This window comes from Chlamydotis macqueenii, chromosome Z (assembly GCF_036417535.1).
Source record: "Chlamydotis macqueenii isolate bChlMac1 chromosome Z, bChlMac1.mat, whole genome shotgun sequence".
Classification (NCBI taxonomy): Eukaryota; Metazoa; Chordata; class Aves; order Otidiformes; family Otididae; genus Chlamydotis; species Chlamydotis macqueenii.
The window spans coordinates 84,104,178-84,157,888 of NC_141593.1; the positions used below are offsets into that span (position 1 = coordinate 84,104,178).

The window sequence follows — 53,711 nt, forward strand, 5'->3', positions numbered from 1 at the left end:
GGTGAATGTATCAAAGCAAACAGGACCTGAGCACAATGGGCAAAGCGAGAGTACATGCTGAGAAGCAACGGTGTGAAGAAGTACGTGATGAAGAACAATGCTACAACGTCAATCAAAAGCGTGAAGCAAATTGGACAAATAGTGGGGTGGTAGAGATCGTGCTAATAGTTGCCCTATAGGAATAGAGATCGTAGACAAAGAGCATCCAGGTAAAGAGTATAAAACACTGCTGTAAAAATAAACTTTGGCCTTTTGGGCTCACTTGCTGTCTTGCCCGTTACTCTGTCCCACCAATATGCCACAGATGGCGCCCAAACAGGGACGCACTTAAACTTCAAAAGGAACAAGGACGGAAACTCTGAAGAGGCTTGAACAAAGCCTGCACTGGTGGCATAGCCCAGTTGAACCAGAGGCCGGAATCCAGAAACCGGGATTGAGGATCCACACATCAGAAAGCGCGCTCATCACTTGCATACAGGTGAGCAACTGGGAATCATGGGAGGGAAAATATCCTCAGATGAGATGCAAAGCATTGATGTAATGGGAAAAATGCTGAAAACGCAGGGCAGGACTGTTACCAGCCCACAGTTAATGACTTTATTAGAGTGGATTCGTGAAAATCATCCGCAATTTCCTGCAGACGGGACTTTTCAAATAGAGGCTTGGGAGAAAGTGGGCACAAGCCTTCAAAAAATCGCTGCAGCAGCTTTTTGCAGCCAAGCTTGCAAAAACTTAGCCACTTGGGTACAAATCATGCTAACCCTCGACAATGTTTCAACAGAGTCTACTAATTCTTCTTTGCCTGAGGCGTCGGCATCTCCATTACCAGACCCTCAACCTGTAAGCGTGTCCCCCTGTAACAATGGCATCTCCCCAGAAACTGGTTGGGGGGAGGGATTAGCACAGAGAACTCCGTGCCGCGGGTCGGGGCAGAAAACTCCGTGCTGTATTCCTGTTCCCCTGCAACCTGCACTTGTACACCCTGCTTCCACGCTTTTACCGTCGCTGTCGTCACCACAGTCTCGCGTGCCAGATTTGCCTCGGGTTTCACCTATCAATTCTTTTCCTGATACTGCGCTTGCTAATAACGAAACCTCTCTGGAGGTAGATGTATTTAATGTGGGTTCAAAAGACTTTGAAAAGAAACCTGATCTGTTCCCTCCTCCGTGAAATGTGAATGTTAGTCATGCAGCTGTGAATGTTGAAATGTGTGGTATCTGGGAAGAGCGTAAAAAAGAGGCAATGCAGAATGGTGACTGGCAAACTGTTTTAGCCTGTCCAGTTATGTATCAAGCTAATCAGCAGCTGGTTTCGCAGCCTCTCAGTTATGATGCTATAAAGGAGCTGCGACGGACAGTAAAGAAGGGAGGGATACATTCTTCTTTTACTACACCCTTACTTGAGGCAAAAGCAGAGTCGTATACTCTGGATCCACATGATTGGAAATTGTTAATGAAAATGGTGTTAACACCTACACAGTCCATGATTTTAAAGAAGGATGTACTGTGCAAAGTATTACAAAATTTAAATCAACAGATTCCAATAGGATATGAACAACTGGCAGGAGAAAATGCTTATAGTAACTCGCTCCTGCAGGCACAGTTCCCGAGAGAAGCGTATGCTCAAATTAGACATATTGCTCTTAGGGCAGTGAGAAAAATCCCAGCATCAAAAGGCGAAGGACCTCAATCTTTTGTTAAGGTGCTGCAAGGAGCTAATGAGCCATATGCAGATTTCATAGATCGTCTGCAAGCTACTTTCGAGCAGCAGTTCGACAATGATGATGCAAGAGGGATGTTGCTATTACAACTGGCTGTTGAAAATGCTAACAATGATTGTAAGCATGTACTGCAACCTATGAAAAACCATAATCCCTCTTTGGCTGTGTAGTAGTTCAGCCCCGATCGGGACCAGACTACGCAGTCTCTCTCTCATTCCCCCCACCCTCCGAGAGAATAGGGAGAGATAATATAAGGAAAAACAGCTCGAGGTTTGAGATAAGGACAGGGAGAAATCCTTAAAGTTACCGTTACGGGCAAAACAGACTCGACTTGGGGAAAAACACTCATTTATTTCTAAAACTAGCAGGAGAATGAGACAGGGAACAAGATAACCTCCCCCCACCCCTCCCTCTTCCCGGGCTTAACATTTTCTCTACTACCTCCTGTTGCCTTTGTTGGCGTGGCGACCTGGTTCAGGAACGGCACGGCGACCAACCCCAGGCCGCTCGGTCCATCAGCTCGCTGACACCAGTGTGGTGGACGGCAAATGGCGTTTATTGAGGGGTAACACGACCTTATATAGCTTAGGTTTACAACGTTATTTCCGTCTGCTTGCATCACAAACTGACCGCTATTGGTCATCAGGAGAGAGACCCTATCTTTCCGTACAGCGCGATATCTTCCGGTCGCCAGACCCTAGCTACCCACATTTCCCCCCTCCCTATGCGTAATTAAATTGATCAAAATATCACAGTCTTTTCCCATTCGAATGCAAACGATTTTGACTGGCCTCATGGAGAGGGAGGCAAAAGAAAAAAAGCGTCCTTTCAAATCCGGAGCAGCAAGCCAAAGTGGTTCAGGTGTCATCACAGTCAGCAGGGCGTATGGATCCGCCACTGCTGGGTAGAGGTCTTCTTACTTTCCGTACGTCCAGTCCCAACGATATCTTTCCAGTGAGCAAGTACACAACCTAAAGGGCTTTTCTTTAATGTTCCTCCACTCTGACCTCCTCCCATATTTACTGATTCATTCTCTGATCCTGTCTTTACTCCGTGTCCAGCAACTCAGTTGCTGTACCACCCCTTCCCCAGAGTTTGAGGGGTGCTGCCACTCCCCCAGAATCCGACTGGGCGACTACTTCCTCTCTTCCCTCAGCCCGACTTCCTCTTTCCAGCGTACACATACACAACCCTCTCTTTACTCACCTAGAACGCTCGAAATTCCAGCTAAACACTGCTCACAACTTTTCATTGCAGCACTTACTTGCACTCTGGAACAAACACAGGTTTACAAGAGGTATCGCGGTGTAAAGGATACCATTCAGGGCCATCGGGGTCCCACTACAAGGGAACAAAGAAATCTACAATGACAGAACACAATAAATTGGTACCGCAACTACAAAGACGCACTTTGGATCCAGTTCAAGAATACGTACACCGTGATCTCGGATAAAAACATACTAAACGTATAGTTAAGTTAGTTCAAATATTCTGTTCTTGTTCTACGTTTTACAGCAATCGTAAAGAATATATATATCTTAAAATAGTTGTTACCTTAAAAAGATCGATTAACGGCACTTTGTGAGTAGGCGTAAAAGCGAAGGCAAGCCTAATACTGTTAGTAAACCTGAGTGAAAATACTGTGTAATCATCTCGCGATAGCGAGTGTAAGGCACGCTGGGCGGATGGTAAATGGGGAACGATTAGGGATAATTCTAAACAAACAGAACCTTAAAGCAATTGTCGGTGTTCCATGCGTTCCACTAACATGACGTTAACCGTCTCTAATCGGCTCTTGACAAACGACACGAGTCTGTTTAATATACAGGGTCCGAAGACCAATGCTAACACGATCATTGTGACTGGCCCTCCCAGGGTAGATACCAGGGTGGTTAACCACGGTGTGGCGAGTAAACCCTTTGTCCCCCGTCTGCCACCCGGACCGGGAACGCCAGCGTGGCTGTTGGGACCCAATCCGCACAGGCAATCTTTATTTCCCTCCAATCCGTGAGAGGAACTCCTTCCCCTCGCGATTCCTTTTTATTTTGGCTGGGGATATTTTTGCTTTTAATTTTATTTACCCTCGTGTCCTCCTCCTCTGAGTCTGAATCGGTTTCGAGCCGCGCGCCCCAGCTCGCGGCTGTTCCGGAGTCGGAACTCGACTGACTGGTTACTTCCGGGTTCTGATGCCTGTTTGTTGGGCGCCGCCTACTTCCTTGGTGGGCGGGCCGTTCCCTCCCCCTTGGCTTGTCCCTCCGTTTTGGTTCGCCCCGCCTTCTGCTCGGCGGGCCGCTCTGATTGGCTGTCGGCGCTTCACTCACACTCCCCTCCCCTCCCCGGTCGCCCCCACCACTCTTCTCCTTCTTGTCCTCCTGCCCTTCACCTTTGTGTGCGCTTCTTAGCTCGAGCGCTTCTTCTTTGTTCCCACCGGGGACATCTTCGCCCCGCCCTCCCCCCGGGGTTCGGCGCCATTATGAGGCGCATAAGGTGGTGGTCTCGCCCGGGCTTCAGCGCCCCTGGCTTCCTCAGTTAACCCACCCCAGAAGGACAGTGCGCGCTTCTGTGCCTCCGTAATCGGGTCAGGGTTTGGGGACTGAGGGGGCGAGGGGTTCAGGGGTAGAGGGGGCGTGTCGCCCTCTTGTAAGTTTTTGGACTCCGTGGAATCACCGCCGTTTGGGGGGTGCGGAGTCTGCGTAGCTGCCCCGACTCCCAATTTCGGAGTGACTAACAAACAGTCCCTTGCCGCCCTCCAGGTTTCCTGCTCTTGTAAGGCCTTCTGCAGGGCCTGTACGACTTTCCCCCACGACTTAAGGTTTTTCCCGCTACCCGAGGACATCGTCTCCTCGGCTAATGCTTTAGTGCATTTATCCCACACTTCAGGGTGGAGAATATCCACCGGCTGGTCAATGACCCCAATTTGTAAAAGCCTCGCAACTGCGACAGTAAAATCTTTGGGCTTACAATCAATACCCCACTGCTTATGTAATTGTGATACGACCTTCACAAGGGCTTCCATCCTCCTTGTTGGTCCGGGAGCGTCCTCCCCGCCGGGCTGGTCCTGCCGCTCCGGCCGCCGTTCACCCGTCCAGGCGACTTCCCGCGTTTCGGCACCACTTGTTGCCTTTGTTGGCGTGGCGACCTGGTTCAGGGCCTGGACTAGGCCCCACCCCCGTTGCCAAGGTGCAGCCCCACGTTGCTAACGGGCGTGTCCGACCACCTCACACCTCTCTCCAGATGCGCGTTCCCATTGCCTTGGAGACCACAGTGTGAGTGGCAGCAGCCATGGTGAGAGCAGGGCCTGAGCTTGTCCTGGGCCCAGCCCTGGGGAGGGAGCCCCTCAGCGCCATGCCCAGGCCTGTGATGCTGCTCCCGAGCCCTTCTTTTGGGTACGGGCATTCTGGGCTTCGCTTTGGGCCAGCAGTGGCTGGGTATGAGCCGTGGCTGTGCTGGAGGCTGTCAGGGGCTTCCAGGCCCCTTCCACGGACCCTGGCTCCCTGTCCCCCTCCTCACCCTGTCCCAGCCATGAGAGCAGGGACATTTGGTGGCCTGGGCTGCTGTGGGAGCTCTGAGCAGCACAGTTTCTTCCCAGCACCTGAGCCATGCACACACCTCGTGTGTTTTGCTTTCTCTCCTTAGGCACCCAAAAAGAAAGGCGGGAAAAAAGGGGAAGAAAGCAAAACTCCAGCAGTGGTGGATGCTTTGTCCCCGCAGGAGATGAGCAAGGAGCAGGTGAGAGAGCCCTCATCTTCCACACCAGTCCCGCTTAGGAAGCCCAGCTCAGCACCTGGCTCCGGCAATGACAGGTGGCGGAGGGTGACAGAGACAAGCAGCTGAGGATCATTTCCCTGCCTGATGGCCAGCTGTGCTGGTGAGGGATTCTCACTGGTCCTGGAAGGAGCAGCCCCCTCGTCCCATCCTCCCTTCTGCTGGTCCGGCCCACTCTGCTCTCCAGCCCTGTGCCCTCCCTGTCTTCTCCCCGACTCCATAACTCCGGCAGCCTGCTCAGCCAGCTGATGGCTCAGCTGGGAGCTCTGTGATGGCAGCCTGCTGTGCTCTTGCTCGCGGCGCCCTCAGTTGCTCCAAGTCCCCTTGTTTTGCCCAGTGTCCTACCAACAGAGGAGCAGATGGCCCTGGGCTGGGGACCTTGCTCCTTGGGAAAGATCTTGCACATCTCAGAGCAAGCAGCATGCCCAGGTGGCCAAGAAGGCCTACAGCATCCTGGATTGTCTCAGAGAGTAGCCAGGATAATTAGGGCAGTGATCGTCCCCTGTAGTCAGCACTGGTGAGGCCGCACCTCCAGTGCTGTGTTCACTTTTGGGCCCCTCACTGAAAGAAAAACATTGAGGTGCTGGAGCACACCCAAAGGAGAGCAACGACGCTGGTGAAGGGTCTGGAGCCCGAGTCCTGTGCTGGAGAAAAGGAGGCTGAGGGGAGATCTTAGTGCTCTCTACAACTACCCGAAAGGAGGTTGGAGCAGAGAGGTTGTGGGTCTCTTCTCCCAAGTAAGAAGTGGTAGGGTGAGAGGAAACCACCTTCACCCAAAGGGTTCTCAAGCATTGGAACAGGCTGCCCAGAGAAGCAGTGGAGTCACCACCCCCAGAGATATTTAAAAGGCACGCAGATGTGCTGCTTAGGGACATGGATTGGTGGTGGGCTTGGCAGTGTTGAGATAACGGTTGGACTCAGTGATATTCAAGGTCTTTTCCAACCTAAACGATTCTATGATTTGATTCTACAAATCAGTAGTATTTAGGCACCTGGGAATGGTGTTACTCCTTTTCCAGGGGCTGATGGGTTCTGTCAGGCCCTGGGCAACCCCCACAGTCCCCAGATGTCCCTGTGTCAGGGCCCGTCCCCTTCTCTCCTGCGCGCCTCCATCCCATTGATGGCCACTGTGGCCTGCCAGGTTTGTGACATGGCTTGCCACGGGTGTCTTGTGGAGGTGTCTGTCTGAGGCCTCTTTTTTCCCCTCCCTGGCTCTTCCCCTTGGCTTTGCAGCTGGAGAAGCATGTTGCGCGTCTGCGGGAGGAGCTGGACCGGGAACGGGAAGAGCGCAACTATTTCCAGCTGGAACGTGACAAGTTTCACAGCTTCTGGGAGATGACCCGCCGGCAGCTGGAGGAGCAGAAAGCAGAGTTGCGGAAGAAGGAGTGGGAGATGAAGGAGGCGGAGGAGCAGCAACAAGTGGAGCTGAAGGTGGGAGGGCAGGAGGCTGGGAGATGTTGTGAGTGCCCCAAGCTCTGTCTGAGCCTTGGGCAGCTCTGAGGAGGTGAGGGAAGGGCTAGAGGAGGAGAAGCTGGGTGAGATGCAACCCAGACGCGTCACAGATAAAAATCCCAGGTCCACATGTCTCCTGCAGAAGCCCCTCACCCAGTCTGTAGCTTGTCTTTAGGTTTACAAGCAGAAGGTGAAGCACTTGTTGCACGAACACCAAGAAAACCTCACCGAGCTGAAGGGGGAGGGCACCCTGTCCGTGAAGCGGGCCCAGAAGGATCACTGGGCCCAGGAGATGGAGCTGAGGAAGGACATGCGTTCCATGAAAATGGAGCTGAAGGAGCAGGAGCTGGCCAGTGAGGAGGCACTGAAAAACATGCACCTGGTAGGTCCCTGGCCGGGCCGGAGCCATGTATGAGCCGTGTGCATCTGCTGCAGAGGGAGGTGGTGGGGCTGCGGAGAAGGGCTTCCTGGGGCTCCCAGCTCCTGCGAAATCCCCCTCCTGCAACGGAGAGCTGTGAGAGCTGCTGGAGAACCCATGAGCTGCCGTGTGCAGAGATAACGTGGGACTGGCACCACAGCAGGGGCCTTTCCCAGGGAGCAGGAGGGAATCCTTCAGGATGCAGCTGCCTGAGGATTTGATTATGTGTCTCTGACATGTAGCTTCTCCCTAACAGAAACAAGAGGAGGAGATCACCCAGCTGCACAACAACTTTGAGAGACAGGTGAAAGGTGAGTCCGTGCGCGTAGCTCCTGCGTGACCTCCCTTTGTCAGTGTGCCAGGGGAGGCTTCTCCGAGCTCTGCTGTGCTGCCGGGCTCCGTGGCAGAGCCTCGAGCAGAAAGGGGGATGGGTTTCCCTCCAGTTCTGGCTTGTTTTCCCCGAGTTCTGGACAGTTTTCCCCAAGTTTCCAGAGGGTGCAGGCAGGGCGCCTGTTGCTCTGCTCTCCGTGGTCCCAGTGTAGCTGCTCCGCACACTGGTGGCAGCTGTGGTGACACTGCTAACAAGTGTCTTGAACTCCAGTGATGCCACAGTGGCACACGCCACTCTGGCACCTCACCTATTAATGGCACTGGGGCATGTTACGTGCGATCTCCAGGAGGTCCTCACTCAGCTCTCTGTGTGCTCCCCCAGAGATCAAGGCCAAGTACACCAACAAGATGGAAGTGCTGCGGGACGAGCTTGACTTGTGTAGAACGACCGAGGTCCACAAAGTGGAGGAGGGGAAGAACACCCAGATTGATGAGCTGATGAGGAACCACGAGAAAGCCTTCCGTGACATCAAGGACTACTACAATGATATGCGTGACAAAAACATGGCGCTCATAGACTTGCTCAAGGTACTGCCTGCCCCCCTGCCTCAGCCTGCCTGGCCTGCAGTGTCACCATTCCAGCAATGGACCGCTCCTGTGAGGATTTCACCCAGGTCTGGCCGGTTCCCAGGCGGCCGTGTGGGTGCTGCTACTCTCCCGAGGGTCTGCTACCATTCCAGGAGTGAAGCTCTTGAGCACAGGGTCTTGCTGGGCCAGCAGCAGGAGGGTGTCCGGAGGGTTGGGGAAGCCCTGAGGACCTGGGCAGCCCCCAGGAGTTGGCACTTGTGTTTCCAAGAACAGGAGCAGATGGAGGAGATGAAGAAGAAAGGGAATCGCTTGGAAAAGGAGAAGGCACGTGTGCTGCTCCAGAACAAGCAGCTGAAGGAGCCCCTGCAGCAGGCCCGCGAGCAGCTGTCTGAGCTGCAGAAGAAGTTGGCCAACTATGACAAGGACAAGGAGGCCCTGAGGGTGAGTGCCAGCCCTGTCCTCTCCCCAGTGGCCCTGGCTCTGTCCTGGAGGCAGCCGCTCAGCAGTGACCTCTGCCACTCGGCTTGGCCAGATCCCTGAGCAAAGTCCTCCGAGTTCCTTTGGGCTTCGCTGGGTGCTTGTACGATCTCAAATGGCACTCCGGTAGCGAGAAAGTAGAGTCGCCTCCACAGCAGAGAGGAAAGGGTGTTGGTGCGGGTACTGCTTCTTTTTTCTCACCCATTTCTCTTTGCTGGTCACTCTCCTGCCTTGCCCGAACGTGTCCCCCACACCTCCCAGAGAAACCTGTGCTTTTTAACTGCCCCTTCCCACTCGCAGAACATCAGAGCCCATCTGAAACTCACCCAGAAGGAACTGAAGGCTCTTCAGTGGGAACACGAGGTCCTGAAGCAGAGGTTCAGCAAGGTGAGAGCTGCAGATGGGTCTGGGCATCCCACTTCCCTCTCCAAAACCCTGGCCCCTCCGCAGAGGGCTGGTCATGGGGACTGAGCAGAGAGTTTGTGCTTAGCCAAGGGCTTTCAGAAGATCTGATCCAGAGCCCTGAGATAACTGCTACTTCCAGTGAAGCTTCTCTCAGCTTTGGCATCTTCCACTCAGCTCAGCAGACAGGCCTGGCCTTGTACTTGGCTAAGCAAGCGCGCACGCTCAGGTAGTCCCCTCCCAGCCAGGGAGCCACTGGCTGCAGCAGCAGTTCTGGAGCAGAGCTGTGGCGAGGGATTGTCATGGGTCAGCACCCCCGGTGGGAGCTCGCTCCCTCCTTCTGCTGGCATTTGGGGGTTGCTTCCCTTGTTTGCCATGCGGGAGTGGCTCGGGATGAGTCCCATTGTCTGAGTTCTCCCAGACTCAGCCTCTCCCCCTCCCAGCGAAGATAAATCTCTGGAGGCAAGAAGAGAGCTTGTTTGTAATTAGCAGAAATCCTCAGGAACAGGAAGACTGGTCTGAGGCCTTGTTATCGATCCATCATGAAGGCAGCAACATATTAATTGCATTCCAAAATAAGCTGTGGTGGAGAAATTGTGTCCTAATTAGGACACTTCTTAACCAGCTGTGAGCCAGGGACTCCTGCCAGCTGCGAGGAGAGGAGAGACCCTTGTGTGCTGTGGGGCCCCCTCTGAAGTGTAAACCAGTGCCCATCCAGCCATTCTGCTGTCAGAGGTGTCTCGGGCCTGGAGGGGAGGCGAGAGCAGAAGTGTGGGTGCTGAGGGAGTGCCAGCCATGAAGGGAGGGAGGGAGAGAAGCTGTGCTCCAGCACCTGCCTTCCTGTGGGCTGCAGGTGCCATGGGGAATGGCCAGGCCGTGGCTGGAGCAGGCAGGGCCAAGCCACCAGACCTGTCTGGTGCTGGCCCGGGGTTGCCGCCAGCCCGGGTGTGAAGGCACGCTGTCTTTGGGAGCAGGTGCAGGCGGAGCGAGATGAGCTCTATCAGAAGTTCACCCAAGCCACAGAAGAGGTGCAGCAGAAGACGGGCTTCAAGAACTTGCTCCTAGAGCGCAAGCTGAAAGGGCTCCTCAGCATGGTGGAGAAAAAGGATGTGGAGCTCAGTGAGGCCTTTGCAGCCTCCAACCTCGACCCGGATGCCCTCTTCTTGGTCTCCAGCAAGCTGGAGGTACTGTGTGGGGCCCGGTGAGGGCTGGCCTTGGAGGGCAGAGGCTGCCTTATGGTGAAAGCTGACCCTGAGCCATGCAAGCCCTCGTCCTCCGTGGCTGAAGCTGCCATGTCACTCATCCATGTCCCTCACCTCTGCCTGGGGCTGGCTGTCCCTGGCAGTTCTGGCTGGAAGGACATAGAGCGGTGGCCACCTGTCAGGCTGTACTGCAAGCTAAGTCCTGCTGCCAGCTCGGCCGCTGCGCAGCAGCTCCTCTGTGCACTCTGTCACACTGCTCACAGCCGCCGTGTCCCCAGGGCCGTGTAGCTGTTGCCTGATGCACCATCTCCCTTTGCAGGACTTGGTCAGTTCGAAGAACACCACCATCAGGCAGCTGCAGCTGCAGCTAGCCCAAGTCTGCAAGGTGAGGGAAGGGGATGAAGCTTCCCTGAGCCCTGCAGGTCAGGGCTGGGGCCTGGTGGGTGCTGGCTGTGGCTTGGTGGGGTGGAAATGGGAATTTCTACTCCAAGCCTTGCACCAAGTGGATGGAAGGGAACTTCCAGCAGGCCGGCTGAGCTGCTTCATGGCCTGGGCAGGAGCCAGCCCAGGCTGCGGTTTCCCCTGCAAAGGAAGGCATTTTGGGGTCCTCTCCATGCAGGGAGGTGCAGAGCGTCCATGGCAAGGCAGGGAGGTGCTGGGCTGGAGCTCGGTATCAGGCTGAGCATGGGACGCTTCTCTTGCAGGCACACAATGACATGCTGCACACGTTGGAGGCCAAGCTGAGAGCCTTTGGGATCCCCGTGGACAACCTGGGCTTTAAGCCACTGGCGAGCCCCGTGCTGGGGCAGGTGCTGGGACAGGGCCCTGCGGGACTCATCGCTGTGCCCTCCTGGCGCCAGCTGGCGCGAAGGGACCCGCTGTGCCGTGCAGGGCCTCATTGGTGCTCCGTGACAATAAACAGAGCCCAGTGAGCCTTTGGCTCACTGTAGTCACATAGGGTAAATTTTGTATGAAATCTATGTGCCCTTAGAGGGAACACGGAGTCTCAGAACTGCTACAACATCTTGTTTGTTAGCAGTTAGCCCAGCATGTCTGGGGTGATTAAGAAGAGTGGTAGAACAAAGGCAGGCCTCAAACCCCAGCTGTGAAGATAGGCCCTGAGCCATCACTTTGGAGCCAGAAAATCAAGGAAAACGCGACCTGTTCCCAAGACCACGGATGGAGATTTTAAGGAAGGGTTCCGCCAGAGAATTTGAGGAGGGCCCACTCTGACAACCCCCAAGACCACCAGAAGACCCTTGACTCAAAAGACTGAGCATGCACAAGTGGGTGGGGAATATTACAATGGTTTCCAGGAAAACTGATGATTATGTATTAGTGTTCAGGGAATTATTAATGATGATGTATGAAATCACTAAATAGATTCTGTCCAGATTTTCAGACCGGCATGTATGCTGGGTGGAAGGATCCCCCGTGCATCCAGCGCTGCAACAAAGAATGCTGCTTCTTAATGCTATATTGCTGTTCAGGAGTTTGATTCCCGATTTTGGTGACACAGCTACTGGAGAAATGAGGGAAAAGGTCATGCCAGCATCAGTCCCTGCGACCACTGACTCACCAACCCTCTACTTCATTCCTACCACTGATTTAAAAGAAATGGGGGGAGTAACAGGACTGAGTGCGCGTAGGAATTGACGGGCCGGGCGAGGAGACTGGAACCAATCATTCTATAGAATAGTAATGCACATGTATTCGAAAGCTGAATCTGTAAAGGCTTTTTGTTCAAATACACTGCAGAGGGTCCCACTTGGTGTGATCCATTTGTGGGAGACTGTAGTGGATGGGAATATGAGCAAGTGTATCGATGTAAGCAAATGCAGCAAAGTGAGTAATGCGGATGGGAATAGGGGTGAATGTATCAAAGCAAACAGGACCTGAGCACAATGGGCAAAGCGAGAGTACATGCTGAGAAGCAACGGTGTGAAGAAGTACGTGATGAAGAACAATGCTACAACGTCAATCAAAAGCGTGAAGCAAATTGGACAAATAGTGGGGTGGTAGAGATCGTGCTAATAGTTGCCCTATAGGAATAGAGATCGTAGACAAAGAGCATCCAGGTAAAGAGTATAAAACACTGCTGTAAAAATAAACTTTGGCCTTTTGGGCTCACTTGCTGTCTTGCCCGTTACTCTGTCCCACCAATATGCCACAGATGGCGCCCAAACAGGGACGCACTTAAACTTCAAAAGGAACAAGGACGGAAACTCTGAAGAGGCTTGAACAAAGCCTGCACTGGTGGCATAGCCCAGTTGAACCAGAGGCCGGAATCCAGAAACCGGGATTGAGGATCCACACATCAGAAAGCGCGCTCATCACTTGCATACAGGTGAGCAACTGGGAATCATGGGAGGGAAAATATCCTCAGATGAGATGCAAAGCATTGATGTAATGGGAAAAATGCTGAAAACGCAGGGCAGGACTGTTACCAGCCCACAGTTAATGACTTTATTAGAGTGGATTCGTGAAAATCATCCGCAATTTCCTGCAGACGGGACTTTTCAAATAGAGGCTTGGGAGAAAGTGGGCACAAGCCTTCAAAAAATCGCTGCAGCAGCTTTTTGCAGCCAAGCTTGCAAAAACTTAGCCACTTGGGTACAAATCATGCTAACCCTCGACAATGTTTCAACAGAGTCTACTAATTCTTCTTTGCCTGAGGCGTCGGCATCTCCATTACCAGACCCTCAACCTGTAAGCGTGTCCCCCTGTAACAATGGCATCTCCCCAGAAACTGGTTGGGGGGAGGGATTAGCACAGAGAACTCCGTGCCGCGGGTCGGGGCAGAAAACTCCGTGCTGTATTCCTGTTCCCCTGCAACCTGCACTTGTACACCCTGCTTCCACGCTTTTACCGTCGCTGTCGTCACCACAGTCTCGCGTGCCAGATTTGCCTCGGGTTTCACCTATCAATTCTTTTCCTGATACTGCGCTTGCTAATAACGAAACCTCTCTGGAGGTAGATGTATTTAATGTGGGTTCAAAAGACTTTGAAAAGAAACCTGATCTGTTCCCTCCTCCGTGAAATGTGAATGTTAGTCATGCAGCTGTGAATGTTGAAATGTGTGGTATCTGGGAAGAGCGTAAAAAAGAGGCAATGCAGAATGGTGACTGGCAAACTGTTTTAGCCTGTCCAGTTATGTATCAAGCTAATCAGCAGCTGGTTTCGCAGCCTCTCAGTTATGATGCTATAAAGGAGCTGCGACGGACAGTAAAGAAGGGAGGGATACATTCTTCTTTTACTACACCCTTACTTGAGGCAAAAGCAGAGTCGTATACTCTGGATCCACATGATTGGAAATTGTTAATGAAAATGGTGTTAACACCTACACAGTCCATGATTTTAAAGAAGGATGTACTGTGCAAAGTATTACAAAATTTAAATCAACAGATTCCAATAGGATATGAACAACTGGCAGGAGAAAATGCTTATAGTAACTCGCTCCTGCAGGCACAGTTCCCGAGAGAAGCGTATGCTCAAATTAGACATATTGCTCTTAGGGCAGTGAGAAAAATCCCAGCATCAAAAGGCGAAGGACCTCAATCTTTTGTTAAGGTGCTGCAAGGAGCTAATGAGCCATATGCAGATTTCATAGATCGTCTGCAAGCTACTTTCGAGCAGCAGTTCGACAATGATGATGCAAGAGGGATGTTGCTATTACAACTGGCTGTTGAAAATGCTAACAATGATTGTAAGCATGTACTGCAACCTATGAAAAACCATAATCCCTCTTTGGCTGTGTAGTAGTTCAGCCCCGATCGGGACCAGACTACGCAGTCTCTCTCTCATTCCCCCCACCCTCCGAGAGAATAGGGAGAGATAATATAAGGAAAAACAGCTCGAGGTTTGAGATAAGGACAGGGAGAAATCCTTAAAGTTACCGTTACGGGCAAAACAGACTCGACTTGGGGAAAAACACTCATTTATTTCTAAAACTAGCAGGAGAATGAGACAGGGAACAAGATAACCTCCCCCCACCCCTCCCTCTTCCCGGGCTTAACATTTTCTCTACTACCTCCTGTTGCCTTTGTTGGCGTGGCGACCTGGTTCAGGAACGGCACGGCGACCAACCCCAGGCCGCTCGGTCCATCAGCTCGCTGACACCAGTGTGGTGGACGGCAAATGGCGTTTATTGAGGGGTAACACGACCTTATATAGCTTAGGTTTACAACGTTATTTCCGTCTGCTTGCATCACAAACTGACCGCTATTGGTCATCAGGAGAGAGACCCTATCTTTCCGTACAGCGCGATATCTTCCGGTCGCCAGACCCTAGCTACCCACATTTCCCCCCTCCCTATGCGTAATTAAATTGATCAAAATATCACAGTCTTTTCCCATTCGAATGCAAACGATTTTGACTGGCCTCATGGAGAGGGAGGCAAAAGAAAAAAAGCGTCCTTTCAAATCCGGAGCAGCAAGCCAAAGTGGTTCAGGTGTCATCACAGTCAGCAGGGCGTATGGATCCGCCACTGCTGGGTAGAGGTCTTCTTACTTTCCGTACGTCCAGTCCCAACGATATCTTTCCAGTGAGCAAGTACACAACCTAAAGGGCTTTTCTTTAATGTTCCTCCACTCTGACCTCCTCCCATATTTACTGATTCATTCTCTGATCCTGTCTTTACTCCGTGTCCAGCAACTCAGTTGCTGTACCACCCCTTCCCCAGAGTTTGAGGGGTGCTGCCACTCCCCCAGAATCCGACTGGGCGACTACTTCCTCTCTTCCCTCAGCCCGACTTCCTCTTTCCAGCGTACACATACACAACCCTCTCTTTACTCACCTAGAACGCTCGAAATTCCAGCTAAACACTGCTCACAACTTTTCATTGCAGCACTTACTTGCACTCTGGAACAAACACAGGTTTACAAGAGGTATCGCGGTGTAAAGGATACCATTCAGGGCCATCGGGGTCCCACTACAAGGGAACAAAGAAATCTACAATGACAGAACACAATAAATTGGTACCGCAACTACAAAGACGCACTTTGGATCCAGTTCAAGAATACGTACACCGTGATCTCGGATAAAAACATACTAAACGTATAGTTAAGTTAGTTCAAATATTCTGTTCTTGTTCTACGTTTTACAGCAATCGTAAAGAATATATATATCTTAAAATAGTTGTTACCTTAAAAAGATCGATTAACGGCACTTTGTGAGTAGGCGTAAAAGCGAAGGCAAGCCTAATACTGTTAGTAAACCTGAGTGAAAATACTGTGTAATCATCTCGCGATAGCGAGTGTAAGGCACGCTGGGCGGATGGTAAATGGGGAACGATTAGGGATAATTCTAAACAAACAGAACCTTAAAGCAATTGTCGGTGTTCCATGCGTTCCACTAACATGACGTTAACCGTCTCTAATCGGCTCTTGACAAACGACACGAGTCTGTTTAATATACAGGGTCCGAAGACCAATGCTAACACGATCATTGTGACTGGCCCTCCCAGGGTAGATACCAGGGTGGTTAACCACGGTGTGGCGAGTAAACCCTTTGTCCCCCGTCTGCCACCCGGACCGGGAACGCCAGCGTGGCTGTTGGGACCCAATCCGCACAGGCAATCTTTATTTCCCTCCAATCCGTGAGAGGAACTCCTTCCCCTCGCGATTCCTTTTTATTTTGGCTGGGGATATTTTTGCTTTTAATTTTATTTACCCTCGTGTCCTCCTCCTCTGAGTCTGAATCGGTTACGAGCCGCTCGCCCCAGCTCGCGGCTGTTCCGGAGTCGGAACTCGACTGACTGGTTACTTCCGGGTTCTGATGCCTGTTTGTTGGGCGCCGCCTACTTCCTTGGTGGGCGGGCCGTTCCCTCCCCCTTGGCTTGTCCCTCCGTTTTGGTTCGCCCCGCCTTCTGCTCGGCGGGCCGCTCTGATTGGCTGTCGGCGCTTCACTCACACTCCCCTCCCCTCCCCGGTCGCCCCCACCACTCTTCTCCTTCTTGTCCTCCTGCCCTTCACCTTTGTGTGCGCTTCTTAGCTCGAGCGCTTCTTCTTTGTTCCCACCGGGGACATCTTCGCCCCGCCCTCCCCCCGGGGTTCGGCGCCATTATGAGGCGCATAAGGTGGTGGTCTCGCCCGGGCTTCAGCGCCCCTGGCTTCCTCAGTTAACCCACCCCAGAAGGACAGTGCGCGCTTCTGTGCCTCCGTAATCGGGTCAGGGTTTGGGGACTGAGGGGGCGAGGGGTTCAGGGGTAGAGGGGGCGTGTCGCCCTCTTGTAAGTTTTTGGACTCCGTGGAATCACCGCCGTTTGGGGGGTGCGGAGTCTGCGTAGCTGCCCCGACTCCCAATTTCGGAGTGACTAACAAACAGTCCCTTGCCGCCCTCCAGGTTTCCTGCTCTTGTAAGGCCTTCTGCAGGGCCTGTACGACTTTCCCCCACGACTTAAGGTTTTTCCCGCTACCCGAGGACATCGTCTCCTCGGCTAATGCTTTAGTGCATTTATCCCACACTTCAGGGTGGAGAATATCCACCGGCTGGTCAATGACCCCAATTTGTAAAAGCCTCGCAACTGCGACAGTAAAATCTTTGGGCTTACAATCAATACCCCACTGCTTATGTAATTGTGATACGACCTTCACAAGGGCTTCCATCCTCCTTGTTGGTCCGGGAGCGTCCTCCCCGCCGGGCTGGTCCTGCCGCTCCGGCCGCCGTTCACCCGTCCAGGCGACTTCCCGGGTTTCGGCACCACTTGTTGCCTTTGTTGGCGTGGCGACCTGGTTCAGGGCCTGGACTAGGCCCCACCCCCGTTGCCACGGTGCAGCCCCACGTTGCTAACGGGCGTGTCCGACCACCTCACACCTCTCTCCAGATGCGCGTTCCCATTGCCTTGGAGACCACAGTGTGAGTGGCAGCAGCCATGGTGAGAGCAGGGCCTGAGCTTGTCCTGGGCCCAGCCCTGGGGAGGGAGCCCCTCAGCGCCATGCCCAGGCCTGTGATGCTGCTCCCGAGCCCTTCTTTTGGGTACGGGCATTCTGGGCTTCGCTTTGGGCCAGCAGTGGCTGGGTATGAGCCGTGGCTGTGCTGGAGGCTGTCAGGGGCTTCCAGGCCCCTTCCACGGACCCTGGCTCCCTGTCCCCCTCCTCACCCTGTCCCAGCCATGAGAGCAGGGACATTTGGTGGCCTGGGCTGCTGTGGGAGCTCTGAGCAGCACAGTTTCTTCCCAGCACCTGAGCCATGCACACACCTCGTGTGTTTTGCTTTCTCTCCTTAGGCACCCAAAAAGAAAGGCGGGAAAAAAGGGGAAGAAAGCAAAACTCCAGCAGTGGTGGATGCTTTGTCCCCGCAGGAGATGAGCAAGGAGCAGGTGAGAGAGCCCTCATCTTCCACACCAGTCCCGCTTAGGAAGCCCAGCTCAGCACCTGGCTCCGGCAATGACAGGTGGCGGAGGGTGACAGAGACAAGCAGCTGAGGATCATTTCCCTGCCTGATGGCCAGCTGTGCTGGTGAGGGATTCTCACTGGTCCTGGAAGGAGCAGCCCCCTCGTCCCATCCTCCCTTCTGCTGGTCCGGCCCACTCTGCTCTCCAGCCCTGTGCCCTCCCTGTCTTCTCCCCGACTCCATAACTCCGGCAGCCTGCTCAGCCAGCTGATGGCTCAGCTGGGAGCTCTGTGATGGCAGCCTGCTGTGCTCTTGCTCGCGGTGCCCTCAGTTGCTCCAAGTCCCCTTGTTTTGCCCAGTGTCCTACCAACAGAGGAGCAGATGGCCCTGGGCTGGGGACCTTGCTCCTTGGGAAAGATCTTGCACATCTCAGAGCAAGCAGCATGCCCAGGTGGCCAAGAAGGCCTACAGCATCCTGGATTGTCTCAGAGAGTAGCCAGGATAATTAGGGCAGTGATCGTCCCCTGTAGTCAGCACTGGTGAGGCCGCACCTCCAGTGCTGTGTTCACTTTTGGGCCCCTCACTGAAAGAAAAACATTGAGGTGCTGGAGCACACCCAAAGGAGAGCAACGACGCTGGTGAAGGGTCTGGAGCCCGAGTCCTGTGCTGGAGAAAAGGAGGCTGAGGGGAGATCTTAGTGCTCTCTACAACTACCCGAAAGGAGGTTGGAGCAGAGAGGTTGTGGGTCTCTTCTCCCAAGTAAGAAGTGGTAGGGTGAGAGGAAACCACCTTCACCCAAAGGGTTCTCAAGCATTGGAACAGGCTGCCCAGAGAAGCAGTGGAGTCACCACCCCCAGAGATATTTAAAAGGCACGCAGATGTGCTGCTTAGGGACATGGATTGGTGGTGGGCTTGGCAGTGTTGAGATAACGGTTGGACTCAGTGATATTCAAGGTCTTTTCCAACCTAAACGATTCTATGATTTGATTCTACAAATCAGTAGTATTTAGGCACCTGGGAATGGTGTTACTCCTTTTCCAGGGGCTGATGGGTTCTGTCAGGCCCTGGGCAACCCCCACAGTCCCCAGATGTCCCTGTGTCAGGGCCCGTCCCCTTCTCTCCTGCGCGCCTCCATCCCATTGATGGCCACTGTGGCCTGCCAGGTTTGTGACATGGCTTGCCACGGGTGTCTTGTGGAGGTGTCTGTCTGAGGCCTCTTTTTTCCCCTCCCTGGCTCTTCCCCTTGGCTTTGCAGCTGGAGAAGCATGTTGCGCGTCTGCGGGAGGAGCTGGACCGGGAACGGGAAGAGCGCAACTATTTCCAGCTGGAACGTGACAAGTTTCACAGCTTCTGGGAGATGACCCGCCGGCAGCTGGAGGAGCAGAAAGCAGAGTTGCGGAAGAAGGAGTGGGAGATGAAGGAGGCGGAGGAGCAGCAACAAGTGGAGCTGAAGGTGGGAGGGCAGGAGGCTGGGAGATGTTGTGAGTGCCCCAAGCTCTGTCTGAGCCTTGGGCAGCTCTGAGGAGGTGAGGGAAGGGCTAGAGGAGGAGAAGCTGGGTGAGATGCAACCCAGACGCGTCACAGATAAAAATCCCAGGTCCACATGTCTCCTGCAGAAGCCCCTCACCCAGTCTGTAGCTTGTCTTTAGGTTTACAAGCAGAAGGTGAAGCACTTGTTGCACGAACACCAAGAAAACCTCACCGAGCTGAAGGGGGAGGGCACCCTGTCCGTGAAGCGGGCCCAGAAGGATCACTGGGCCCAGGAGATGGAGCTGAGGAAGGACATGCGTTCCATGAAAATGGAGCTGAAGGAGCAGGAGCTGGCCAGTGAGGAGGCACTGAAAAACATGCACCTGGTAGGTCCCTGGCCGGGCCGGAGCCATGTATGAGCCGTGTGCATCTGCTGCAGAGGGAGGTGGTGGGGCTGCGGAGAAGGGCTTCCTGGGGCTCCCAGCTCCTGCGAAATCCCCCTCCTGCAACGGAGAGCTGTGAGAGCTGCTGGAGAACCCATGAGCTGCCGTGTGCAGAGATAACGTGGGACTGGCACCACAGCAGGGGCCTTTCCCAGGGAGCAGGAGGGAATCCTTCAGGATGCAGCTGCCTGAGGATTTGATTATGTGTCTCTGACATGTAGCTTCTCCCTAACAGAAACGAGAGGAGGAGATCACCCAGCTGCACAACAACTTTGAGAGACAGGTGAAAGGTGAGTCCGTGCGCGTAGCTCCTGCGTGACCTCCCTTTGTCAGTGTGCCAGGGGAGGCTTCTCCGAGCTCTGCTGTGCTGCCGGGCTCCGTGGCAGAGCCTCGAGCAGAAAGGGGGATGGGTTTCCCTCCAGTTCTGGCTTGTTTTCCCCGAGTTCTGGACAGTTTTCCCCAAGTTTCCAGAGGGTGCAGGCAGGGCGCCTGTTGCTCTGCTCTCCGTGGTCCCAGTGTAGCTGCTCCGCACACTGGTGGCAGCTGTGGTGACACTGCTAACAAGTGTCTTGAACTCCAGTGATGCCACAGTGGCACACGCCACTCTGGCACCTCACCTATTAATGGCACTGGGGCATGTTACGTGCGATCTCCAGGAGGTCCTCACTCAGCTCTCTGTGTGCTCCCCCAGAGATCAAGGCCAAGTACACCAACAAGATGGAAGTGCTGCGGGACGAGCTTGACTTGTGTAGAACGACCGAGGTCCACAAAGTGGAGGAGGGGAAGAACACCCAGATTGATGAGCTGATGAGGAACCACGAGAAAGCCTTCCGTGACATCAAGGACTACTACAATGATATGCGTGACAAAAACATGGCGCTCATAGACTTGCTCAAGGTACTGCCTGCCCCCCTGCCTCAGCCTGCCTGGCCTGCAGTGTCACCATTCCAGCAATGGACCGCTCCTGTGAGGATTTCACCCAGGTCTGGCCGGTTCCCAGGCGGCCGTGTGGGTGCTGCTACTCTCCCGAGGGTCTGCTACCATTCCAGGAGTGAAGCTCTTGAGCACAGGGTCTTGCTGGGCCAGCAGCAGGAGGGTGTCCGGAGGGTTGGGGAAGCCCTGAGGACCTGGGCAGCCCCCAGGAGTTGGCACTTGTGTTTCCAAGAACAGGAGCAGATGGAGGAGATGAAGAAGAAAGGGAATCGCTTGGAAAAGGAGAAGGCACGTGTGCTGCTCCAGAACAAGCAGCTGAAGGAGCCCCTGCAGCAGGCCCGCGAGCAGCTGTCTGAGCTGCAGAAGAAGTTGGCCAACTATGACAAGGACAAGGAGGCCCTGAGGGTGAGTGCCAGCCCTGTCCTCTCCCCAGTGGCCCTGGCTCTGTCCTGGAGGCAGCCGCTCAGCAGTGACCTCTGCCACTCGGCTTGGCCAGATCCCTGAGCAAAGTCCTCCGAGTTCCTTTGGGCTTCGCTGGGTGCTTGTACGATCTCAAATGGCATTCCGGTAGCGAGAAAGTAGAGTCGCCTCCACAGCAGAGAGGAAAGGGTGTTGGTGCGGGTACTGCTTCTTTTTTCTCACCCATTTCTCTTTGCTGGTCACTCTCCTGCCTTGCCCGAACGTGTCCCCGACACCTCCCAGAGAAACCTGTGCTTTTTAACTGCCCCTTCCCACTCGCAGAACATCAGAGCCCATCTGAAACTCACCCAGAAGGAACTGAAGGCTCTTCAGTGGGAACACGAGGTCCTGAAGCAGAGGTTCAGCAAGGTGAGAGCTGCAGATGGGTCTGGGCATCCCACTTCCCTCTCCAAAACCCTGGCCCCTCCGCAGAGGGCTGGTCATGGGGACTGAGCAGAGAGTTTGTGCTTAGCCAAGGGCTTTCAGAAGATCTGATCCAGAGCCCTGAGATAACTGCTACTTCCAGTGAAGCTTCTCACAGCTTTGGCATCTTCCACTCAGCTCAGCAGACAGGCCTGGCCTTGTACTTGGCTAAGCAAGCGCGCACGCTCAGGTAGTCCCCTCCCAGCCAGGGAGCCACTGGCTGCAGCAGCAGTTCTGGAGCAGAGCTGTGGCGAGGGATTGTCATGGGTCAGCACCCCCGGTGGGAGCTCGCTCCCTCCTTCTGCTGGCATTTGGGGGTTGCTTCCCTTGTTTGCCATGCGGGAGTGGCTCGGGATGAGTCCCATTGTCTGAGTTCTCCCAGACTCAGCCTCTCCCCCTCCCAGCGAAGATAAATCTCTGGAGGCAAGAAGAGAGCTTGTTTGTAATTAGCAGAAATCCTCAGGAACAGGAAGACTGGTCTGAGGCCTTGTTATCGATCCATCATGAAGGCAGCAACATATTAATTGCATTCCAAAATAAGCTGTGGTGGAGAAATTGTGTCCTAATTAGGACACTTCTTAACCAGCTGTGAGCCAGGGACTCCTGCCAGCTGCGAGGAGAGGAGAGACCCTTGTGTGCTGTGGGGCCCCCTCTGAAGTGTAAACCAGTGCCCATCCAGCCATTCTGCTGTCAGAGGTGTCTCGGGCCTGGAGGGGAGGCGAGAGCAGAAGTGTGGGTGCTGAGGGAGTGCCAGCCATGAAGGGAGGGAGGGAGAGAAGCTGTGCTCCAGCACCTGCCTTCCTGTGGGCTGCAGGTGCCATGGGGAATGGCCAGGCCGTGGCTGGAGCAGGCAGGGCCAAGCCACCAGACCTGTCTGGTGCTGGCCCGGGGTTGCCGCCAGCCCGGGTGTGAAGGCACGCTGTCTTTGGGAGCAGGTGCAGGCGGAGCGAGATGAGCTCTATCAGAAGTTCACCCAAGCCACAGAAGAGGTGCAGCAGAAGACGGGCTTCAAGAACTTGCTCCTAGAGCGCAAGCTGAAAGGGCTCCTCAGCATGGTGGAGAAAAAGGATGTGGAGCTCAGTGAGGCCTTTGCAGCCTCCAACCTCGACCCGGATGCCCTCTTCTTGGTCTCCAGCAAGCTGGAGGTACTGTGTGGGGCCCGGTGAGGGCTGGCCTTGGAGGGCAGAGGCTGCCTTATGGTGAAAGCTGACCCTGAGCCATGCAAGCCCTCGTCCTCCGTGGCTGAAGCTGCCATGTCACTCATCCATGTCCCTCACCTCTGCCTGGGGCTGGCTGTCCCTGGCAGTTCTGGCTGGAAGGACATAGAGCGGTGGCCACCTGTCAGGCTGTACTGCAAGCTAAGTCCTGCTGCCAGCTCGGCTGCTGCGCAGCAGCTCCTCTGTGCACTCTGTCACACTGCTCACAGCCGCCGTGTCCCCAGGGCCGTGTAGCTGTTGCCTGATGCACCATCTCCCTTTGCAGGACTTGGTCAGTTCGAAGAACACCACCATCAGGCAGCTGCAGCTGCAGCTAGCCCAAGTCTGCAAGGTGAGGGAAGGGGATGAAGCTTCCCTGAGCCCTGCAGGTCAGGGCTGGGGCCTGGTGGGTGCTGGCTGTGGCTTGGTGGGGTGGAAATGGGAATTTCTACTCCAAGCCTTGCACCAAGTGGATGGAAGGGAACTTCCAGCAGGCCGGCTGAGCTGCTTCATGGCCTGGGCAGGAGCCAGCCCAGGCTGCGGTTTCCCCTGCAAAGGAAGGCATTTTGGGGTCCTCTCCATGCAGGGAGGTGCAGAGCGTCCATGGCAAGGCAGGGAGGTGCTGGGCTGGAGCTCGGTATCAGGCTGAGCATGGGACGCTTCTCTTGCAGGCACACAATGACATGCTGCACACGTTGGAGGCCAAGCTGAGAGCCTTTGGGATCCCCGTGGACAACCTGGGCTTTAAGCCACTGGCGAGCCCCGTGCTGGGGCAGGTGCTGGGACAGGGCCCTGCGGGACTCATCGCTGTGCCCTCCTGGCGCCAGCTGGCGCGAAGGGACCCGCTGTGCCGTGCAGGGCCTCATTGGTGCTCCGTGACAATAAACAGAGCCCAGTGAGCCTTTGGCTCACTGTAGTCACATAGGGTAAATTTTGTATGAAATCTATGTGCCCTTAGAGGGAACACGGAGTCTCAGAACTGCTACAACATCTTGTTTGTTAGCAGTTAGCCCAGCATGTCTGGGGTGATTAAGAAGAGTGGTAGAACAAAGGCAGGCCTCAAACCCCAGCTGTGAAGATAGGCCCTGAGCCATCACTTTGGAGCCAGAAAATCAAGGAAAACGCGACCTGTTCCCAAGACCACGGATGGAGATTTTAAGGAAGGGTTCCGCCAGAGAATTTGAGGAGGGCCCACTCTGACAACCCCCAAGACCACCAGAAGACCCTTGACTCAAAAGACTGAGCATGCACAAGTGGGTGGGGAATATTACAATGGTTTCCAGGAAAACTGATGATTATGTATTAGTGTTCAGGGAATTATTAATGATGATGTATGAAATCACTAAATAGATTCTGTCCAGATTTTCAGACCGGCATGTATGCTGGGTGGAAGGATCCCCCGTGCATCCAGCGCTGCAACAAAGAATGCTGCTTCTTAATGCTATATTGCTGTTCAGGAGTTTGATTCCCGATTTTGGTGACACAGCTACTGGAGAAATGAGGGAAAAGGTCATGCCAGCATCAGTCCCTGCGACCACTGACTCACCAACCCTCTACTTCATTCCTACCACTGATTTAAAAGAAATGGGGGGAGTAACAGGACTGAGTGCGCGTAGGAATTGACGGGCCGGGCGAGGAGACTGGAACCAATCATTCTATAGAATAGTAATGCACATGTATTCGAAAGCTGAATCTGTAAAGGCTTTTTGTTCAAATACACTGCAGAGGGTCCCACTTGGTGTGATCCATTTGTGGGAGACTGTAGTGGATGGGAATATGAGCAAGTGTATCGATGTAAGCAAATGCAGCAAAGTGAGTAATGCGGATGGGAATAGGGGTGAATGTATCAAAGCAAACAGGACCTGAGCACAATGGGCAAAGCGAGAGTACATGCTGAGAAGCAACGGTGTGAAGAAGTACGTGATGAAGAACAATGCTACAACGTCAATCAAAAGCGTGAAGCAAATTGGACAAATAGTGGGGTGGTAGAGATCGTGCTAATAGTTGCCCTATAGGAATAGAGATCGTAGACAAAGAGCATCCAGGTAAAGAGTATAAAACACTGCTGTAAAAATAAACTTTGGCCTTTTGGGCTCACTTGCTGTCTTGCCCGTTACTCTGTCCCACCAATATGCCACAGATGGCGCCCAAACAGGGACGCACTTAAACTTCAAAAGGAACAAGGACGGAAACTCTGAAGAGGCTTGAACAAAGCCTGCACTGGTGGCATAGCCCAGTTGAACCAGAGGCCGGAATCCAGAAACCGGGATTGAGGATCCACACATCAGAAAGCGCGCTCATCACTTGCATACAGGTGAGCAACTGGGAATCATGGGAGGGAAAATATCCTCAGATGAGATGCAAAGCATTGATGTAATGGGAAAAATGCTGAAAACGCAGGGCAGGACTGTTACCAGCCCACAGTTAATGACTTTATTAGAGTGGATTCGTGAAAATCATCCGCAATTTCCTGCAGACGGGACTTTTCAAATAGAGGCTTGGGAGAAAGTGGGCACAAGCCTTCAAAAAATCGCTGCAGCAGCTTTTTGCAGCCAAGCTTGCAAAAACTTAGCCACTTGGGTACAAATCATGCTAACCCTCGACAATGTTTCAACAGAGTCTACTAATTCTTCTTTGCCTGAGGCGTCGGCATCTCCATTACCAGACCCTCAACCTGTAAGCGTGTCCCCCTGTAACAATGGCATCTCCCCAGAAACTGGTTGGGGGGAGGGATTAGCACAGAGAACTCCGTGCCGCGGGTCGGGGCAGAAAACTCCGTGCTGTATTCCTGTTCCCCTGCAACCTGCACTTGTACACCCTGCTTCCACGCTTTTACCGTCGCTGTCGTCACCACAGTCTCGCGTGCCAGATTTGCCTCGGGTTTCACCTATCAATTCTTTTCCTGATACTGCGCTTGCTAATAACGAAACCTCTCTGGAGGTAGATGTATTTAATGTGGGTTCAAAAGACTTTGAAAAGAAACCTGATCTGTTCCCTCCTCCGTGAAATGTGAATGTTAGTCATGCAGCTGTGAATGTTGAAATGTGTGGTATCTGGGAAGAGCGTAAAAAAGAGGCAATGCAGAATGGTGACTGGCAAACTGTTTTAGCCTGTCCAGTTATGTATCAAGCTAATCAGCAGCTGGTTTCGCAGCCTCTCAGTTATGATGCTATAAAGGAGCTGCGACGGACAGTAAAGAAGGGAGGGATACATTCTTCTTTTACTACACCCTTACTTGAGGCAAAAGCAGAGTCGTATACTCTGGATCCACATGATTGGAAATTGTTAATGAAAATGGTGTTAACACCTACACAGTCCATGATTTTAAAGAAGGATGTACTGTGCAAAGTATTACAAAATTTAAATCAACAGATTCCAATAGGATATGAACAACTGGCAGGAGAAAATGCTTATAGTAACTCGCTCCTGCAGGCACAGTTCCCGAGAGAAGCGTATGCTCAAATTAGACATATTGCTCTTAGGGCAGTGAGAAAAATCCCAGCATCAAAAGGCGAAGGACCTCAATCTTTTGTTAAGGTGCTGCAAGGAGCTAATGAGCCATATGCAGATTTCATAGATCGTCTGCAAGCTACTTTCGAGCAGCAGTTCGACAATGATGATGCAAGAGGGATGTTGCTATTACAACTGGCTGTTGAAAATGCTAACAATGATTGTAAGCATGTACTGCAACCTATGAAAAACCATAATCCCTCTTTGGCTGTGTAGTAGTTCAGCCCCGATCGGGACCAGACTACGCAGTCTCTCTCTCATTCCCCCCACCCTCCGAGAGAATAGGGAGAGATAATATAAGGAAAAACAGCTCGAGGTTTGAGATAAGGACAGGGAGAAATCCTTAAAGTTACCGTTACGGGCAAAACAGACTCGACTTGGGGAAAAACACTCATTTATTTCTAAAACTAGCAGGAGAATGAGACAGGGAACAAGATAACCTCCCCCCACCCCTCCCTCTTCCCGGGCTTAACATTTTCTCTACTACCTCCTGTTGCCTTTGTTGGCGTGGCGACCTGGTTCAGGAACGGCACGGCGACCAACCCCAGGCCGCTCGGTCCATCAGCTCGCTGACACCAGTGTGGTGGACGGCAAATGGCGTTTATTGAGGGGTAACACGACCTTATATAGCTTAGGTTTACAACGTTATTTCCGTCTGCTTGCATCACAAACTGACCGCTATTGGTCATCAGGAGAGAGACCCTATCTTTCCGTACAGCGCGATATCTTCCGGTCGCCAGACCCTAGCTACCCACATTTCCCCCCTCCCTATGCGTAATTAAATTGATCAAAATATCACAGTCTTTTCCCATTCGAATGCAAACGATTTTGACTGGCCTCATGGAGAGGGAGGCAAAAGAAAAAAAGCATCCTTTCAAATCCGGAGCAGCAAGCCAAAGTGGTTCAGGTGTCATCACAGTCAGCAGGGCGTATGGATCCGCCACTGCTGGGTAGAGGTCTTCTTACTTTCCGTACGTCCAGTCCCAACGATATCTTTCCAGTGAGCAAGTACACAACCTAAAGGGCTTTTCTTTAATGTTCCTCCACTCTGACCTCCTCCCATATTTACTGATTCATTCTCTGATCCTGTCTTTACTCCGTGTCCAGCAACTCAGTTGCTGTACCACCCCTTCCCCAGAGTTTGAGGGGTGCTGCCACTCCCCCAGAATCCGACTGGGCGACTACTTCCTCTCTTCCCTCAGCCCGACTTCCTCTTTCCAGCGTACACATACACAACCCTCTCTTTACTCACCTAGAACACTCGAAATTCCAGCTAAACACTGCTCACAACTTTTCATTGCAGCACTTACTTGCACTCTGGAACAAACACAGGTTTACAAGAGGTATCGCGGTGTAAAGGATACCATTCAGGGCCATCGGGGTCCCACTACAAGGGAACAAAGAAATCTACAATGACAGAACACAATAAATTGGTACCGCAACTACAAAGACGCACTTTGGATCCAGTTCAAGAATACGTACACCGTGATCTCGGATAAAAACATACTAAACGTATAGTTAAGTTAGTTCAAATATTCTGTTCTTGTTCTACGTTTTACAGCAATCGTAAAGAATATATATATCTTAAAATAGTTGTTACCTTAAAAAGATCGATTAACGGCACTTTGTGAGTAGGCGTAAAAGCGAAGGCAAGCCTAATACTGTTAGTAAACCTGAGTGAAAATACTGTGTAATCATCTTGCGATAGCGAGTGTAAGGCACGCTGGGCGGATGGTAAATGGGGAACGATTAGGGATAATTCTAAACAAACAGAACCTTAAAGCAATTGTCGGTGTTCCATGCGTTCCACTAACATGACGTTAACCGTCTCTAATCGGCTCTTGACAAACGACACGAGTCTGTTTAATATACAGGGTCCGAAGACCAATGCTAACACGATCATTGTGACTGGCCCTCCCAGGGTAGATACCAGGGTGGTTAACCACGGTGTGGCGAGTAAACCCTTTGTCCCCCGTCTGCCACCCGGACTGGGAACGCCAGCGTGGCTGTTGGGACCCAATCCGCACAGGCAATCTTTATTTCCCTCCAATCCGTGAGAGGAACTCCTTCCCCTCGCGATTCCTTTTTATTTTGGCTGGGGATATTTTTGCTTTTAATTTTATTTACCCTCGTGTCCTCCTCCTCTGAGTCTGAATCGGTTACGAGCCGCTCGCCCCAGCTCGCGGCTGTTCCGGAGTCGGAACTCCACTGACTGGTTACTTCCGGGTTCTGATGCCTGTTTGTTGGGCGCCGCCTACTTCCTTGGTGGGCGGGCCGTTCCCTCCCCCTTGGCTTGTCCCTCCGTTTTGGTTCGCCCCGCCTTCTGCTCGGCGGGCCGCTCTGATTGGCTGTCGGCGCTTCACTCACACTCCCCTCCCCTCCCCGGTCGCCCCCACCACTCTTCTCCTTCTTGTCCTCCTGCCCTTCACCTTTGTGTGCGCTTCTTAGCTCGAGCGCTTCTTCTTTGTTCCCACCGGGGACATCTTCGCCCCGCCCTCCCCCCGGGGTTCGGCGCCATTATGAGGCGCATAAGGTGGTGGTCTCGCCCGGGCTTCAGCGCCCCTGGCTTCCTCAGTTAACCCACCCCAGAAGGACAGTGCGCGCTTCTGTGCCTCCGTAATCGGGTCAGGGTTTGGGGACTGAGGGGGCGAGGGGTTCAGGGGTAGAGGGGGCGTGTCGCCCTCTTGTAAGTTTTTGGACTCCGTGGAATCACCGCCGTTTGGGGGGTGCGGAGTCTGCGTAGCTGCCCCGACTCCCAATTTCGGAGTGACTAACAAACAGTCCCTTGCCGCCCTCCAGGTTTCCTGCTCTTGTAAGGCCTTCTGCAGGGCCTGTACGACTTTCCCCCACGACTTAAGGTTTTTCCCGCTACCCGAGGACATCGTCTCCTCGGCTAATGCTTTAGTGCATTTATCCCACACTTCAGGGTGGAGAATATCCACCGGCTGGTCAATGACCCCAATTTGTAAAAGCCTCGCAACTGCGACAGTAAAATCTTTGGGCTTACAATCAATACCCCACTGCTTATGTAATTGTGATACGACCTTCACAAGGGCTTCCATCCTCCTTGTTGGTCCGGGAGCGTCCTCCCCGCCGGGCTGGTCCTGCCGCTCCGGCCGCCGTTCACCCGTCCAGGCGACTTCCCGGGTTTCGGCACCACTTGTTGCCTTTGTTGGCGTGGCGACCTGGTTCAGGGCCTGGACTAGGCCCCACCCCCGTTGCCACGGTGCAGCCCCACGTTGCTAACGGGCGTGTCCGACCACCTCACACCTCTCTCCAGATGCGCGTTCCCATTGCCTTGGAGACCACAGTGTGAGTGGCAGCAGCCATGGTGAGAGCAGGGCCTGAGCTTGTCCTGGGCCCAGCCCTGGGGAGGGAGCCCCTCAGCGCCATGCCCAGGCCTGTGATGCTGCTCCCGAGCCCTTCTTTTGGGTACGGGCATTCTGGGCTTCGCTTTGGGCCAGCAGTGGCTGGGTATGAGCCGTGGCTGTGCTGGAGGCTGTCAGGGGCTTCCAGGCCCCTTCCACGGACCCTGGCTCCCTGTCCCCCTCCTCACCCTGTCCCAGCCATGAGAGCAGGGACATTTGGTGGCCTGGGCTGCTGTGGGAGCTCTGAGCAGCACAGTTTCTTCCCAGCACCTGAGCCATGCACACACCTCGTGTGTTTTGCTTTCTCTCCTTAGGCACCCAAAAAGAAAGGCGGGAAAAAAGGGGAAGAAAGCAAAACTCCAGCAGTGGTGGATGCTTTGTCCCCGCAGGAGATGAGCAAGGAGCAGGTGAGAGAGCCCTCATCTTCCACACCAGTCCCGCTTAGGAAGCCCAGCTCAGCACCTGGCTCCGGCAATGACAGGTGGCGGAGGGTGACAGAGACAAGCAGCTGAGGATCATTTCCCTGCCTGATGGCCAGCTGTGCTGGTGAGGGATTCTCACTGGTCCTGGAAGGAGCAGCCCCCTCGTCCCATCCTCCCTTCTGCTGGTCCGGCCCACTCTGCTCTCCAGCCCTGTGCCCTCCCTGTCTTCTCCCCGACTCCATAACTCCGGCAGCCTGCTCAGCCAGCTGATGGCTCAGCTGGGAGCTCTGTGATGGCAGCCTGCTGTGCTCTTGCTCGCGGCGCCCTCAGTTGCTCCAAGTCCCCTTGTTTTGCCCAGTGTCCTACCAACAGAGGAGCAGATGGCCCTGGGCTGGGGACCTTGCTCCTTGGGAAAGATCTTGCACATCTCAGAGCAAGCAGCATGCCCAGGTGGCCAAGAAGGCCTACAGCATCCTGGATTGTCTCAGAGAGTAGCCAGGATAATTAGGGCAGTGATCGTCCCCTGTAGTCAGCACTGGTGAGGCCGCACCTCCAGTGCTGTGTTCACTTTTGGGCCCCTCACTGAAAGAAAAACATTGAGGTGCTGGAGCACACCCAAAGGAGAGCAACGACGCTGGTGAAGGGTCTGGAGCCCGAGTCCTGTGCTGGAGAAAAGGAGGCTGAGGGGAGATCTTAGTGCTCTCTACAACTACCCGAAAGGAGGTTGGAGCAGAGAGGTTGTGGGTCTCTTCTCCCAAGTAAGAAGTGGTAGGGTGAGAGGAAACCACCTTCACCCAAAGGGTTCTCAAGCATTGGAACAGGCTGCCCAGAGAAGCAGTGGAGTCACCACCCCCAGAGATATTTAAAAGGCACGCAGATGTGCTGCTTAGGGACATGGATTGGTGGTGGCCTTGGCAGTGTTGAGATAACGGTTGGACTCAGTGATATTCAAGGTCTTTTCCAACCTAAACGATTCTATGATTTGATTCTACAAATCAGTAGTATTTAGGCACCTGGGAATGGTGTTACTCCTTTTCCAGGGGCTGATGGGTTCTGTCAGGCCCTGGGCAACCCCCACAGTCCCCAGATGTCCCTGTGTCAGGGCCCGTCCCCTTCTCTCCTGCGCGCCTCCATCCCATTGATGGCCACTGTGGCCTGCCAGGTTTGTGACATGGCTTGCCACGGGTGTCTTGTGGAGGTGTCTGTCTGAGGCCTCTTTTTTCCCCTCCCTGGCTCTTCCCCTTGGCTTTGCAGCTGGAGAAGCATGTTGCGCGTCTGCGGGAGGAGCTGGACCGGGAACGGGAAGAGCGCAACTATTTCCAGCTGGAACGTGACAAGTTTCACAGCTTCTGGGAGATGACCCGCCGGCAGCTGGAGGAGCAGAAAGCAGAGTTGCGGAAGAAGGAGTGGGAGATGAAGGAGGCGGAGGAGCAGCAACAAGTGGAGCTGAAGGTGGGAGGGCAGGAGGCTGGGAGATGTTGTGAGTGCCCCAAGCTCTGTCTGAGCCTTGGGCAGCTCTGAGGAGGTGAGGGAAGGGCTAGAGGAGGAGAAGCTGGGTGAGATGCAACCCAGACGCGTCACAGATAAAAATCCCAGGTCCACATGTCTCCTGCAGAAGCCCCTCACCCAGTCTGTAGCTTGTCTTTAGGTTTACAAGCAGAAGGTGAAGCACTTGTTGCACGAACACCAAGAAAACCTCACCGAGCTGAAGGGGGAGGGCACCCTGTCCGTGAAGCGGGCCCAGAAGGATCACTGGGCCCAGGAGATGGAGCTGAGGAAGGACATGCGTTCCATGAAAATGGAGCTGAAGGAGCAGGAGCTGGCCAGTGAGGAGGCACTGAAAAACATGCACCTGGTAGGTCCCTGGCCGGGCCGGAGCCATGTATGAGCCGTGTGCATCTGCTGCAGAGGGAGGTGGTGGGGCTGCGGAGAAGGGCTTCCTGGGGCTCCCAGCTCCTGCGAAATCCCCCTCCTGCAACGGAGAGCTGTGAGAGCTGCTGGAGAACCCATGAGCTGCCGTGTGCAGAGATAACGTGGGACTGGCACCACAGCAGGGGCCTTTCCCAGGGAGCAGGAGGGAATCCTTCAGGATGCAGCTGCCTGAGGATTTGATTATGTGTCTCTGACATGTAGCTTCTCCCTAACAGAAACAAGAGGAGGAGATCACCCAGCTGCACAACAACTTTGAGAGACAGGTGAAAGGTGAGTCCGTGCGCGTAGCTCCTGCGTGACCTCCCTTTGTCAGTGTGCCAGGGGAGGCTTCTCCGAGCTCTGCTGTGCTGCCGGGCTCCGTGGCAGAGCCTCGAGCAGAAAGGGGGATGGGTTTCCCTCCAGTTCTGGCTTGTTTTCCCCGAGTTCTGGACAGTTTTCCCCAAGTTTCCAGAGGGTGCAGGCAGGGCGCCTGTTGCTCTGCTCTCCGTGGTCCCAGTGTAGCTGCTCCGCACACTGGTGGCAGCTGTGGTGACACTGCTAACAAGTGTCTTGAACTCCAGTGATGCCACAGTGGCACACGCCACTCTGGCACCTCACCTATTAATGGCACTGGGGCATGTTACGTGCGATCTCCAGGAGGTCCTCACTCAGCTCTCTGTGTGCTCCCCCAGAGATCAAGGCCAAGTACACCAACAAGATGGAAGTGCTGCGGGACGAGCTTGACTTGTGTAGAACGACCGAGGTCCACAAAGTGGAGGAGGGGAAGAACACCCAGATTGATGAGCTGATGAGGAACCACGAGAAAGCCTTCCGTGACATCAAGGACTACTACAATGATATGCGTGACAAAAACATGGCGCTCATAGACTTGCTCAAGGTACTGCCTGCCCCCCTGCCTCAGCCTGCCTGGCCTGCAGTGTCACCATTCCAGCAATGGACCGCTCCTGTGAGGATTTCACCCAGGTCTGGCCGGTTCCCAGGCGGCCGTGTGGGTGCTGCTACTCTCCCGAGGGTCTGCTGCCATTCCAGGAGTGAAGCTCTTGAGCACAGGGTCTTGCTGGGCCAGCAGCAGGAGGGTGTCCGGAGGGTTGGGGAAGCCCTGAGGACCTGGGCAGCCCCCAGGAGTTGGCACTTGTGTTTCCAAGAACAGGAGCAGATGGAGGAGATGAAGAAGAAAGGGAATCGCTTGGAAAAGGAGAAGGCACGTGTGCTGCTCCAGAACAAGCAGCTGAAGGAGCCCCTGCAGCAGGCCCGCGAGCAGCTGTCTGAGCTGCAGAAGAAGTTGGCCAACTATGACAAGGACAAGGAGGCCCTGAGGGTGAGTGCCAGCCCTGTCCCCTCCCCAGTGGCCCTGGCTCTGTCCTGGAGGCAGCCGCTCAGCAGTGACCTCTGCCACTCGGCTTGGCCAGATCCCTGAGCAAAGTCCTCCGAGTTCCTTTGGGCTTCGCTGGGTGCTTGTACGATCTCAAATGGCACTCCGGTAGCGAGAAAGTAGAGTCGCCTCCACAGCAGAGAGGAAAGGGTGTTGGTGCGGGTACTGCTTCTTTTTTCTCACCCATTTCTCTTTGCTGGTCACTCTCCTGCCTTGCCCGAACGTGTCCCCCACACCTCCCAGAGAAACCTGTGCTTTTTAACTGCCCCTTCCCACTCGCAGAACATCAGAGCCCATCTGAAACTCACCCAGAAGGAACTGAAGGCTCTTCAGTGGGAACACGAGGTCCTGAAGCAGAGGTTCAGCAAGGTGAGAGCTGCAGATGGGTCTGGGCATCCCACTTCCCTCTCCAAAACCCTGGCCCCTCCGCAGAGGGCTGGTCATGGGGACTGAGCAGAGAGTTTGTGCTTAGCCAAGGGCTTTCAGAAGATCTGATCCAGAGCCCTGAGATAACTGCTACTTCCAGTGAAGCTTCTCTCAGCTTTGGCATCTTCCACTCAGCTCAGCAGACAGGCCTGGCCTTGTACTTGGCTAAGCAAGCGCGCACGCTCAGGTAGTCCCCTCCCAGCCAGGGAGCCACTGGCTGCAGCAGCAGTTCTGGAGCAGAGCTGTGGCGAGGGATTGTCATGGGTCAGCACCCCCGGTGGGAGCTCGCTCCCTCCTTCTGCTGGCATTTGGGGGTTGCTTCCCTTGTTTGCCATGCGGGAGTGGCTCGGGATGAGTCCCATTGTCTGAGTTCTCCCAGACTCAGCCTCTCCCCCTCCCAGCGAAGATAAATCTCTGGAGGCAAGAAGAGAGCTTGTTTGTAATTAGCAGAAATCCTCAGGAACAGGAAGACTGGTCTGAGGCCTTGTTATCGATCCATCATGAAGGCAGCAACATATTAATTGCATTCCAAAATAAGCTGTGGTGGAGAAATTGTGTCCTAATTAGGACACTTCTTAACCAGCTGTGAGCCAGGGACTCCTGCCAGCTGCGAGGAGAGGAGAGACCCTTGTGTGCTGTGGGGCCCCCTCTGAAGTGTAAACCAGTGCCCATCCAGCCATTCTGCTGTCAGAGGTGTCTCGGGCCTGGAGGGGAGGCGAGAGCAGAAGTGTGGGTGCTGAGGGAGTGCCAGCCATGAAGGGAGGGAGGGAGAGAAGCTGTGCTCCAGCACCTGCCTTCCTGTGGGCTGCAGGTGCCATGGGGAATGGCCAGGCCGTGGCTGGAGCAGGCAGGGCCAAGCCACCAGACCTGTCTGGTGCTGGCCCGGGGTTGCCGCCAGCCCGGGTGTGAAGGCACGCTGTCTTTGGGAGCAGGTGCAGGCGGAGCGAGATGAGCTCTATCAGAAGTTCACCCAAGCCACAGAAGAGGTGCAGCAGAAGACGGGCTTCAAGAACTTGCTCCTAGAGCGCAAGCTGAAAGGGCTCCTCAGCATGGTGGAGAAAAAGGATGTGGAGCTCAGTGAGGCCTTTGCAGCCTCCAACCTCGACCCGGATGCCCTCTTCTTGGTCTCCAGCAAGCTGGAGGTACTGTGTGGGGCCCGGTGAGGGCTGGCCTTGGAGGGCAGAGGCTGCCTTATGGTGAAAGCTGACCCTGAGCCATGCAAGCCCTCGTCCTCCGTGGCTGAAGCTGCCATGTCACTCATCCATGTCCCTCACCTCTGCCTGGGGCTGGCTGTCCCTGGCAGTTCTGGCTGGAAGGACATAGAGCGGTGGCCACCTGTCAGGCTGTACTGCAAGCTAAGTCCTGCTGCCAGCTCGGCCGCTGCGCAGCAGCTCCTCTGTGCACTCTGTCACACTGCTCACAGCCGCCGTGTCCCCAGGGCCGTGTAGCTGTTGCCTGATGCACCATCTCCCTTTGCAGGACTTGGTCAGTTCGAAGAACACCACCATCAGGCAGCTGCAGCTGCAGCTAGCCCAAGTCTGCAAGGTGAGGGAAGGGGATGAAGCTTCCCTGAGCCCTGCAGGTCAGGGCTGGGGCCTGGTGGGTGCTGGCTGTGGCTTGGTGGGGTGGAAATGGGAATTTCTACTCCAAGCCTTGCACCAAGTGGATGGAAGGGAACTTCCAGCAGGCCGGCTGAGCTGCTTCATGGCCTGGGCAGGAGCCAGCCCAGGCTGCGGTTTCCCCTGCAAAGGAAGGCATTTTGGGGTCCTCTCCATGCAGGGAGGTGCAGAGCGTCCATGGCAAGGCAGGGAGGTGCTGGGCTGGAGCTCGGTATCAGGCTGAGCATGGGACGCTTCTCTTGCAGGCACACAATGACATGCTGCACACGTTGGAGGCCAAGCTGAGAGCCTTTGGGATCCCCGTGGACAACCTGGGCTTTAAGCCACTGGCGAGCCCCGTGCTGGGGCAGGTGCTGGGACAGGGCCCTGCGGGACTCATCGCTGTGCCCTCCTGGCGCCAGCTGGCGCGAAGGGACCCGCTGTGCCGTGCAGGGCCTCATTGGTGCTCCGCGACAATAAACAGAGCCCAGTGAGCCTTTGGCTCACTGTAGTCACATAGGGTAAATTTTGTATGAAATCTATGTGCCCTTAGAGGGAACACGGAGTCTCAGAACTGCTACAACATCTCGTTTGTTAGCAGTTAGCCCAGCATGTCTGGGGTGATTAAGAAGAGTGGTAGAACAAAGGCAGGCCTCAAACCCCAGCTGTGAAGATAGGCCCTGAGCCATCACTTTGGAGCCAGAAAATCAAGGAAAACGCGACCTTCCCAAGACCACGGATGGAGATTTTAAGGAAGGGTTCCGCCAGAGAATTTGAGGAGGGCCCACTCTGACAACCCCCAAGACCACCAGAAGACCCTTGACTCAAAAGACTGAGCATGCACAAGTGGGTGGGGAATATTACAATGGTTTCCAGGAAAACTGATGATTATGTATTAGTGTTCAGGGAATTATTAATGATGATGTATGAAATCACTAAATAGATTCTGTCCAGATTTTCAGACCGGCATGTATGCTGGGTGGAAGGATCCCCCGTGCATCCAGCGCTGCAACAAAGAATGCTGCTTCTTAATGCTATATTGCTGTTCAGGAGTTTGATTCCCGATTTTGGTGACACAGCTACTGGAGAAATGAGGGAAAAGGTCATGCCAGCATCAGTCCCTGCGACCACTGACTCACCAACCCTCTACTTCATTCCTACCACTGATTTAAAAGAAATGGGGGGAGTAACAGGACTGAGTGCGCGTAGGAATTGACGGGCCGGGCGAGGAGACTGGAACCAATCATTCTATAGAATAGTAATGCACATGTATTCGAAAGCTGAATCTGTAAAGGCTTTTTGTTCAAATACACTGCAGAGGGTCCCACTTGGTGTGATCCATTTGTGGGAGACTGTAGTGGATGGGAATATGAGCAAGTGTATCGATGTAAGCAAATGCAGCAAAGTGAGTAATGCGGATGGGAATAGGGGTGAATGTATCAAAGCAAACAGGACCTGAGCACAATGGGCAAAGCGAGAGTACATGCTGAGAAGCAACGGTGTGAAGAAGTACGTGATGAAGAACAATGCTACAACGTCAATCAAAAGCGTGAAGCAAATTGGACAAATAGTGGGGTGGTAGAGATCGTGCTAATAGTTGCCCTATAGGAATAGAGATCGTAGACAAAGAGCATCCAGGTAAAGAGTATAAAACACTGCTGTAAAAATAAACTTTGGCCTTTTGGGCTCACTTGCTGTCTTGCCCGTTACTCTGTCCCACCAATATGCCACAGATGGCGCCCAAACAGGGACGCACTTAAACTTCAAAAGGAACAAGGACGGAAACTCTGAAGAGGCTTGAACAAAGCCTGCACTGGTGGCATAGCCCAGTTGAACCAGAGGCCGGAATCCAGAAACCGGGATTGAGGATCCACACATCAGAAAGCGCGCTCATCACTTGCATACAGGTGAGCAACTGGGAATCATGGGAGGGAAAATATCCTCAGATGAGATGCAAAGCATTGATGTAATGGGAAAAATGCTGAAAACGCAGGGCAGGACTGTTACCAGCCCACAGTTAATGACTTTATTAGAGTGGATTCGTGAAAATCATCCGCAATTTCCTGCAGACGGGACTTTTCAAATAGAGGCTTGGGAGAAAGTGGGCACAAGCCTTCAAAAAATCGCTGCAGCAGCTTTTTGCAGCCAAGCTTGCAAAAACTTAGCCACTTGGGTACAAATCATGCTAACCCTCGACAATGTTTCAACAGAGTCTACTAATTCTTCTTTGCCTGAGGCGTCGGCATCTCCATTACCAGACCCTCAACCTGTAAGCGTGTCCCCCTGTAACAATGGCATCTCCCCAGAAACTGGTTGGGGGGAGGGATTAGCACAGAGAACTCCGTGCCGCGGGTCGGGGCAGAAAACTCCGTGCTGTATTCCTGTTCCCCTGCAACCTGCACTTGTACACCCTGCTTCCACGCTTTTACCGTCGCTGTCGTCACCACAGTCTCGCGTGCCAGATTTGCCTCGGGTTTCACCTATCAATTCTTTTCCTGATACTGCGCTTGCTAATAACGAAACCTCTCTGGAGGTAGATGTATTTAATGTGGGTTCAAAAGACTTTGAAAAGAAACCTGATCTGTTCCCTCCTCCGTGAAATGTGAATGTTAGTCATGCAGCTGTGAATGTTGAAATGTGTGGTATCTGGGAAGAGCGTAAAAAAGAGGCAATGCAGAATGGTGACTGGCAAACTGTTTTAGCCTGTCCAGTTATGTATCAAGCTAATCAGCAGCTGGTTTCGCAGCCTCTCAGTTATGATGCTATAAAGGAGCTGCGACGGACAGTAAAGAAGGGAGGGATACATTCTTCTTTTACTACACCCTTACTTGAGGCAAAAGCAGAGTCGTATACTCTGGATCCACATGATTGGAAATTGTTAATGAAAATGGTGTTAACACCTACACAGTCCATGATTTTAAAGAAGGATGTACTGTGCAAAGTATTACAAAATTTAAATCAACAGATTCCAATAGGATATGAACAACTGGCAGGAGAAAATGCTTATAGTAACTCGCTCCTGCAGGCACAGTTCCCGAGAGAAGCGTATGCTCAAATTAGACATATTGCTCTTAGGGCAGTGAGAAAAATCCCAGCATCAAAAGGCGAAGGACCTCAATCTTTTGTTAAGGTGCTGCAAGGAGCTAATGAGCCATATGCAGATTTCATAGATCGTCTGCAAGCTACTTTCGAGCAGCAGTTCGACAATGATGATGCAAGAGGGATGTTGCTATTACAACTGGCTGTTGAAAATGCTAACAATGATTGTAAGCATGTACTGCAACCTATGAAAAACCATAATCCCTCTTTGGCTGTGTAGTAGTTCAGCCCCGATCGGGACCAGACTACGCAGTCTCTCTCTCATTCCCCCCACCCTCCGAGAGAATAGGGAGAGATAATATAAGGAAAAACAGCTCGAGGTTTGAGATAAGGACAGGGAGAAATCCTTAAAGTTACCGTTACGGGCAAAACAGACTCGACTTGGGGAAAAACACTCATTTATTTCTAAAACTAGCAGGAGAATGAGACAGGGAACAAGATAACCTCCCCCCACCCCTCCCTCTTCCCGGGCTTAACATTTTCTCTACTACCTCCTGTTGCCTTTGTTGGCGTGGCGACCTGGTTCAGGAACGGCACGGCGACCAACCCCAGGCCGCTCGGTCCATCAGCTCGCTGACACCAGTGTGGTGGACGGCAAATGGCGTTTATTGAGGGGTAACACGACCTTATATAGCTTAGGTTTACAACGTTATTTCCGTCTGCTTGCATCACAAACTGACCGCTATTGGTCATCAGGAGAGAGACCCTATCTTTCCGTACAGCGCGATATCTTCCGGTCGCCAGACCCTAGCTACCCACATTTCCCCCCTCCCTATGCGTAATTAAATTGATCAAAATATCACAGTCTTTTCCCATTCAAATGCAAACGATTTTGACTGGCCTCATGGAGAGGGAGGCAAAAGAAAAAAAGCGTCCTTTCAAATCCGGAGCAGCAAGCCAAAGTGGTTCAGGTGTCATCACAGTCAGCAGGGCGTATGGATCCGCCACTGCTGGGTAGAGGTCTTCTTACTTTCCGTACGTCCAGTCCCAACGATATCTTTCCAGTGAGCAAGTACACAACCTAAAGGGCTTTTCTTTAATGTTCCTCCACTCTGACCTCCTCCCATATTTACTGATTCATTCTCTGATCCTGTCTTTACTCCGTGTCCAGCAACTCAGTTGCTGTACCACCCCTTCCCCAGAGTTTGAGGGGTGCTGCCACTCCCCCAGAATCCGACTGGGCGACTACTTCCTCTCTTCCCTCAGCCCGACTTCCTCTTTCCAGCGTACACATACACAACCCTCTCTTTACTCACCTAGAACACTCGAAATTCCAGCTAAACACTGCTCACAACTTTTCATTGCAGCACTTACTTGCACTCTGGAACAAACACAGGTTTACAAGAGGTATCGCGGTGTAAAGGATACCATTCAGGGCCATCGGGGTCCCACTACAAGGGAACAAAGAAATCTACAATGACAGAACACAATAAATTGGTACCGCAACTACAAAGACGCACTTTGGATCCAGTTCAAGAATACGTACACCGTGATCTCGGATAAAAACATACTAAACGTATAGTTAAGTTAGTTCAAATATTCTGTTCTTGTTCTACGTTTTACAGCAATCGTAAAGAATATATATATCTTAAAATAGTTGTTACCTTAAAAAGATCGATTAACGGCACTTTGTGAGTAGGCGTAAAAGCGAAGGCAAGCCTAATACTGTTAGTAAACCTGAGTGAAAATACTGTGTAATCATCTCGCGATAGCGAGTGTAAGGCACGCTGGGCGGATGGTAAATGGGGAACGATTAGGGATAATTCTAAACAAACAGAACCTTAAAGCAATTGTCGGTGTTCCATGCGTTCCACTAACATGACGTTAACCGTCTCTAATCGGCTCTTGACAAACGACACGAGTCTGTTTAATATACAGGGTCCGAAGACCAATGCTAACACGATCATTGTGACTGGCCCTCCCAGGGCAGATACCAGGGTGGTTAACCACGGTGTGGCGAGTAAACCCTTTGTCCCCCGTCTGCCACCCGGACCGGGAACGCCAGCGTGGCTGTTGGGACCCAATCCGCACAGGCAATCTTTATTTCCCTCCAATCCGTGAGAGGAACTCCTTCCCCTCGCGATTCCTTTTTATTTTGGCTGGGGATATTTTTGCTTTTAATTTTATTTACCCTCGTGTCCTCCTCCTCTGAGTCTGAATCGGTTACGAGCCGCTCGCCCCAGCTCGCGGCTGTTCCGGAGTCGGAACTCGACTGACTGGTTACTTCCGGGTTCTGATGCCTGTTTGTTGGGCGCCGCCTACTTCCTTGGTGGGCGGGCCGTTCCCTCCCCCTTGGCTTGTCCCTCCGTTTTGGTTCGCCCCGCCTTCTGCTCGGCGGGCCGCTCTGATTGGCTGTCGGCGCTTCACTCACACTCCCCTCCCCTCCCCGGTCGCCCCCACCACTCTTCTCCTTCTTGTCCTCCTGCCCTTCACCTTTGTGTGCGCTTCTTAGCTCGAGCGCTTCTTCTTTGTTCCCACCGGGGACATCTTCGCCCCGCCCTCCCCCCGGGGTTCGGCGCCATTATGAGGCGCATAAGGTGGTGGTCTCGCCCGGGCTTCAGTGCCCCTGGCTTCCTCAGTTAACCCACCCCAGAAGGACAGTGCGCGCTTCTGTGCCTCCGTAATCGGGTCAGGGTTTGGGGACTGAGGGGGCGAGGGGTTCAGGGGTAGAGGGGGCGTGTCGCCCTCTTGTAAGTTTTTGGACTCCGTGGAATCACCGCCGTTTGGGGGGTGCGGAGTCTGCGTAGCTGCCCCGACTCCCAATTTCGGAGTGACTAACAAACAGTCCCTTGCCGCCCTCCAGGTTTCCTGCTCTTGTAAGGCCTTCTGCAGGGCCTGTACGACTTTCCCCCACGACTTAAGGTTTTTCCCGCTACCCGAGGACATCGTCTCCTCGGCTAATGCTTTAGTGCATTTATCCCACACTTCAGGGTGGAGAATATCCACCGGCTGGTCAATGACCCCAATTTGTAAAAGCCTCGCAACTGCGACAGTAAAATCTTTGGGCTTACAATCAATACCCCACTGCTTATGTAATTGTGATACGACCTTCACAAGGGCTTCCATCCTCCTTGTTGGTCCGGGAGCGTCCTCCCCGCCGGGCTGGTCCTGCCGCTCCGGCCGCCGTTCACCCGTCCAGGCGACTTCCCGGGTTTCGGCACCACTTGTTGCCTTTGTTGGCGTGGCGACCTGGTTCAGGGCCTGGACTAGGCCCCACCCCCGTTGCCACGGTGCAGCCCCACGTTGCTAACGGGCGTGTCCGACCACCTCACACCTCTCTCCAGATGCGCGTTCCCATTGCCTTGGAGACCACAGTGTGAGTGGCAGCAGCCATGGTGAGAGCAGGGCCTGAGCTTGTCCTGGGCCCAGCCCTGGGGAGGGAGCCCCTCAGCGCCATGCCCAGGCCTGTGATGCTGCTCCCGAGCCCTTCTTTTGGGTACGGGCATTCTGGGCTTCGCTTTGGGCCAGCAGTGGCTGGGTATGAGCCGTGGCTGTGCTGGAGGCTGTCAGGGGCTTCCAGGCCCCTTCCACGGACCCTGGCTCCCTGTCCCCCTCCTCACCCTGTCCCAGCCATGAGAGCAGGGACATTTGGTGGCCTGGGCTGCTGTGGGAGCTCTGAGCAGCACAGTTTCTTCCCAGCACCTGAGCCATGCACACACCTCGTGTGTTTTGCTTTCTCTCCTTAGGCACCCAAAAAGAAAGGCGGGAAAAAAGGGGAAGAAAGCAAAACTCCAGCAGTGGTGGATGCTTTGTCCCCGCAGGAGATGAGCAAGGAGCAGGTGAGAGAGCCCTCATCTTCCACACCAGTCCCGCTTAGGAAGCCCAGCTCAGCACCTGGCTCCGGCAATGACAGGTGGCGGAGGGTGACAGAGACAAGCAGCTGAGGATCATTTCCCTGCCTGATGGCCAGCTGTGCTGGTGAGGGATTCTCACTGGTCCTGGAAGGAGCAGCCCCCTCGTCCCATCCTCCCTTCTGCTGGTCCGGCCCACTCTGCTCTCCAGCCCTGTGCCCTCCCTGTCTTCTCCCCGACTCCATAACTCCGGCAGCCTGCTCAGCCAGCTGATGGCTCAGCTGGGAGCTCTGTGATGGCAGCCTGCTGTGCTCTTGCTCGCGGTGCCCTCAGTTGCTCCAAGTCCCCTTGTTTTGCCCAGTGTCCTACCAACAGAGGAGCAGATGGCCTTGGGCTGGGGACCTTGCTCCTTGGGAAAGATCTTGCACATCTCAGAGCAAGCAGCATGCCCAGGTGGCCAAGAAGGCCTACAGCATCCTGGATTGTCTCAGAGAGTAGCCAGGATAATTAGGGCAGTGATCGTCCCCTGTAGTCAGCACTGGTGAGGCCGCACCTCCAGTGCTGTGTTCACTTTTGGGCCCCTCACTGAAAGAAAAACATTGAGGTGCTGGAGCACACCCAAAGGAGAGCAACGACGCTGGTGAAGGGTCTGGAGCCCGAGTCCTGTGCTGGAGAAAAGGAGGCTGAGGGGAGATCTTAGTGCTCTCTACAACTACCCGAAAGGAGGTTGGAGCAGAGAGGTTGTGGGTCTCTTCTCCCAAGTAAGAAGTGGTAGGGTGAGAGGAAACCACCTTCACCCAAAGGGTTCTCAAGCATTGGAACAGGCTGCCCAGAGAAGCAGTGGAGTCACCACCCCCAGAGATATTTAAAAGGCACGCAGATGTGCTGCTTAGGGACATGGATTGGTGGTGGCCTTGGCAGTGTTGAGATAACGGTTGGACTCAGTGATATTCAAGGTCTTTTCCAACCTAAACGATTCTATGATTTGATTCTACAAATCAGTAGTATTTAGGCACCTGGGAATGGTGTTACTCCTTTTCCAGGGGCTGATGGGTTCTGTCAGGCCCTGGGCAACCCCCACAGTCCCCAGATGTCCCTGTGTCAGGGCCCGTCCCCTTCTCTCCTGCGCGCCTCCATCCCATTGATGGCCACTGTGGTCTGCCAGGTTTGTGACATGGCTTGCCACGGGTGTCTTGTGGAGGTGTCTGTCTGAGGCCTCTTTTTTCCCCTCCCTGGCTCTTCCCCTTGGCTTTGCAGCTGGAGAAGCATGTTGCGCGTCTGCGGGAGGAGCTGGACCGGGAACGGGAAGAGCGCAACTATTTCCAGCTGGAACGTGACAAGTTTCACAGCTTCTGGGAGATGACCCGCCGGCAGCTGGAGGAGCAGAAAGCAGAGTTGCGGAAGAAGGAGTGGGAGATGAAGGAGGCGGAGGAGCAGCAACAAGTGGAGCTGAAGGTGGGAGGGCAGGAGGCTGGGAGATGTTGTGAGTGCCCCAAGCTCTGTCTGAGCCTTGGGCAGCTCTGAGGAGGTGAGGGAAGGGCTAGAGGAGGAGAAGCTGGGTGAGATGCAACCCAGACGCGTCACAGATAAAAATCCCAGGTCCACATGTCTCCTGCAGAAGCCCCTCACCCAGTCTGTAGCTTGTCTTTAGGTTTACAAGCAGAAGGTGAAGCACTTGTTGCACGAACACCAAGAAAACCTCACCGAGCTGAAGGGGGAGGGCACCCTGTCCGTGAAGCGGGCCCAGAAGGATCACTGGGCCCAGGAGATGGAGCTGAGGAAGGACATGCGTTCCATGAAAATGGAGCTGAAGGAGCAGGAGCTGGCCAGTGAGGAGGCACTGAAAAACATGCACCTGGTAGGTCCCTGGCCGGGCCGGAGCCATGTATGAGCCGTGTGCATCTGCTGCAGAGGGAGGTGGTGGGGCTGCGGAGAAGGGCTTCCTGGGGCTCCCAGCTCCTGCGAAATCCCCCTCCTGCAACGGAGAGCTGTGAGAGCTGCTGGAGAACCCATGAGCTGCCGTGTGCAGAGATAACGTGGGACTGGCACCACAGCAGGGGCCTTTCCCAGGGAGCAGGAGGGAATCCTTCAGGATGCAGCTGCCTGAGGATTTGATTATGTGTCTCTGACATGTAGCTTCTCCCTAACAGAAACAAGAGGAGGAGATCACCCAGCTGCACAACAACTTTGAGAGACAGGTGAAAGGTGAGTCCGTGCGCGTAGCTCCTGCGTGACCTCCCTTTGTCAGTGTGCCAGGGGAGGCTTCTCCGAGCTCTGCTGTGCTGCCGGGCTCCGTGGCAGAGCCTCGAGCAGAAAGGGGGATGGGTTTCCCTCCAGTTCTGGCTTGTTTTCCCCGAGTTCTGGACAGTTTTCCCCAAGTTTCCAGAGGGTGCAGGCAGGGCGCCTGTTGCTCTGCTCTCCGTGGTCCCAGTGTAGCTGCTCCGCACACTGGTGGCAGCTGTGGTGACACTGCTAACAAGTGTCTTGAACTCCAGTGATGCCACAGTGGCACACGCCACTCTGGCACCTCACCTATTAATGGCACTGGGGCATGTTACGTGCGATCTCCAGGAGGTCCTCACTCAGCTCTCTGTGTGCTCCCCCAGAGATCAAGGCCAAGTACACCAACAAGATGGAAGTGCTGCGGGACGAGCTTGACTTGTGTAGAACGACCGAGGTCCACAAAGTGGAGGAGGGGAAGAACACCCAGATTGATGAGCTGATGAGGAACCACGAGAAAGCCTTCCGTGACATCAAGGACTACTACAATGATATGCGTGACAAAAACATGGCGCTCATAGACTTGCTCAAGGTACTGCCTGCCCCCCTGCCTCAGCCTGCCTGGCCTGCAGTGTCACCATTCCAGCAATGGACCGCTCCTGTGAGGATTTCACCCAGGTCTGGCCGGTTCCCAGGCGGCCGTGTGGGTGCTGCTACTCTCCCGAGGGTCTGCTGCCATTCCAGGAGTGAAGCTCTTGAGCACAGGGTCTTGCTGGGCCAGCAGCAGGAGGGTGTCCGGAGGGTTGGGGAAGCCCTGAGGACCTGGGCAGCCCCCAGGAGTTGGCACTTGTGTTTCCAAGAACAGGAGCAGATGGAGGAGATGAAGAAGAAAGGGAATCGCTTGGAAAAGGAGAAGGCACGTGTGCTGCTCCAGAACAAGCAGCTGAAGGAGCCCCTGCAGCAGGCCCGCGAGCAGCTGTCTGAGCTGCAGAAGAAGTTGGCCAACTATGACAAGGACAAGGAGGCCCTGAGGGTGAGTGCCAGCCCTGTCCTCTCCCCAGTGGCCCTGGCTCTGTCCTGGAGGCAGCCGCTCAGCAGTGACCTCTGCCACTCGGCTTGGCCAGATCCCTGAGCAAAGTCCTCCGAGTTCCTTTGGGCTTCGCTGGGTGCTTGTACGATCTCAAATGGCACTCCGGTAGCGAGAAAGTAGAGTCGCCTCCACAGCAGAGAGGAAAGGGTGTTGGTGCGGGTACTGCTTCTTTTTTCTCACCCATTTCTCTTTGCTGGTCACTCTCCTGCCTTGCCCGAACGTGTCCCCGACACCTCCCAGAGAAACCTGTGCTTTTTAACTGCCCCTTCCCACTCGCAGAACATCAGAGCCCATCTGAAACTCACCCAGAAGGAACTGAAGGCTCTTCAGTGGGAACACGAGGTCCTGAAGCAGAGGTTCAGCAAGGTGAGAGCTGCAGATGGGTCTGGGCATCCCACTTCCCTCTCCAAAACCCTGGCCCCTCCGCAGAGGGCTGGTCATGGGGACTGAGCAGAGAGTTTGTGCTTAGCCAAGGGCTTTCAGAAGATCTGATCCAGAGCCCTGAGATAACTGCTACTTCCAGTGAAGCTTCTCACAGCTTTGGCATCTTCCACTCAGCTCAGCAGACAGGCCTGGCCTTGTACTTGGCTAAGCAAGCGCGCACGCTCAGGTAGTCCCCTCCCAGCCAGGGAGCCACTGGCTGCAGCAGCAGTTCTGGAGCAGAGCTGTGGCGAGGGATTGTCATGGGTCAGCACCCCCGGTGGGAGCTCGCTCCCTCCTTCTGCTGGCATTTGGGGGTTGCTTCCCTTGTTTGCCATGCGGGAGTGGCTCGGGATGAGTCCCATTGTCTGAGTTCTCCCAGACTCAGCCTCTCCCCCTCCCAGCGAAGATAAATCTCTGGAGGCAAGAAGAGAGCTTGTTTGTAATTAGCAGAAATCCTCAGGAACAGGAAGACTGGTCTGAGGCCTTGTTATCGATCCATCATGAAGGCAGCAACATATTAATTGCATTCCAAAATAAGCTGTGGTGGAGAAATTGTGTCCTAATTAGGACACTTCTTAACCAGCTGTGAGCCAGGGACTCCTGCCAGCTGCGAGGAGAGGAGAGACCCTTGTGTGCTGTGGGGCCCCCTCTGAAGTGTAAACCAGTGCCCATCCAGCCATTCTGCTGTCAGAGGTGTCTCGGGCCTGGAGGGGAGGCGAGAGCAGAAGTGTGGGTGCTGAGGGAGTGCCAGCCATGAAGGGAGGGAGGGAGAGAAGCTGTGCTCCAGCACCTGCCTTCCTGTGGGCTGCAGGTGCCATGGGGAATGGCCAGGCCGTGGCTGGAGCAGGCAGGGCCAAGCCACCAGACCTGTCTGGTGCTGGCCCGGGGTTGCCGCCAGCCCGGGTGTGAAGGCACGCTGTCTTTGGGAGCAGGTGCAGGCGGAGCGAGATGAGCTCTATCAGAAGTTCACCCAAGCCACAGAAGAGGTGCAGCAGAAGACGGGCTTCAAGAACTTGCTCCTAGAGCGCAAGCTGAAAGGGCTCCTCAGCATGGTGGAGAAAAAGGATGTGGAGCTCAGTGAGGCCTTTGCAGCCTCCAACCTCGACCCGGATGCCCTCTTCTTGGTCTCCAGCAAGCTGGAGGTACTGTGTGGGGCCCGGTGAGGGCTGGCCTTGGAGGGCAGAGGCTGCCTTATGGTGAAAGCTGACCCTGAGCCATGCAAGCCCTCGTCCTCCGTGGCTGAAGCTGCCATGTCACTCATCCATGTCCCTCACCTCTGCCTGGGGCTGGCTGTCCCTGGCAGTTCTGGCTGGAAGGACATAGAGCGGTGGCCACCTGTCAGGCTGTACTGCAAGCTAAGTCCTGCTGCCAGCTCGGCCGCTGCGCAGCAGCTCCTCTGTGCACTCTGTCACACTGCTCACAGCCGCCGTGTCCCCAGGGCCGTGTAGCTGTTGCCTGATGCACCATCTCCCTTTGCAGGACTTGGTCAGTTCGAAGAACACCACCATCAGGCAGCTGCAGCTGCAGCTAGCCCAAGTCTGCAAGGTGAGGGAAGGGGATGAAGCTTCCCTGAGCCCTGCAGGTCAGGGCTGGGGCCTGGTGGGTGCTGGCTGTGGCTTGGTGGGGTGGAAATGGGAATTTCTACTCCAAGCCTTGCACCAAGTGGATGGAAGGGAACTTCCAGCAGGCCGGCTGAGCTGCTTCATGGCCTGGGCAGGAGCCAGCCCAGGCTGCGGTTTCCCCTGCAAAGGAAGGCATTTTGGGGTCCTCTCCATGCAGGGAGGTGCAGAGCGTCCATGGCAAGGCAGGGAGGTGCTGGGCTGGAGCTCGGTATCAGGCTGAGCATGGGACGCTTCTCTTGCAGGCACACAATGACATGCTGCACACGTTGGAGGCCAAGCTGAGAGCCTTTGGGATCCCCGTGGACAACCTGGGCTTTAAGCCACTGGCGAGCCCCGTGCTGGGGCAGGTGCTGGGACAGGGCCCTGCGGGACTCATCGCTGTGCCCTCCTGGCGCCAGCTGGCGCGAAGGGACCCGCTGTGCCGTGCAGGGCCTCATTGGTGCTCCGCGACAATAAACAGAGCCCAGTGAGCCTTTGGCTCACTGTAGTCACATAGGGTAAATTTTGTATGAAATCTATGTGCCCTTAGAGGGAACACGGAGTCTCAGAACTGCTACAACATCTCGTTTGTTAGCAGTTAGCCCAGCATGTCTGGGGTGATTAAGAAGAGTGGTAGAACAAAGGCAGGCCTCAAACCCCAGCTGTGAAGATAGGCCCTGAGCCATCACTTTGGAGCCAGAAAATCAAGGAAAACGCGACCTTCCCAAGACCACGGATGGAGATTTTAAGGAAGGGTTCCGCCAGAGAATTTGAGGAGGGCCCACTCTGACAACCCCCAAGACCACCAGAAGACCCTTGACTCAAAAGACTGAGCATGCACAAGTGGGTGGGGAATATTACAATGGTTTCCAGGAAAACTGATGATTATGTATTAGTGTTCAGGGAATTATTAATGATGATGTATGAAATCACTAAATAGATTCTGTCCAGATTTTCAGACCGGCATGTATGCTGGGTGGAAGGATCCCCCGTGCATCCAGCGCTGCAACAAAGAATGCTGCTTCTTAATGCTATATTGCTGTTCAGGAGTTTGATTCCCGATTTTGGTGACACAGCTACTGGAGAAATGAGGGAAAAGGTCATGCCAGCATCAGTCCCTGCGACCACTGACTCACCAACCCTCTACTTCATTCCTACCACTGATTTAAAAGAAATGGGGGGAGTAACAGGACTGAGTGCGCGTAGGAATTGACGGGCCGGGCGAGGAGACTGGAACCAATCATTCTATAGAATAGTAATGCACATGTATTCGAAAGCTGAATCTGTAAAGGCTTTTTGTTCAAATACACTGCAGAGGGTCCCACTTGGTGTGATCCATTTGTGGGAGACTGTAGTGGATGGGAATATGAGCAAGTGTATCGATGTAAGCAAATGCAGCAAAGTGAGTAATGCGGATGGGAATAGGGGTGAATGTATCAAAGCAAACAGGACCTGAGCACAATGGGCAAAGCGAGAGTACATGCTGAGAAGCAACGGTGTGAAGAAGTACGTGATGAAGAACAATGCTACAACGTCAATCAAAAGCGTGAAGCAAATTGGACAAATAGTGGGGTGGTAGAGATCGTGCTAATAGTTGCCCTATAGGAATAGAGATCGTAGACAAAGAGCATCCAGGTAAAGAGTATAAAACACTGCTGTAAAAATAAACTTTGGCCTTTTGGGCTCACTTGCTGTCTTGCCCGTTACTCTGTCCCACCAATATGCCACAGATGGCGCCCAAACAGGGACGCACTTAAACTTCAAAAGGAACAAGGACGGAAACTCTGAAGAGGCTTGAACAAAGCCTGCACTGGTGGCATAGCCCAGTTGAACCAGAGGCCGGAATCCAGAAACCGGGATTGAGGATCCACACATCAGAAAGCGCGCTCATCACTTGCATACAGGTGAGCAACTGGGAATCATGGGAGGGAAAATATCCTCAGATGAGATGCAAAGCATTGATGTAATGGGAAAAATGCTGAAAACGCAGGGCAGGACTGTTACCAGCCCACAGTTAATGACTTTATTAGAGTGGATTCGTGAAAATCATCCGCAATTTCCTGCAGACGGGACTTTTCAAATAGAGGCTTGGGAGAAAGTGGGCACAAGCCTTCAAAAAATCGCTGCAGCAGCTTTTTGCAGCCAAGCTTGCAAAAACTTAGCCACTTGGGTACAAATCATGCTAACCCTCGACAATGTTTCAACAGAGTCTACTAATTCTTCTTTGCCTGAGGCGTCGGCATCTCCATTACCAGACCCTCAACCTGTAAGCGTGTCCCCCTGTAACAATGGCATCTCCCCAGAAACTGGTTGGGGGGAGGGATTAGCACAGAGAACTCCGTGCCGCGGGTCGGGGCAGAAAACTCCGTGCTGTATTCCTGTTCCCCTGCAACCTGCACTTGTACACCCTGCTTCCACGCTTTTACCGTCGCTGTCGTCACCACAGTCTCGCGTGCCAGATTTGCCTCGGGTTTCACCTATCAATTCTTTTCCTGATACTGCGCTTGCTAATAACGAAACCTCTCTGGAGGTAGATGTATTTAATGTGGGTTCAAAAGACTTTGAAAAGAAACCTGATCTGTTCCCTCCTCCGTGAAATGTGAATGTTAGTCATGCAGCTGTGAATGTTGAAATGTGTGGTATCTGGGAAGAGCGTAAAAAAGAGGCAATGCAGAATGGTGACTGGCAAACTGTTTTAGCCTGTCCAGTTATGTATCAAGCTAATCAGCAGCTGGTTTCGCAGCCTCTCAGTTATGATGCTATAAAGGAGCTGCGACGGACAGTAAAGAAGGGAGGGATACATTCTTCTTTTACTACACCCTTACTTGAGGCAAAAGCAGAGTCGTATACTCTGGATCCACATGATTGGAAATTGTTAATGAAAATGGTGTTAACACCTACACAGTCCATGATTTTAAAGAAGGATGTACTGTGCAAAGTATTACAAAATTTAAATCAACAGATTCCAATAGGATATGAACAACTGGCAGGAGAAAATGCTTATAGTAACTCGCTCCTGCAGGCACAGTTCCCGAGAGAAGCGTATGCTCAAATTAGACATATTGCTCTTAGGGCAGTGAGAAAAATCCCAGCATCAAAAGGCGAAGGACCTCAATCTTTTGTTAAGGTGCTGCAAGGAGCTAATGAGCCATATGCAGATTTCATAGATCGTCTGCAAGCTACTTTCGAGCAGCAGTTCGACAATGATGATGCAAGAGGGATGTTGCTATTACAACTGGCTGTTGAAAATGCTAACAATGATTGTAAGCATGTACTGCAACCTATGAAAAACCATAATCCCTCTTTGGCTGTGTAGTAGTTCAGCCCCGATCGGGACCAGACTACGCAGTCTCTCTCTCATTCCCCCCACCCTCCGAGAGAATAGGGAGAGATAATATAAGGAAAAACAGCTCGAGGTTTGAGATAAGGACAGGGAGAAATCCTTAAAGTTACCGTTACGGGCAAAACAGACTCGACTTGGGGAAAAACACTCATTTATTTCTAAAACTAGCAGGAGAATGAGACAGGGAACAAGATAACCTCCCCCCACCCCTCCCTCTTCCCGGGCTTAACATTTTCTCTACTACCTCCTGTTGCCTTTGTTGGCGTGGCGACCTGGTTCAGGAACGGCACGGCGACCAACCCCAGGCCGCTCGGTCCATCAGCTCGCTGACACCAGTGTGGTGGACGGCAAATGGCGTTTATTGAGGGGTAACACGACCTTATATAGCTTAGGTTTACAACGTTATTTCCGTCTGCTTGCATCACAAACTGACCGCTATTGGTCATCAGGAGAGAGACCCTATCTTTCCGTACAGCGCGATATCTTCCGGTCGCCAGACCCTAGCTACCCACATTTCCCCCCTCCCTATGCGTAATTAAATTGATCAAAATATCACAGTCTTTTCCCATTCGAATGCAAACGATTTTGACTGGCCTCATGGAGAGGGAGGCAAAAGAAAAAAAGCGTCCTTTCAAATCCGGAGCAGCAAGCCAAAGTGGTTCAGGTGTCATCACAGTCAGCAGGGCGTATGGATCCGCCACTGCTGGGTAGAGGTCTTCTTACTTTCCGTACGTCCAGTCCCAACGATATCTTTCCAGTGAGCAAGTACACAACCTAAAGGGCTTTTCTTTAATGTTCCTCCACTCTGACCTCCTCCCATATTTACTGATTCATTCTCTGATCCTGTCTTTACTCCGTGTCCAGCAACTCAGTTGCTGTACCACCCCTTCCCCAGAGTTTGAGGGGTGCTGCCACTCCCCCAGAATCCGACTGGGCGACTACTTCCTCTCTTCCCTCAGCCCGACTTCCTCTTTCCAGCGTACACATACACAACCCTCTCTTTACTCACCTAGAACACTCGAAATTCCAGCTAAACACTGCTCACAACTTTTCATTGCAGCACTTACTTGCACTCTGGAACAAACACAGGTTTACAAGAGGTATCGCGGTGTAAAGGATACCATTCAGGGCCATCGGGGTCCCACTACAAGGGAACAAAGAAATCTACAATGACAGAACACAATAAATTCGTACCGCAACTACAAAGACGCACTTTGGATCCAGTTCAAGAATACGTACACCGTGATCTCGGATAAAAACATACTAAACGTATAGTTAAGTTAGTTCAAATATTCTGTTCTTGTTCTACGTTTTACAGCAATCGTAAAGAATATATATATCTTAAAATAGTTGTTACCTTAAAAAGATCGATTAACGGCACTTTGTGAGTAGGCGTAAAAGCGAAGGCAAGCCTAATACTGTTAGTAAACCTGAGTGAAAATACTGTGTAATCATCTCGCGATAGCGAGTGTAAGGCACGCTGGGCGGATGGTAAATGGGGAACGATTAGGGATAATTCTAAACAAACAGAACCTTAAAGCAATTGTCGGTGTTCCATGCGTTCCACTAACATGACGTTAACCGTCTCTAATCGGCTCTTGACAAACGACACGAGTCTGTTTAATATACAGGGTCCGAAGACCAATGCTAACACGATCATTGTGACTGGCCCTCCCAGGGTAGATACCAGGGTGGTTAACCACGGTGTGGCGAGTAAACCCTTTGTCCCCCGTCTGCCACCCGGACCGGGAACGCCAGCGTGGCTGTTGGGACCCAATCCGCACAGGCAATCTTTATTTCCCTCCAATCCGTGAGAGGAACTCCTTCCCCTCGCGATTCCTTTTTATTTTGGCTGGGGATATTTTTGCTTTTAATTTTATTTACCCTCGTGTCCTCCTCCTCTGAGTCTGAATCGGTTACGAGCCGCTCGCCCCAGCTCGCGGCTGTTCCGGAGTCGGAACTCGACTGACTGGTTACTTCCGGGTTCTGATGCCTGTTTGTTGGGCGCCGCCTACTTCCTTGGTGGGCGGGCCGTTCCCTCCCCCTTGGCTTGTCCCTCCGTTTTGGTTCGCCCCGCCTTCTGCTCGGCGGGCCGCTCTGATTGGCTGTCGGCGCTTCACTCACACTCCCCTCCCCTCCCCGGTCGCCCCCACCACTCTTCTCCTTCTTGTCCTCCTGCCCTTCACCTTTGTGTGCGCTTCTTAGCTCGAGCGCTTCTTCTTTGTTCCCACCGGGGACATCTTCGCCCCGCCCTCCCCCCGGGGTTCGGCGCCATTATGAGGCGCATAAGGTGGTGGTCTCGCCCGGGCTTCAGCGCCCCTGGCTTCCTCAGTTAACCCACCCCAGAAGGACAGTGCGCGCTTCTGTGCCTCCGTAATCGGGTCAGGGTTTGGGGACTGAGGGGGCGAGGGGTTCAGGGGTAGAGGGGGCGTGTCGCCCTCTTGTAAGTTTTTGGACTCCGTGGAATCACCGCCGTTTGGGGGGTGCGGAGTCTGCGTAGCTGCCCCGACTCCCAATTTCGGAGTGACTAACAAACAGTCCCTTGCCGCCCTCCAGGTTTCCTGCTCTTGTAAGGCCTTCTGCAGGGCCTGTACGACTTTCCCCCACGACTTAAGGTTTTTCCCGCTACCCGAGGACATCGTCTCCTCGGCTAATGCTTTAGTGCATTTATCCCACACTTCAGGGTGGAGAATATCCACCGGCTGGTCAATGACCCCAATTTGTAAAAGCCTCGCAACTGCGACAGTAAAATCTTTGGGCTTACAATCAATACCCCACTGCTTATGTAATTGTGATACGACCTTCACAAGGGCTTCCATCCTCCTTGTTGGTCCGGGAGCGTCCTCCCCGCCGGGCTGGTCCTGCCGCTCCGGCCGCCGTTCACCCGTCCAGGCGACTTCCCGGGT

At 53.6% G+C, this 53,711-nt stretch overlaps 4 protein-coding genes across 4 annotated transcripts; all 4 read left to right on the forward strand.

Annotated features, from left to right (window-relative positions):
• Positions 1-5,065: 5,065 nt before the first annotated feature.
• Positions 5,066-11,286, forward strand: LOC147596478 (dynein regulatory complex subunit 4-like). The gene is made up of 11 exons (XM_086771430.1): positions 5,066-5,077; positions 5,357-5,449; positions 6,719-6,916; positions 7,113-7,319; positions 7,612-7,666; positions 8,068-8,273; positions 8,547-8,714; positions 9,051-9,137; positions 10,127-10,336; positions 10,674-10,739; positions 11,059-11,286. The coding sequence occupies exons 1-11, from the start codon at positions 5,066-5,068 to the stop codon at positions 11,284-11,286; spliced, it is 1,530 nt and encodes a 509-aa protein (XP_086627556.1).
• A 6,002-nt stretch (positions 11,287-17,288) lies between these two features.
• LOC147596479 (dynein regulatory complex subunit 4-like) lies at positions 17,289-23,509 on the forward strand. Its single transcript, XM_086771431.1, has 11 exons — positions 17,289-17,300; positions 17,580-17,672; positions 18,942-19,139; positions 19,336-19,542; positions 19,835-19,889; positions 20,291-20,496; positions 20,770-20,937; positions 21,274-21,360; positions 22,350-22,559; positions 22,897-22,962; positions 23,282-23,509. Exons 1-11 carry the CDS (start codon positions 17,289-17,291, stop codon positions 23,507-23,509), a joined length of 1,530 nt encoding a protein of 509 aa, XP_086627557.1.
• Positions 23,510-29,511: 6,002 nt separating this feature from the next.
• LOC147596480 (dynein regulatory complex subunit 4-like) lies at positions 29,512-35,843 on the forward strand. The gene is made up of 12 exons (XM_086771432.1): positions 29,512-29,523; positions 29,803-29,895; positions 31,165-31,362; positions 31,559-31,765; positions 32,058-32,112; positions 32,514-32,719; positions 32,993-33,160; positions 33,497-33,583; positions 34,573-34,782; positions 35,120-35,185; positions 35,505-35,680; positions 35,792-35,843. Exons 1-12 carry the CDS (start codon positions 29,512-29,514, stop codon positions 35,841-35,843), a joined length of 1,530 nt encoding a protein of 509 aa, XP_086627558.1.
• A 5,889-nt stretch (positions 35,844-41,732) lies between these two features.
• On the forward strand, positions 41,733-48,064 carry LOC147596481 (dynein regulatory complex subunit 4-like). Its single transcript, XM_086771433.1, has 12 exons — positions 41,733-41,744; positions 42,024-42,116; positions 43,386-43,583; positions 43,780-43,986; positions 44,279-44,333; positions 44,735-44,940; positions 45,214-45,381; positions 45,718-45,804; positions 46,794-47,003; positions 47,341-47,406; positions 47,726-47,901; positions 48,013-48,064. The coding sequence occupies exons 1-12, from the start codon at positions 41,733-41,735 to the stop codon at positions 48,062-48,064; spliced, it is 1,530 nt and encodes a 509-aa protein (XP_086627559.1).
• Positions 48,065-53,711: the final 5,647 nt, after the last annotated feature.

Excerpts from the sequence above, each read along its gene's own strand:
- LOC147596478 (XM_086771430.1), top strand. Across the intron at positions 7,667-8,067 it reads CTTTGAGAGACAGGTGAAAG|AGATCAAGGCCAAGTACACC; the intron begins GTGAGTCCGTGC and ends GTGCTCCCCCAG. Across the intron at positions 8,274-8,546 it reads CGCTCATAGACTTGCTCAAG|GAGCAGATGGAGGAGATGAA; the intron begins GTACTGCCTGCC and ends TTCCAAGAACAG.
- LOC147596479 (XM_086771431.1), top strand. Across the intron at positions 20,497-20,769 it reads CGCTCATAGACTTGCTCAAG|GAGCAGATGGAGGAGATGAA; the intron begins GTACTGCCTGCC and ends TTCCAAGAACAG. Across the intron at positions 20,938-21,273 it reads AGGACAAGGAGGCCCTGAGG|AACATCAGAGCCCATCTGAA; the intron begins GTGAGTGCCAGC and ends TCCCACTCGCAG.
- LOC147596480 (XM_086771432.1), top strand. Across the intron at positions 33,584-34,572 it reads TGAAGCAGAGGTTCAGCAAG|GTGCAGGCGGAGCGAGATGA; the intron begins GTGAGAGCTGCA and ends CTTTGGGAGCAG. Across the intron at positions 34,783-35,119 it reads TGGTCTCCAGCAAGCTGGAG|GACTTGGTCAGTTCGAAGAA; the intron begins GTACTGTGTGGG and ends CTCCCTTTGCAG.
- LOC147596481 (XM_086771433.1), top strand. Across the intron at positions 43,987-44,278 it reads CACTGAAAAACATGCACCTG|AAACAAGAGGAGGAGATCAC; the intron begins GTAGGTCCCTGG and ends TCTCCCTAACAG. Across the intron at positions 44,334-44,734 it reads CTTTGAGAGACAGGTGAAAG|AGATCAAGGCCAAGTACACC; the intron begins GTGAGTCCGTGC and ends GTGCTCCCCCAG.